The 72,089-nt window shown below is 43.1% G+C and overlaps 2 protein-coding genes across 2 annotated transcripts; both read left to right on the top strand.

The window, feature by feature from the left end:
* The first annotated feature begins 25,630 nt into the window (after positions 1 to 25,630).
* On the top strand, positions 25,631 to 35,414 carry LOC133911437 (protein GFS12). The gene is made up of 17 exons (XM_062353680.1): positions 25,631 to 25,875; positions 26,098 to 26,132; positions 26,845 to 26,913; positions 27,007 to 29,094; positions 29,221 to 29,548; positions 29,802 to 30,017; positions 30,096 to 30,168; positions 30,243 to 30,448; positions 31,082 to 31,144; positions 31,259 to 31,464; positions 31,556 to 31,667; positions 31,767 to 32,282; positions 33,252 to 33,538; positions 33,908 to 34,151; positions 34,259 to 34,332; positions 34,744 to 34,879; positions 35,041 to 35,414. The coding sequence occupies exons 1-17, from the start codon at positions 25,732 to 25,734 to the stop codon at positions 35,194 to 35,196; spliced, it is 4,953 nt and encodes a 1,650-aa protein (XP_062209664.1). The 5' UTR covers positions 25,631 to 25,731; the 3' UTR covers positions 35,197 to 35,414.
* Positions 35,415 to 38,351: 2,937 nt separating this feature from the next.
* On the top strand, positions 38,352 to 39,021 carry LOC133888102 (uncharacterized). Its single transcript, XM_062328225.1, has one exon. The coding sequence runs from the start codon at positions 38,386 to 38,388 to the stop codon at positions 38,743 to 38,745; it is 360 nt and encodes a 119-aa protein (XP_062184209.1). The 5' UTR covers positions 38,352 to 38,385; the 3' UTR covers positions 38,746 to 39,021.
* Positions 39,022 to 72,089: the final 33,068 nt, after the last annotated feature.

Genomic DNA, 72,089 nt, shown 5'->3' with positions numbered 1-72,089 from the left:
TAAGAGATCTATAACAAACTCTATGTTACGGTCTGGTGGCATACCAGGTAATTCCTTTGAAAATACATCTGGGTATTCACATATCACTGGCACACCCTCTATTGACTGGGTAGATAAGTTGCATGCCATTGGGATAGACTTAGGTCCTTTAGGCTCAAATTCTACTTTGATTCCTTTATGATTAACCAGGGTAACTCTTCTACTAGCAAGCTATAGCCTTCATGCTTGGTTAATCAATTCATTCCCAGGATAATATCTATTCCATTTGAATTCAAGTTAACTAGATTTGCTAGGAACTCTACCCAACTTAAATGGAGTTTAACCTTGGGGCATCCTAGACGACACAAGATATTTCCCGCAGGGGATCAAACCAGCTTAGAATTCTTAATAACAACTGTTAGCAACTTATGAAGTGCAGCAAACTTTGAAGAAATAAACGAATGCGAAGCTCCAGAATCAAATAAGACTGTTGCAAGGGTTGAATTGACAGGGAACTCACTGAGTATGACTTCCGGTGCTTCCTGCGCGTCAATATGGTTCACACGACCTTGTCCATAGTTTTGTGACTGTCCAGCTGACCGGTTACCTCCTCGTCTGGCTCCTGCTGCTGGGGCTCTGGGGGCTGAATGAGTTGGGACATTATTCTTGTTGGCACTGGGGTAATCTTTCATATAATGACCTGACTGATGGCAGATGTAGCATGTTCTTTACGTAACTGCTGGCGTTGGGGTGCTGCTCTGCTGGGATTGCACTGAGCTGGAAATGCGGGGAGCGGATGCTACTATGCAGGATGTGGATCCTGGAGTCTGATACTTCATAGTTTGCAGCTGCCGATATTGGAATCTCTGTCTACGGTTGAGACTTGTCCCCTGGGACCTACTGCCTTGCTACCCCTGGTCAGAGAATTTTCTCTTACTTTCTACCTCTATGGGCGCACGAGTCTCTACTTGAAGGATGGTCCTATTCATCAGAGTGTTGAAGTCGGGGTAGACGACATGCACGAGCCGGACATACAAGCTGCAATGCAGTCCTTTCTTGAAATGATCCTGCTTCTTCTTGTCTATTGATACGTCTTCCAGGGCATAGCAGGAAAGACGGATGAACTTCCGGATATATTGGTTTACTGTCATTGATCCTTGTTTTAGGCTACAAAATTCGTCAGCCTTCATTTCCATGGTCCCTTCCGGCACATGGTACTTCCGAAACTCTTCACATAATTCCTTCCAAGTGATGGCATCGGCATCTATTGATGCCTCGCAGTAATTCTCCCACCATTCTGCTGCTGATCCAGCAAGTTGACGGGTTGCTAGATTCACCCTCTCTTAACCCTCACAGTTGATAACTTTACGCTTTCTAGTGACGGCCCTTAGCTAGTTATTAGCCTCCAAGGGGTCTTCGGTACTATCAAAAGTTGGAGGTTTGATCCTCACGAACTCTACCGTCTTGTTATGAGGTCCATACCTTCGGTTGTTATTTCGTGCTTGTGCTACTGCCTCCAGTAGGCGGGTTTGATTGGCCATCATTGCCACCAGGTCATTCTCTAGTGGTTGGAGCGGTGGGGTTTCTTGACTGCTGCGGTGGCTTTGGTGGACTTCCTAGCTAGGTTGAGAGTTGATGACCCTGTCTCTTCTTCCACCTTGGCCTGCAGTGGTTTTCCCTTTGGATCCGATCACACTTCCGGTTTCAGATCCAACCTAAGGGGCCACAACGATGAGAGCCCCCTAGAGTTGTTGCCGAAGGTGAGATGATTGACTGGATGATTCCATCTGTTCTCTGTAGATAAGAGAGAAAGCAAGAGCTGAGGTGCAGCTAAAAGATGAGGGTAAGCAAGATAAAAGTAAGAACAATCCTTACCGATCACGCAAGCAAGGACCAACAAGAATCAACACCAAACATAAACACCAACAACATTGTCGGTGAATCAGGAACCGGGGGTCCCCGAATCCCGAGGCCAGGCCAGCAATCCGCCACATGGCGCCATCCCGCGGAGTCTCCTCCGCAAGGTAAAAAAGATTAAGTCCCGGGAGAGGGCGCTCGGGGCCACAGTCAGTGGCCCCAAGTACCCGAGTTCCCCGATGATCTACGAAGTCTAAGTGCCGGGAAGAAAGTGCTCGGGAAGGTATACGGTGGCCCCCGAGCACCCGAGTCCCTCGACGGTCAGGAAAACTAAGTACCGGGAGAAACGTGCCCGAGGCCGCGAGCAGCGGCCCCCTGGGCGCCCAAGTATCCCGAGGACCCACTGAAGAAAGTTCCAGGAGAGAGTGCTCGGGGCTGCGTGCAGCAGCCCCCGAGGTCCCCCGAGGATCCGTACAAGCGTGCCCGGGAGAGAGTGCCCTGGGAGGTGAACAGTACCCCCGAGCACTCGGTTCCCTGAGTACAAGAAAGGGCATTCTCGGGAGAGAGTGCTCGGGGAGGTGAACAGTGACCCCCGAGCACTCGGTTCCCCGACGACCCAGAGAGCCCACTGATGAGGTGTCAGCCAGTCAAAGGCCCAAGGCCGCATTTAAAGAGCGCGTGTAGCCTGTCACCTCCAACTGCTCCCGCCACGCTCAGTGTCAGTTCCTGCCACATTCTGGCAGAAGGGCGTGGGGTCATTGAATGCATGGGTTCCATCCCGTGCCATCTGGCCCGTCTCGGGATAACGTCGTAAGGGCCGAGGCGTTCCGTCTGCCGCGCTGCTGTGGCAGGAGAACAAGACAGGGTGGGCACGCCGGGTCGCTCCGCGGCTGCCCAGTGGGCATTCTCCACGGCGCCCGTTGCCAGTGCATTTATGGTGACGGATGATCGGGCGTGGGACACTTTTTTCACCCCCGGTCACTTCGCCCAGAGGCTATGATGACGCCCTTTCCATTTATGGTGTCTTGGAACTCGTGCCCCCCCTTCCCGTTCGGGGCACGCTACTGCCGGCGGGTATTTAAAGCCGCCGGCAGCACGGACACAAGGGAGAAGGAGAGAACGAAAAAGAAAAGAGAGCACAGACAAAAGGAGAGTTTTTCTTTCAGACAAAAGGGAGAGCTCTCAAGGGAAAAAGGAGTGTTTGGCTGAAGAAGTTTTCGAGGTAGCGAAGAGAAGCGCAGACCGAAGAACAAGGAGCCCCAAGCTCTAAGATAGATAGACATTCTTGTAACCAGCAACATCCTTGAGGGACATTCTCAAGGCATTTATAGTATCCATACAGGAGTAGGGTGTTACGCCTCCGTGCGGCCCGAACCTGTCTAAACACCAGCGCATTTACCCCGTTCCGTAATAGGTCATTCCACCCCACTGGCCATCGTATTCATACCCATTTATTTCTCCGACGAACATATTCAGGATCATCCCCCAGGCCAAATCTCTAAAAAGGGGTCCCCCAGGATCCCTGCGACAGGAGTTAACCCTCCGACAAACATGTATTAAACAAACCTAAGACTATCTCTGCTAGGTCACTAGTACAAAAGTCTTCATTTTACAATGACAAAAGCATGCTCATAGAGCATCTGACTACAGGGTTATCTACAGCAAAAGCAACAAATAGATCTACTCCTACTACTAGCTAGTCACGACGCGTCATCGTCACACGTCATCTATGAACCTATCAGCGGTGTTGCCAGTGGCTGACTTAGTAGGTAAGAGGGTCCCTGCTGGTGTCGGGGTGGAAGTGGGGTCGAAGATCCTGTCTTCACCGTTGTCGCTATCGTGGTGACTAACGAGCTCACGCTCGCTAGGGTTCTCCTCCTCCGAGTCGTCGGTGGGTATCAGCATGTCTTCATCCTGAATCAGCTCGGCGGGTACTAATCCTCCACTGGCTGCTGGAACTGGCGAGGAGCCAATCCTACCGTCTGCTATAGCTGCTGCTATATGTGCTGGTAGGAGGGGTACACCTGAAAGGACGATGTGCTGGGTCTAACTTGCGGGTAAACTGAAATTGCTCTTCCTGGCAGTTGTTCTGACTCGGGAGCCATTCATGGCATTCTGTCTGTTAAGGTCCCTGTGATGCACCTTACCGCCCTCTGCCATCCTTCATGGTTCCTTACTGCAGTGTCTTCAATGGTTGCGGCCTGGACTTTGGTCTGATCCAGCATCATACGGAGGACTCTCTCCTGTGTCTCTGACTCCTCTGCCCTCTAGCGACTATCTTGGAACAGCTGATAGGTCTCATTGTGCATGTGCTCGAGGTATTGTGCCGTGACGGCCACGATAGTGTCGTCCTCTTTGTCCTTATGTCCTGCATCCTCCATGGCGGTTAGGCGTGCACACCAAGTAGCTCTCTGGCCAGCGGCAGCTGTAAAGTGCCTCATGGGAGTGTGTGCCACCTCTCTGACACGTCTCCCACACAGGTGCTGAAATGCTTCATAGGCCACCAGCTGGTAGGTGTCAGGGTACCGTACTCCAATGGTGCTGATGTGCCACGGTCGCTAGCAGGGGTATCTCGGACAGTCGAAGATCTACAGTAAAACCTGGCATTTCTGAGATCCATTCTCGTCGTACTCACGTCCGGTGTACTTTGGGCATCGAGTATATCCCAGGCAACAACAAGCTTCCCACAACAACTTGGAAAAGCCCTTCACTCGTAGACATCACATTGTGTTCTAGTCCTCGTCTTCCATTTGCCGGGGAAAAGTGGACAGCTTAGAACCAACATAAAAGAGGTTTAAAAAAAATAAAAGACAAAAGATAAGTACTGAAGCAATTTTGACAACATAGTTTTTGGAAAATAAACAATTACGAGAAATTCTATCCTAAGGTCACGTCCTGCAGCCAAGCATTCGCTCTGATACCACTCCTGTAAGACCCTCACACCCGGGTTCTTCTATGTCTCCAGTATCAGTCCCTAGATTAAGTAGCTGATACGCACAATATAATAGTTGTAATATCACAATCAAACTTCAAACATAATTATTAAGGTTATAGAGTACAAAGGTTTATAAATCATATTGTATATTACAAACCTGGTCAAGAGGCCAACAAAAAATAGCGGAAAGCAAAAGCAAAAGCCCAAGCCACAAGCAGATTAGGGTGTGGGCACGATTTCTAAGACTACTCTTCATCCTTGCCTTCACCTTCGGTGAAGTCAGCATCGGCTTCCTCATCTGAATGACAGTAAGAATGACCATGAGAAGTACTCAGCAAGCCCTATACTACTTCAAGGTGTTTGATAGATGTATAAAGAGGCAATTCAATGATAAGGCTTTACAGTTTAGTTTTAAGCGTAAAGTAGTTTATGCAGGTGTCCAATTGTATCATCTATGATTGACTTTAAAACAGTTTAAATAGTTTAAAACCAGGTAACAAGCTATATCTGGGGTTTTCTCGGTTCTGAGAGGGGCTACAACTCACTATGTAGTACCTTTCATCACATCTGGTGTACCTCTAGTACCACACAGATTCTGACGGATTCAGCCAGCAATCTCATCACATGGACATCTAGTCCACACACTCATTTATCAAGACACACACACACCAGAGTCTAGTCAAAAAGGTTCTACCTTCGCATGTCCATGACCGTGAACACGGCTATTCGAATATATTTACACTCTACAGAGATTGTACAACTTTACCCACGTGATATGCTCAGCCTCCAACTATTGCAAGTAGAGGAGCGAATCATACCGAGACACTCAATCACCTTTCCTGCCGGATTTTTCTATGAGATTTACTCACAAGCGTCAGAGTCCATGTACTGAAGGCCAGTCCCCTTTTCATGCCTAGGCTAGTACTAGCAACCTCCAAATAGCGGGGCAGATGGCCACTTGACTGCTCGCTGCTCCAAGCCTCGTAGTATGATGCCAAACTCAGTCCGGTAAAGGAGAAGTCGAGTCCTGCCCATTCATGACGCATGTTTGCACGGGGTTGCCAAGGCATGGCTGTAAAATGACTCGGTCCTTAAACGGTCAAGACAGGTATCTTCCACTATGAATACCACAAACGTAACTCAAGCCCCTAAAAGCATCATCGTCCAGAGCACTACTCTACCTGCCCCTGCTAAAGCAGTTTTTACCCATTTTTACACATCTCCCACCATATCCCACACGACATCAAGGATTTCACAACGATCACGGAATTCACAACCATCAAGGATTCATGGTACATGAGTTATCATTGATAACAGTAAGTCTTATCTCCGAGGAGAGGTGTTTTAAAAGCGATATCTGCGAGGAGACATATTCAATCCTAAGCATGCTAGACATCAAGATGTCGTCTGTCATTAATATAGATAATAACAGGTAATCCTAGGGTGATATGTGTTTTGGATGATAACATTAATGGCATGGCAAGTGTTTAATAGGATTAACTACTACAAGCAGTTTGTAAAGTGTTATACATAGCACATGCGATATAAGTCCAGTTTTAAGTTGATCATGTAAATTATTTGAAAACATAGGTTCAATATGATCAAGGAGATAAGAATTTCCTTCTATGAAGTTCTCTTCGAGTTCTTGGTTGTAGTCGGGATCCTCCTCGCTCCTGACACTTCACACGCAGCACTCGCAGAACTCTGATTGCTTTGCAATTGCGACTACGATCAATAACAGCTATAATGGAGAAAAATCAAATAACACCAAATGGAAAGCCAAATGAGGCCTAATAGATATCACAATATGATAGATGAGTAGATCTTGATTTTAGATGAATTTCAGCGAAAAAATCGCCAAAATCAGAGTGAGAACGGAGAAGTTATGGCTCCCGAAAGATTTAATTAAAAATTAAATTGGGAAATTACGAAATGGCACTATTCATAGGTGGGACCCACAGGTGAGGCCCACTAGAACAAGAAAGTATGCAAGAAGTTAAAGAAGATAAGTATTTATTTCCCGAAGTTCGGATCCAACGATCCTACGTCTCCATTGAGGTGCTCACAAAGAGCTGGGTCTCTCCCAACCCTTATCCTCATCGAGCGACCACAAAGATCAAGCTCAGGGCTTACTCAACCTTCCTCTTCCCTTGCGGAGGTGAGGATGATCTTCACAAACTTCCTAAGGCACTCCACAAGATTGGGTGCTCTCCGGGTGACATCTAACCGTCTAGGAGCTCTGGGCTCTAAGAGTAATGAATGCGAGTAAACGGCTTGACGAAGAACTCAAGTGCTCAAAAGATGGATTTAAACTCACTAGCACTCAATCTCACTTTCTAAACCCACACTCTCAAATCATTGCTAGAATTAATACACTAGAGGAGTGGTAGGGCTCTAAAGAGGCTATGAAGTCTTTTGTTTGAGTTGGTTCAACAGCAATGAATGAAAGGGGGAAGAGAGTATTTAAATCTAGCCCCTAAAAACTAGTCGTTACAGTACTTTTTGTACTGACCCGGTATATCCGGGTTGGCCTTCAAAAGCTCCACAGAGACCTCTGTCCGAAGTCCTATTCGGAGGGTCCGGACCTTCACTATATCCCGGAGTATCCGGGTATACCTCCAAACAGAGAGCTTGACTCGGAGTTTAACCTGGAGACTCTGGGCCACTAACCAGAATCGGGAGTTCCGGGACAACCCGGAGACCCCGGGTTCAGCACTTAGGATCTACCTGAGCACCCTGTCCGGAGCCTTACCCAGAGGTTCTAGCATCCTGAAGACTCCGGGTTAGCCCAGACACTCCGGGTGTAAACAAACACTAAAATTTTTTGGTGTCTGTGGGGAGATTGTGTCTCTCATATTTGGCCTAAAAGAGTCATTTGAGCACTGAGACATCTTCAAGTCAACCTAAACACATACCTCTTGATAGAACGGTATTCCTAAACTTAAGTTCGAAAATAAAAACAATTTAAACCTAATGAGTAACTACATGGCACTTCTCTTTTCCTTTTTAGGGACGCCAACTTCGTTTAACTTCTTCAATATGACTAAAATCTGTTCATAACCACAATAAACATATTAGTCCCTTAATCTTTTATCATCAATTATCCAAAATCCATATAAAGAGCGTAGAAGCACTTTCACTCCTAGTGGTGAGTGAGCACACCAACTTGGACACAGGTTCCAAACAAAATTACCAGGCACAATACCTGATAAAAGGTGATGCAACCTCCAGTGGCATGTCACATGAGTCATACTTGTGCTGGCACGAACAAGAATAACACAACACATCCAGAGCTTGGTTGGACAACCAATTGCCTGCATGGCGTTCTGCCTCTGTGGCTATGTCGTCACTTCTACATATCTAAACAAGACTCCACGGAGTGAATGATGAAGTAGTGAACACCTATTTACATATCTAAAAACATGGCTTTTCAAACCAAATTCAGTAATTTGCAAAGACATGTTTAACATTTATGTGCGATTTGTCCGAATGGAGTATATTGAATTGCTGAGATATGCAATATGCGATTTGTCTATCCACAGATAGCAAAAAAGAAACCCCATGAAATGATGGAGATGAACACTTCGAGCTTCATCTTCTACCTTCACTCCCAATCCGGTGAGCAGGTACATGCATGTGTTGCCCAAACTTCCAGAGCTACGCAAAGAGAACAAGGCCTTGAAAGCCGGTGGGCTCTTAGCCCAAGTGGAGGATCGAATATGGGGCTATGGCCCTAGCAAGATGATGAAACTACCTCTATTTTTCCTTTGATGTAGATGGAGATGATGGTGTCATGTGTGGTTTCTTATATTGTTCAAAGTGGATTGAGATTTTGGTGTGTGTGTATTATTATTCTTCGAGCGGCAGAGTTTTGTGTATTATCCTCCCACTGGTCCCGGCAGCCGGGGTCCCTTTTCCTCCTCTCCTCCTCTCTCCCCCTGCTTCCGCCGTTGGACGTGGCAAACGCGAACTCGAATTGATGAGGTCTCTGATGTAACGCATGGTTTCGGTAAACATTGCAGCTACCTTCGTACTATTATGCATCGCTTATTGATGCATGCGTTTCAACCTCCAGTTGGTGTTGCGTTGTCAAACTGATACAATTGCGTACATTGTGTGTTACGAACCAATAGGGAGATAAAATCTGGGGATAGTTTGACACTGAATTGGAGGGTTCAGAGATACAGCATACAAGGTTTAGATACATGCTAGTCTTGTTCACTGCTTGCACGAGGCCTCTGCTACAGATCATCGGAGCTCTACCTTGCAGTTTCTTGTCCGAGTGACGAATCCGCTGCAAATCTGCTTTCAACCTGGAACCTCACGTAATCCCTAGCTCTTTGGTTGTCCTGACGTGGATCGGTGTTTCTTAAGTACGAATAGTTAGAAAGCATGGAGATAGCGAATAGCAAGTGTTTTCTGCAGGAATTAAGGCACCTCACTTGTTTGATTGCATGGAGAAAGCGGCGATTGAGCACACTGATCGCTAATGCGTTTGGATAGGATTGTGCAGACATCAGAATGCACTGGGGAGGTGATGGTGGCGTGACGTGGGGGAAGGAGTGAGACATTGAGAGGACTACGGACCAGTGGGGGCGGGAGAAGGCGAAATCGAGAGGAGGGGATAATGCCAGGATAGCGGGTGGATGATGATGGGGAGGAGCAGGATCTTGTAGGCACTGCCGATGTCGGCGAGTTCTAGCAGCATGGGGTGGATGAAGCTGCCATGTGCTCCACGGCTTCCTGTAGAGGCTGCGGAACCTGAATTTGGGGCAGAGGCAATATCGATGTGAGGGGAGGTGGGTCTCGGGTGCGGCAAGGAGGGTGACGGTGATGGGACATTATGAGATGGTGACGAGAGAGATAGAGAGAGTACTCCGCTGCTTGAAGGGCATGCTGCTTGCTAGACAGGGCAAAGCAAATCATATTGTTGACTTGTGAAGTGTCACACTGTCGGAGGATGAACTCCACAAGCGGGGATCCGGAGGGACCCCCTTTGAGATTCGGCCGAGGGGATGATTCTGAATCTACCTCGTATATGAAATAAATGAGAGTAAATGAGATGCAGGCGGGATGAATGATCGGATGCTAGAGTAATACCCTACTCCTGTGTGTATGCTATAAATGCTCTGGGAATGCCTCTCTGAGGATCTCTTGTGTTACAAGGATTTCTGTCTAAGTCTAGAGCTTCGTGTGTCTTGTTCTTCGTTAGCTTGTCTCGGTATTCATCAACTTGTGAGACTTGGTCGATCTGAAGCACCCCCTCTTCTCCGGAGAGCCCGCCCCTTCTTATACCCCGTCGGGGCGGCCTATCGTGCCCAGAAAGGGTGGCGCGAGTTCCAAGGCGCCATAAATGGAAAGCAACCATCATGGGCTGCAGCTTGACGTTACGGGGGGGTTGAAAACTTGCCCCCGTCCGGTCCTATTGTCACCATCCCGCTTTTCAGCAGGTGCAGTAGGGAGGGCCCACCAGGCAGCCACCGAGCAGCCCCGCGTGCCCGCCCGGTCAGAGCAATCCTAACACAGCAGGGTGGTAGGCGATATGCCTCAAGCCCTGTGACGATATCTCGAGGCGCACCGGATGACGCGCGATGGGACCCGCCGCATTAAATGTCCCCACGCCTCCCTGCCAGGCAGTGGCAGGGACTGACAGGAGGCGTGGGGGGAGTGGTTGGAAGTGACAGGCCACGCTCCCTCTTAAATGCTGCATCGGGCCTCTCACCAATTGACACCTTACCGCTGAGCCCTTGTGGGGACCACGGGCGAAGGACTTCTCAAGTCCTCGGGGAACTATGAGTGCTCGGGTACTACTGTTCATAGCCCTGAGCACTCTCTCCCGGATATGCCTTTTCTTGATCCTTGGGGAACTCGGGCACTCGGGGACCACTATTCATAGCCCCGAGCACCCTCTCCCGGAACTGTGTTTGCTTGGGTCATCGAGGACCTCGGGTACTCGGGGACCACTGTTCATGGCCCCGAGCGTCCTCTCCCGGAACTTGTACTTCTCGGGTCCTCGGGGAACTCGGGTACTCGGGGACCACTGCTCATGGCCCTGAGCACCCTCTCCCGGAACTTGGTCTTCTCGGGCAGCGTGAGGCGGTCATGGGGGCTGACGTCGATGTAGACCCAGTCTCGGCTCCAGTCCTCCCATTTGCTCCGCAGCGCTTGAGGAATGTAGAGTTCACCCAGCCCGTCCCGCAGCCGGAAGTTACAGCAGCCGGTGACGTCCACGCCGGAGGATCCCCTCTTCTTCCCGGCCACTCGCAGGATGAAGAAATGCCGGAACAGGGCCACCGACGGCTGCACTCCCACGAACATCTCGCAGAAGTACACGAAGACGACCTGGATTACCACCGAGTTTGGACTCAGGTGGACGAGCTGGATGCCGAAGGTGTCGAGCACCTAGAGGAAGAAGGTGGAGAAGGGCGGCACCAGCCCGGCGGCGACGAAGGAGACGAAGATGACAATCCGCTCTGGTCGGCGCGTGGAGGGCGGAAAGCTCACCGGCGTCACCACCGACGCCTCCCGCTGGCCAGTGGGCACCATGAGCTTGCAGACTTTCTCCGCCCCCTCCTCATTCACGATACGCGACTCCGGCAGCACGCTGTCGGAGCCCGACTTGTCCCGACGGCTGCTTCCTGCCCTCAGCATCTTTTGGGGGTGGGGAGTGTGCTGGAAGGGATTAGGGAGAGAGTGTGCTACGAGCCGAAAGAAGGGCGAGAGCTCCTGAGCGCAAGGAAGAAGAAGACAAGGGCAATGATCGCAAGAATGGTGCAAGGGGCAATAGTTCGCTCCCCTCTCCTTTTTATGTTCTGGGATTTCAAACGGCGCTTTCCGCAGTGCATTCGGTGAAGCGCATTTCGCTCGATCGGCGCGGGTGCCAGGCGAATCTCCCTAGATCCGTGCGGTTGCCAGGCGCACTATCCTCGATCTGCGCGGTTGCCACGCGCGCCTCCCGCCTCGTTATCACGCTCCTCGGAAGTCGGAAGGACACACGTCCCTTCGGTTCCCCGCTGGGCCGTACCGAAGGCCTGGGCCAGAAAGACCAGTGCCCAAGAACAGGCCACATGGCATCGGTGCTGGGATCGGCCTTGATGAAAACGAGGGCTCCATCCGCAGTCTCTAGGCCATCGCCTGCCAATGGGCCTGGGGGCTGCTGTCGGTGACATGGGAACCAGGGGTCCCCGAGTCCCGAGGCCAGGACAGCAGAGTGCCATGCGGCACTCTCCCTTGGGGGTTATCTCCCCGAGGTCCGAGAAGACCAAGTCCCAGGAAAAGGTGCTCGGGGCCATGCACAGTGGTCCCCGTGTACCCGAGTTCCCCGATGACCTGAGAAGGCCGAGTTTTGGGAGAGGTTGCTCGGGGTCATGAACAGTGGTCCCCGAGCACCTGAGTTCCCCGATGACAAGAGAAGTCAGTTCCAGGAGAAAGTGCTCGGGGCCGTGAACAGCGGTCCCCGAGCACCCGAGTTCCCTGAGGACCCGAGCAGTCAAGTTCCAGGAGAGGATGCTCGGGGCTGTGAACAGTGGTCCCTAAGCACCCGGTTCCCCGAGGACCAAGAGAGGGCATATCTGGGAAAGAGTGCTCGGGGCTGTGAACAGTAGTCCCCGAGCACTCACAATTCCTCGAGGGCCTGAGAAGTCCTTCGCCGGTGGTCCCCACAAGAGCTCAGCGGTGAGATGTCAATTGGTGAGAGGCCCGATGCTACTTTTAAGAGGGCGCGTGGCCTGTCACTTCCAACCACTCCCCCCACACTTGCTTTCAGTCCCTGCCACGGTCTGGCAGGGAGGCATGTGGACATTTAATACGCGGGTCCCATCGCGTGTCATCGGGCGGGCCTCAGGATAACGTCACAGGGCTTGAGGCATGACGCTTGCCGCCCTGCTGTGTCAGACTCGCTCTGCTCGGGCGGGCACGCGGGCTACTCGGTGGCTGCCCGGCGGGCCCTCCCCGCTGCATCCGTTGAAAAGCGGAATGATGACGACGAAGACCGGATGGGGGCGCGTTTTCAACCCTCCCCGTCATCTCAAGCAGCAGCCCATGATGATTGCTTTCCATTTATGGCGCCTTGAAACTTACGCCAATCCTTTCTGGGCACGCTACCCGCCCCGACGGGTATAAAAGAGGGGCGGGCTCCACGGAGAAGAGAGAGAGTTTTTTAGAACACATCGAACACATAGAGCCTGGAGAACACACAGAGATTAGTCAGGGCACATCCGACGAACTCCGGACGACGACGACGGAAGAAGCACGAAGCTCTAGACTTAGACAAAAATTCTTGTAACACAGCAGATCCTCAGAGAGACATTCTTAGAGCATTTATAGGGCATACACATAGGAGTAGGGTATTACGCTCAGTGCGGCTCGAACCTGTCTAAAAATCCCCTGAGCATTTACCTCCACCTGCATCTCATTTACTCCCATTTATTTCACGTACGAGGCGGACTCAGAATCATCCCCCCGGCCAAATCTCAAAGGGGGTCTCTCCGGATCCCCGCTTGAGTTCACCCTCTGACAACGCGCGATGGGACCCGTGCATTAAATGTCCCCACGCCTCCCTGCTAGATCGTGGCAGGGACTGACAACAGGCGTGGGTGGAGTGGTTGGAAGTGACAGGCCACGCGCCCTCTTGAATGCAGCATCGGGCCTCTCACCAGTTGACTCCTCATCGTTGAGCCCCTGTGGGGATCATCGGCGGAGGACTTCTCGGGCCCTCGGGGAACTGTGAGTGCTCGGGGACTACTGTTCACAGCCCCGAGCACTCTCTCCCGAATATGCCCTTTCTTGGTCATCGGGGAACTCGGGTACTCGGGGACCACTGTTCATGGCCCCGAGCGCCCTCTCCCGGAACTCACCTGCTTGGGTCCTCGGGGAACTCAGTGCTCGGGGACCACTGTTCATGGCCCCGAGCACCCTCTCCCGGAACTGACTGCTCTTGTCATCGGGGAACTCGGGTACTCGGGGGACTACTGTTCATGGTCCCGAGCACCCTCTCCCGGAACTTGGTCTTCTCGAGTCATCGGGGAACTCGGGTACTCAGGGACCACTGTTCATGGCCCCGAGCACCCTCTCTTGGAACTTGGTCTTCTCGGGCCCTTGGGGAACTGTGAGTGCTCGGGGACTACTGTTCACAACCGCGAGCACTCTCTCCCGGATATGCTCTTTCTTGGTCCTCGGGGAACTCAGGTACTCAGGGACCACTGTTCATGGCCCCGAGCGCCCTCTCTCGGAACTCGCCTGCTTGGGTCCTCGGGGAACTCGGTGCTCGGGGACCACTGTTCATGGCCCCGAGCACCCTCTCCCGAAACTGACTTCTCTTGTCATCGGGGAACTCGGGTACTCGGGGACCACTGTTCATGGTCCCGAGTACCCTCTCCCGGAACTTGGTCTTCTCGGGTCATCGGGGAACTCGGGTACTCAGGGACCACTATTTATGGTCCCGAGCACCCTCTCCCGGAACTTGGTCTTCTCGGACCTCGGGGAGATAATCCCCGAGGGATGGTGCCACATGGCACTCTGTTGTTCTTGCCTCGGGACTCGGGGACCCCTGGTTCCCATGTCACCGACAAGTGTGCATCGATAAATCCCCATAATCGAGCAATTCTTCATCTTCCTTATCGTCTTGTATAGGCGCCACTGTTGTTGTTGGCGAAGGGGTTGCCATGACATCTGGCTTTGGTCTCCATAATTGCTTCACGGTTTGCATCGGTTTGACCTCAATGAAAGTAGCATCCCATAACTTTTCAGTTTGTTGCTCCATCAATTCTTACTTACGCATCCCTTGTAATCTTCTTTTCTTCATGTGAGATAAGCCCAAGAGACACCACCTCAGTTGTAGGTACATAGAAAGTGGTTTGTTACTGCTTGCTTCATGATTATTAGCCTTCGGAGCAAATTGGATAGCAGTAGATACATGTTTAGACTTGACCAGATTATCACTAAAGACTATCAGTCCTTTGCCAAGTTCTTCGGCAACCACTTTCATCGAACCAATATAAATAATATCAACAACAGTGGTCATTATTTTATCAACATTAAAATCTGAAGTTTGAGTAGAAACACTATTCTCCTTGGCCCAGTATGTTTTCTTCATAGCTTTAGCATATCGAACATCACTAGACCGATTTATAGGCCCTAATCAACCGTGGATAGGAAGTGATATTATATCAAATACCAGCCTTCCTGGTGCTGCCCATCCTGGATGAAAAGGAGTAAATTGCATAGGAGGCGGCGACATCCACATACCTTCATAGCCCCACGTTGGGCAAGGAGGAAAGGGCATTGGAGGGAGCATCCACGGCAATGGTAGCGACAAACCAAGTGGTGGGTAAATGGCAACAACACGATCATCCCTTGGTTGTTAATGATTATGCACTCCTTGACTTGAAGGTGACCTTGGTCACTTAAACTTGTTTGGCTGGCTCATATGTGCTTGGACGCTCTTGCCCTTCTCATATTTAGATAAAAGTTGTTTAAAGGTGGGCTTAAGTTTCTCAACCTTATCGTGTCTCTTCACTTCATTAATGTTCTACTTGTCAACCTCTGGGCATTTTGGTCTGATCATTCTTTGCTTAGCATTGTCATGCCCCTCGACGGTTGGGGTGTTCACCACAATCTTGATCGATTCTTTGCCTTTAGGAGTTATCTAAAGTAACACTTTTCTTAACAAGCTTTTGTTGTCACCCAAAGGTTTAGGCCTTTCCTCACCAACAATTATATTTTTCGCTTTATTTGATTCAGCTTGAGTTGGCCAAATTAGGATGCTCTTACCATGGAGATCAATCATATTAACTGGGAATGATTTCTTGTCTATTTGCATATCCGCAAATTTCAATCGTCCTTCATTGATGGCCAATTGAATCCGTCGATGAAAAACATTGCAATCGTTAGTTGCATGAGAATAAGAATTATGCCATTTGAATAAGCTCGCCTTTTAATTCATCTAGCGGTGGAATTACATGACCATAAGACAACTTAATTTGTTTTTTTAGCAAGTAATAAAAAATTCTATCGTACTTTGCTACATCAAAAGTAAATTTGTTTTCTCCTTACCGATTCTTAGGAGGTATTGGCTTAAGAGCGGAGGAAACAAATGGTTTAAATCTAGAACACCAAGCCCATTCAACCACACACACATCAGCATTGCCATCATCCAAATTTTCATGTTCATACTCAAGCATGTGAACATTAGGACAATCAACTCTTACTTTATCATTTGACCTCTGAAAATTTCTAGACTCTTTAGCCCAGCTCTCTTGTGCCAGAACTCTTTATAAGACTTGACTAACATCTTGGAAATTACAATCCTCTAGCTTCTCCTTAAGATGTGACAATAAGCCCAAATAAGCCAATTCGGCTAAGTCTTTTTCAGAAAGTGTCAAGTTCAAACATTGGTTATTTGTATCTCTAAACCTTCTAATATAACTAGCACCAAGTTCATTGTATTTTTGTTTAACCAATGTTAAATACAAAAGTCTCAATTCAGTGTCAGTACTATAAAAATATTCATGAAACTTTTCTTCTAGTTGAGACCACACATATATAGAATTATGAGCAAGGGATGTAAATCATGTAAAAATAGTTTCAGATATTGACAAAGGAAACAATCTAATTTTCAGGATATCTTTAGAACTGGCTTCACCCAATTGTGCAAGAAACTGACCCACATGCTTCCTAGTGGTTCTATTATTTTCCCCAGTGTAATTCACAAAATCAGGAACTTTGAAACCACGAGGGTATGGGATTATGTCATAGTGCTCATGATATGGATTTTGGTATGCACGAGCTTTTCTTTTAACCTCCAAGCTGAATTATTCTCTTAGCACGGTAGCTACTTATTCTCGTATAATTTCAGCATAATCGGTAACAGGCCGAACGAGGTTAGTTACTAGCTCAGGCTGTGGTGTAGACATATTCAGCACATAGGATGTAATAGGAGGTGGCATAGTGAAGCTTTTCTTAGGTGTTGCCCCATAAGGTATGCCTACCCTTGGGGTGGTATAGGCGGAGCACTATATGCTATGGTATGGTAATAATGTGTTTGCGTATTAGGATAACCATTGGCTCTATAAGCTTGAGCTAAAGTTGAAGCATGGGGCATAGCATACGATGCCTTATATGGGTTTTGCATCACATCAATTTTAATAACATGAGAAGTAGTATAACTAGGTGCGACACTATTCAAATAATTTTGAACATTATGAGGATTATTCAAGTAAGCATTGGGTGCACTAGGTAATGTTTTAACAACAACAGGAAGAATTGAAACATTGATATTACTAGTAACATGTTTTTTCAAGTTTTGTTTATCATTTATTTGTAAAATCATAGGCTAAATCTTACTAACCAACGTGTCATCAACCATCTTTTGAACACTATTAGCCATAGATGCACCGACGGAATGATCAATCATATTAGCAACATCCTCATGAGAGAGGGGGGGGGGCACTTAAGTTGGTGGTATTCTGGAAGGCGGGTGGTGGAGAATCTTCCTTCTTGAACACACCTTGTCGAGTATTTATGTAGTACGAGAGGAGCTATTGTTGATGTTGCTCCAAGTCAACCTAGATCGCTAGGCGCGCTTCTTCTGGTAACTTGTCGTAGGATGCGATGATGATGTTATCCTTGTCAATCTCCAAAGTAGACATATATGGGGTTTTAGAATTCGGCTAGAGGATAGCCGAAAGTCTCATTCCCCAACGGAGTCTGTAAGGATTGGTAATATCCTAAGAGGGGAGGGGGTGAATTAGGTGTCGAGACCGGTTCAAGAATCAAACCAATCTCATCTATGTGTTGAGCCCAGAAATCAATCTCAACACATAGTGATTTTATTGATGATAATCATTATAATATCCATACCTTAATCGACAAATCGTCTTACCAAAGACTTCCCGAGGTTGAAGAACCAAAATAATGCAGCGGATTCTAAACGTAGTCTTCATCTTCACTGATAACTCCATAGGAAAATATCGATGTAGAACACCTCCCTAGATTTCACCTCTATAAGCACAAGGCCTCGTGTCAAATAACATCCAACCACGTCCACGTCTTCCTACCTCGCCCATTTGCTGAGATTAACCGACTCAAAGCAATTTGATTGTAATTCAATTCATGATGATCATAAGTAGAAAGTTCATGTCTTCCAATTCTTTCCCAACTGAGTGTTTGATTATAGTAAGTGTGACCACATATCATACTCAGCAAATTGTGATGAAAATAATATGCATATGAAGGCTTTAACAAAAATATGGCTAAATGACTCTTTTGCATAAAACAACATTTAAGTAAAACAATTTGAAAAGCGATAATAATTAAGTGAATAGCAAACCATCTCAAGATTCCATTCATCTTGACCTAACTAGCTGACCTCCTCAACCAAGGTTCTAACCACCAAGGTCGAACAACAAACACATCAACCATGACTCCTACCTTCAAAGTTGAACTACTTACCAACCACCTCAATCACGATTCCCACCATCATGATTGGCCCATATCTCAACTATGGTTCCCACCACCATAATTGAAAGCCGATAATAATTAAGTAAATAGCAAACCACCTCAAGATTCCATCCATCTTGACCTAACCAACTAACCACCTCAACCAAGGTTCTAACCATCAAGGTTGAACAACAAACACCTCAACCATGGCTCCCACCTCCAAAGTTGAACTATTGGGCCCTACCTCTAGCACGCTTTGGCCTGCGTACTGAAGCTAGAACGGTTGCCTCCTCCTCCTCCCGAGGATGGTCGTACCCTTTATCATACACTTCTCTTGGACATACCTGCACTAGCATATTATATTTAGCCCCACACCATCTACACCATTCCAACCATTTAACTACTTGTCCATCCAATACACTGGCTTTAACTCCCACAAAACTGGATCTAACGTATGAGTCCATATGCATTGTACCGTAACAGAATAAATGTCAGTGTCCAACTAAAAATATCGGGTGAACCACATTATCATCTCCTTCAACCTTGTACCATTTGAGTTTGGTTGCTTAATGATGATAAACGAAAAATTGCTCAAATCAACAACAGATGGACCATTCCGGATCTCACCATTCCCATAGAAAACTCCAAGACTTATAGAGTTTGATATAACTGCGATGTAAAAAACATGTCAAAACAAATTATCAACTTATTTTACCATTAATTACAAATAAAATTCTTATAATCTAATTTCTATCCCATAACTAAATCTTCATAACCTAAGATGTAACCTACCATTTCTCTTTCTAATTTGTAATCTTACATACATAATGAAATAGCATAACCTAAATTCTTTTTTTAATCTCTAATTAAACTTTAAATATAAAATGATATTATAAAGGAAAAATTAAATTTAACCTAACAAAATTTTACTGTAAGGCTTATACCTAGAACAAATATCGCAAATTAAATTAGACATCTACATAATATTACATCTGACATAGATATAAAAACATACCTCTAAAACTAACAAATATATGTACATACATCTAAATTTGTTCCACTACTCATGTATCCTAATATAAAATATTTTTTACATACATCTAAAACTAACAAATATTTCTACATATTTCTAAATTTATTCCCCTACTCATTTATCTTAGTATAAATCTACAAATATCTACAACTAACACATATTTCTACATAAATCTAAAACTAACAAATATCTAATTAAATTACATAACCTAAACAAATAACAAAACTAACAAAAACATGCATTTTTTGCCTTCTCTTTCTTCCTCTTCCTCCTCCCTCATTACTTCTCCTTCCTCTTCCTCCTCCCACATTACTTCTCCTTCCTCTTCCTCCTCCAGTTCCCACCTTCCTCTCCCTCCTCCTACAACTTCCTTCTTCTCCTTTCACTCCCTCAGTTTTCACGTGCCAGTTATGTGAAAACTGGCAGTTTTCACACACCCGTCCTAGGGAAACTACTTTTCGCATTTCGGTCCCGCGACAAATTTTGTATTTTCGTGCTTTCAGGACGTAAAAATATTTTTGCACTTTCAAACCACAAAAATTAAATTTTTGTTAAACCAATCTGTGAAATATATTTTTTCGTTACTCTAACTTGCGAAAATTGATTTTCACAGAACCATCTCGCACAATGGGTTATTTTTGTAATTTTCAAATTCAAGAAATATTTTTGAAATTCCTGTAAAAATAATATTTAAAAAATTCTCACTGCATGGATGAGAACAATGAGCAGAGAAGAGGATAAGGACTGGTGGATTGTTTTATTGGTCCCACATGTAAGTGTCTTTTGTTTGTTTGAAGGAAAAAATCATATAATATATATATATATATATTGTATATATATTATGTGCATAGATTCAACTCTAGTTACTGTTATGCCACCTCCAGTTACAATCTAAAAAATAGTAGTTACAATCTGCAAGACGGGGAATTATAACCAGACGTAAATAAAAGAAAATTTGAGTTGTAATTGTGTTATGGATGAACGTTGCTCTTAACAAATTCCTTGTCTAATGATATACAATATAAGAAATACGATTGTAATCGTAGTACAATCTAAAATATAACCGCGGTCCTTATATATATATATATATATAGAGACACACACACACACACAGGAATGCTATTTTGTGTCTATGCGCATCGTGCATGCAGCATGCGCACAGGCACAGAATAGCATTCAACCGAGCAACCAACAAGCTTCTCTGGTGCACGGCAACCCTACTGACCCAGCTCACTCCCATCCACCCACACGCTCCCACCTCGTGAGTAGCGATTGCAACTAGTTTCAACTACGTGCATAGACGAGTTACAACATGTAGTATAGAGTGATTGCAACTACATACATAAAGTGGTTGTAACTGTAACACTGCAATGTTCACCATGTTGTAACTCAGTTCTACATGTTGTATTTCGACAAGCAACACTGCAGTTCACCATGTTGTAAATACATAGACGTAACTTCTTTATGATCCTAAAACTTCATCAAAATATAGTCTTGATGGATCTCATTTTGTCAAGCACATTTTTTCTAACAATATGCTTCAAACGGATCAAAAATCGGATATGTGTTTCTAGAGATATTGCATTTTAACGAGTCAAATCAACAAAAGATTCTGTGCATACATGCATACTGTTAGTTGCAACTACAGACATAGAGTGTTTATCATGTTGCAACTACAGCGTTCACCATGTTGTAACTAGATTGTCTACAATATTATAACTGTAGTGTTACAATATATTGGTTTTATTTTTTTCATGTTGCAACTGTACTACTTGATCATGTAGTTTTGATATGCATATTTGAAACTACAGTATTAAACATGTTGTAATTGCTCTTAGTTGTATGATATAATTGATTTGATTTGATTTTTTTATGTTGTAACTGTACTGTTAGACATGTTGTAATTGTAGTGCTCACTATATTGTAACTAGAGTGTCTACCTTGTTGTAACTAGTCGACATGCAATACTACAGTTCACCATATTGTAACCGCAATGTTCAGTATGTTGTAACTAGATTGTCTACCATGTTGATTATAATGGAAGTACTAAATTTCAATAGACCTCCATCGATAGCTTCCTTGAGTTCTACTTTCGTAATCAACTATCAAATACATCAACTCCGCATTTCTGAGTGAAATGGAATTAGCTTCCTTCCTCTGTATTCACAGGAGTATGAACAAAATCAGGATGAAGCATATTAAAGAAGAGTTACTATCACCTAAGAAACTAAGAACTAAGAATCAATTGTGTGAGGAATACAATTGGAAGAGATCAAGAGCAAACAAGATTACAACACACAAAAAGAACCTGATGCTCAAGCTCTGCTGCAAGATAAAAAAAGAAGAAGAGAAAATACAACCTCAACTTAGTCAGCTCTTCATTGATGCTTCTGACTTGCTCACAGACTGGCTCATAAGCTTTCTTCGAGACTTCCTACAAAGAGGAAATAAAACACACAAGATGGCATATATCAAAACCATAGTATCATATAAGCTCTATGGAAAGAATCATTCAGAAAACTACCTGTGATCCTTCAAATAGAACCATAAGGTCCATTCTGCCGCTATCTAGAGAATAAAAAGAATACCATGAGGTATAGTTAACATCTGAGCTACCCATCCGTTCTACATCTGAGCTGCTGTTGCTGGTGTATGAGCATTGCACAGTACAGAAAACATGACTTTAGTTACTATCATGCTGCAATTGTATTGCTTGATTATGTAGTTTTAATATACACGTTGTAACTGCAGTGTTAGACATGTTGTAATTGTTCTTAGTTGCATGATGTAATTTATTTGATTTTATTTTTTCATGTTGCAACTATACTGCTTGACCATGTTACAATTGTACTGTTAGACATGTGGTAATTGTAGTGTTCACCATATTGTAATTAGAGTGTTTACATTGTTGTAACTAGTCGACATGCAACACAGCAATCATCATGTTATAACTGCAATGTTCAGTATATTGTAACTAGATTGTCTACCATATTGTAGTTGTAGTGTTATAATATGTTGATTTTATTTTATTTATGTTACAACTGTACGGCCATGACCCATCAGAAAGTTTACTGGTTTTCTGTGTAACTACTCTTTGGAATGCATAAACTCTATTCTTGTAACCTGCCACAATTATTCACAAAAGAATTGCTTTAGTTAATAATTCATGCTAGTCAACTCACACATGCAAAGAGACGAAAAACAAGAATTGCATTGGGACACAAAGTCACAGAAAGATGAAAGTAAAAACTTGGAAGACTGCACTCTTTACCACATACATACAGCACTGAAGCATTTAGAAGGAACACAAACTATATGATCTGTTGAACTAGCTAATACTATAAATAATCAAGAAAGAGACAAAAGCAAGGTCCGAAGGACTGTCGAGAAACAATACTTATAGCACAACACAATATTATAACTGCAGTGTTAGACATATTATAACTGATCTTAATTGCATAATGCAATTGATTTGATTTAATTTTTTCATGTTTGCAATTGTACTGCTTAACCATGTGCAACTGCACTGCTTGATAATATTGCAACTGTATTGTTAGACATGTTGTAACTGTAGTGTTCAATATGTTGTAACTAAAGTGTCTACCATGTTGTAATTAGTCGACACTCAATAATACAATTCACTATATTGTAACTGTAGTGTTCTTCATATTGTAACTGGAGTATCTACCATATTGTAACTATGGTATGTAACTCTGTTACGATCCTAAAATTTCAGCAAAATATAGCCTTCATGGATCTCATTTTGTTAAGCACATTTTTTCCAACAATATGCTTCAAACGGATCATAAATTGGATCTGTGGATCGAGAGATACTGGTTTTTAAAAATTTGAATCAACAAAAGTTTTACCGGTGAGGTGGGATGATGGGTGACGTGGCGCGTTGTTTGGTTAGCTCATTTGTTTGTACACGTTGGAGACTAGGGGCACGTGGGTGGCTCGGTTGGTCAGGCAGCACGCACGTGGGTGGCTCGACCGGGGCGCGTGCGGTGCAGAGCGAGGCTATTCTGCGCATAACTTTGCCGTGTATATATATATATGTCTATATATATATGTCTATATATATATATATATATTGTAATTGATTATAACTTGTTAGCTTCTCATGTTGCAATTATGTACTTTTGGACACGTGGTTGTAATTAGTTTACCTTTAAGTTGAAACTGGGGTATGCGTTGTGATAAACTATAGTATATCTAGACGTGGAATAGACTTGTCGTGTATATATATGTGTGTCTGTGTGTTAATTAATAGAGAGAGAATAGTGGGAGTGACGCTATTGAAAACAAATCAACATATGGGTACATTAGTCAATTGCATAATTATCATCTCTTTCAAGAATTCGACTCCAGCCAGTTAATTAAACGATTGCACAAAGTGATTTTAATTAATCAGAGAAATATTGTTAAGGAGAAACTGGAACCGAATTCGAAATCGGAATTCAACCAAATAGTAATTCTGATTTATAGGCATGGCATAGGTAGGCATGATCGAGCTATTGTGCTGTGCCAGCCAATATGCCGAGGCTTCGGTCTCATCGGATTTATCGAGCCTTGGGGTCGGCGTGCAGAGCTTGGGGTCGGCCTGATGCACGATCGACCTGATGGACCAAGAGAGGCACAGCTAGCCCGTTTAGGAATGAAATATATCAAAAAGTTGGAAAAAAATTAAAAAATCATAAATAAATCAAAAAATATAAAAATTGAAAAATCATGGAAAGATCTTCGACACTTAATTGGATGTAAATAATAAGGTTTATTAATGATAAGGAAAAATGTATAGTTTGTGCGTTTTTGTACTTTTATCATTTTTTACTCAAATGGTAAAAAACGGCTAGTTGTTTAATTTAACAGGCTAAACGGGTAATGCCTTGCACATTAGGCACAATCTGTGACCCTTGGGGTGCAGCCTGACCTTGCGGGCTGATCATGTCTCATGGGTTGTGCTCATGCCTGGGCTGCGCCTTGCCAGCCCTCTTCTATTAGGTTATGCTCGTGCTGGTCCACCGTGTCAGGGTGGTGGTCCAGCATGGCCTAAGGCTTCGCACCATGTTGGTCCAAATGAAATAGATATTAGATTATACCGTGTCTAAACTATGTCTACAATATTGTATTTGGGGCTAACCTATTTGACATGGGCCATTTGGATAACGCTACTCATAACCCATTTGATCACTATCGCCATGCACCGAACAAGCCTCGATCCCATGCGAATACAGTAAAGGCAAAAAGAAAGACAGCCGCGCGCCCGAGCTTCGCTAGCGATTCCTCTTGCTCTCTTCACATCCAGCGGCTTCGGTGTCCTCACCGATGTCGGGTGGCAAGGGGGACCTGATTCTCTCTGAGTGATATGTAGATAGTTAGCTAGTTGTTTAACTACTAGTTCCAGGGTTTGCTCGCTGTCCATCTTCGGCGGTGGAGCTTCAGGCTCCTTATGGCGGCTTCGTTTGCGACTAAAGGTGCGTATGAGAATATATTTCCTCCCAGCTTCTTCATTGAGGATCTCAGCTCTGATGTCCTGGCCATCATTTCGAGCGTTGGTGGTTACAATGTCCTCTCCGGCAAAGTTGGTGAGTGGTATATATGCCTTTCGTAGCCCAAGCTCTTCTCTAAGGCTACTATATTTTATATCCCTATGATGGACTTGTTTTTCTATGTCACTGGCTAGATTTCTCATCTACAATAGTGCCACGAATTGTTTCTGGGTTGTCGGTGTTACCTACTAGTGTTTGGCAACACCTGAATCCTTTTGGGCTGACGTTCCTGCCACCAGAGGGAATGATGGCGGAGATTGTAACCTACCAAGAAGTGAAGCAGGTTGCTAATGTGCGTTCAACGGTTTCTGGCATGCGGCTTTTAATGGTTATTGGACCTTCTTCTCCAACTTGGTATAAGTGGCTGGTTTCTTCGACGGTCTCTTTCTGGTGACCGACTTGCTTTCAATGTATTTTTGCTTTCTTTTTTGTTGTTGTTGATTTGGCCCTCACAGGGTTTGTCTGCTCTAATGTACTGATCCTTATATTAGCAATATAGGCCTTCAAGCCACTTTCCTAAAAAAAATAGTCGTGCACTCGGTTTTTTAATGATCACCGTGCACCCGTGCCCGAGAGATTTGCATATTTACCATTTTTAATATGGAGTGACAGTCAATTTACCACATAGATCTAGTTGTATAGATTCAGGTTGAACCATACGTTAGTCTCAACAGATAATTAGTATTTATTAAAAGTGGCAAATCTGTAATTTTTTCTGCCCAGCTTCGTCCGGAAGGGAGACGAGCGGTGAATGCTGCGCCTCTAGTCTGACTCGGTGGAGTTGGTCGAGCCAGACCAGCTCACTCGCCCCGGCCAAGGCCATGTCTAACCCTGCACAAACCGATTCAGTCCAGCATTCCTCGAGGGGTCCACAGCACAGGCCTTCCGTCACACGAAATTCGGCCTCTGCTCCTCCGATCCAGGCCTCGCCGCCGGCGATGGTCTGCTCGCCGGAGACGGGCGCAGTGTGCCCAGACTGCCTGGAGCGGCGCGTCCTCTCGGACCTCGCCGGCTCTGGCCTCTCCTTCGTCCACGGCCTCTCCGACTCCCCTCTCCCCTTCGCCTCCTCCGCCGTCGTTCAGGTCCGCCTCGACTCCATCTCTCGATTTCTGGGTGCTCTCTCCGGTCGCAAAGCGAGCTGATGCCTTCCTCTTTAGTTCGCGCGGCGTGCTGTCGCGAGGCGGCATTTAGTTGGCTTCGACAACTCTCCCTAAAACCCTTGTTTAGTTTGGTTTGGTCCATGTGCTCGTGGAAGAGCTATTGGTTGTAGTTTGGGCATAATGCTTGTTTCCTCTTCGATGCAGATGGCATCTGACGGAGCCGAGGAAAGTAATGGCAGGTAAGGCTAAGCATTTTTGGCTTACTTAGTTTTTGCCTTTTCATGTGGAGATATTTGGATATTGTTGCAATATGTGTCGATATCATTATGAAAAAATTGTATCATTCGACTGTAGCTGTGTTACCTGTGTATAACGTTACATTGTTATGAGGTCACAACATAGTATGAAAGATAAGCTCAACACTTTAGACCATTTATGATCATATCAATACAAGGAGTTAATCTCCAACTGAGCTGTAGCTGATAATTTTTTATCAGTTATCCTATCAATGCCATTTGAAACTTCTTATTTAAATTTTGAATATTATAGAAGAACATGCGAAGATTTTATGGCGTGACATTTGGAATACAGTTGTGTAGTAGACATCCCAGTTTGACAGCTATAAAATGTATGACAGACTGACAGTTCTTTAAACATGACTTGCAAGAAATTCTGATTCATAAAAAGCATCCAAATCAATCATGTGAGCAATTTTCTTATTTTTCCATATAGCAAATTACCCATCCATAAAACAAAACCATAGCAAATGCTGGTAAAGCTCCGTTCAAAAAAATGCCGGTAAAGCATTTGAACCTCTATGCTGTGTGTGTTTATCAGAGTTACTTGCATTCAGGTTCATTGAAATCTGTCCCTTTTCCATCTTAGTGCAGTTTTCTTTTTCATCTCCTTTGCCCTAATCCTTACTCAGAAGTGGTGCTGTATATGTTGCAGGCAGCATACCTCCGGTTTTGTGTTAGTGGGACTACATGGTGGTAAAGCGTCTTTTGGTAGTAAACAATGGTAATTTTCTTTTCAAGGAATCTTTATTTCCAAAAGGCTCCCAAATTGATGTATCAACATATACAAAATTCAACACATTTTCATCCCCTACAGTGACAACAAGTCCTTGGAGAATGGCATTCATATAGATCCTCCGGCAGAGCAAAGCATATATAATGATGATAACCGATATACTGAGCAAGCAGGTTCGTCTTCTGGCAAAGAATGCACTGAAGATGATAAAAGTCCCTCTGGCTTCTGTAAGCAGCAAATGGTCATAGGCACAATTACCATGTTAATTCCTGTTCATTATCTCAGCATAGGCCACAATTCAGAGGTTAGAGAGCTCATCACAAGTTACCTGAACTTGTCAACTGAACAGAATGTGATTAATTCGTTAAATCTGTTGTCTGAAAACAAAATTAGTGGAAGTGCTGGTTTAGATTTCCTCAGTTTTGTTGGATTTTCAGCATTCGATGACTTACATACTTCTGGCTGTGTGAGGCATCCCAACATCTTACCAGTTTTAGGTGTTCTAGAAACATCTGATTCTTACTACTTGTTGCATCCAAAGGCTCCATACACTTTGGAAAATATCATGCACTACAGTTCAGAGGCATTCTGCTCAGATTGGCATATTAGATTTCTCATGTACCAGATAATATCTGCTTTGGCATACCTTCATGATTTAGGAGTTCATCATGGCAATCTAAGACCATCAAACATCTTGATATCAGATTCCTTATGGCCTTACCTGAGTGTAAGTGATACCTGTCCTGTAAAACACAATTTGGGCTTTGCCGATCCTAAATGTTCAGCTAATTTATGCTGTTCTATGGAGGACTGTTCTTCAAAAGCCATCTATGCTGGTTTCAAACTGCAATCATCCTTGGATTGGCAATCTCACTTTAAGAAATGGTGGGCAGGTGAATTGAGTAATTATGAATACCTTCTTGTCTTGAACAAGTTAGCTGGTAGAAGGTGGGGTGATCCAGCTTTTCACACAGTGATGCCTTGGGTAATAGATTTCACAGTGATGCCTGATGAAAGTTCTGATAATGGTTGGAGGGACCTGACCAAAAGTAAGTGGCGGTTGGCAAAGGGTGATGAACAGTTGGATTTTACATATTCATCATCTGAGGTTCCGCATCATGTTTCTGATGAGTGTCTCTCAGAGCTAGCTGTCTGCAGTTACAAAGCAAGGAGGTTACCTAAGACCATCTTGAGGTCAGCTGTGCGTTCCGTCTATGAGCCCAATGAATACCCATCTAGTATGCAAAGGCTTTACCAATGGACTCCTGATGAATGCATTCCAGAATTTTATAGTGATCCTCGGATTTTCGTTTCTCTTCATTCTGAAATGAGTGATTTGGCTTTGCCTTCCTGGGCGACATCCGCAGAGGATTTCATTTGTCTGCACAGGGATGCTTTAGAGGGTGATCGAGTCTCGCAACAACTGCATCATTGGATCGACATAACTTTTGGCTATAAACTTAGTGGGGAGGCATCTGTTGAAGCCAAAAATGTCATGTTGCCTCCTAGTGATCCATCAAGGCCGAAATCAATCGGGCGACGTCAGCTTTTTACGAGGCCTCATCCTAAGCGCCTTGTTAGCACACCTCACGCAGTCTACCACAACAAAATGGAGTCTTGTTCTAGATGCTGTGTGGGACGAAGGAATGCAACAACTGATGCAGTGTTAAATAGCTGTGGTTCTCCAAATATGCTTTCAGAAATTGACTGTTTGGAAGAATTTGAGCAATCAACTTTGTTTGCAGAGCTTGAACACCATTTGAATCCAATATATGATTATGCTGACACTTCAACTTGTAGCTCTTCAGCAAAATATACTAATAACCAAATTGCAGATCAGATCTTGCAACCTGACAGTGTATTGCCAGTGGCACCTGATTTTGATTTTAGTTCCTTTCTTGAATGCTTTGAGTCTGATGATGGTCCCCCTATGGGTTATCAAGAACTGATGCTCTGGAATCAAGGGTCTTATTCAGCTAATGAGCGACATGCAAATGATGTATTTTCTATTGGGTGCATGCTGGCAGAAATCTATCTTCACAGACCACTTTTTGATACTGCCTTGCTAGCTGCATACAAAGAAAATGGCATAATGCCAGGAGCACTTCAACAATTGCCTTCTCATGTCACACTTCTTGTTGAGTCATGCATCCAGAGGGAGTGGAAAAGGTAACTTCAGCAACGACATCTGATGTTTCTAGTTTCTATCCCACCACTCTGGTCATCTGGTGATGTTTTTCTTGAATTTAAAAGACAAACTGTTACATTGATATGAATGTTGTCTTTTTATTGCAGGAGGCCATCAGCAAAGCACCTTTTTGAGTCACCATACTTTCCTCCATCAGTTCGATCTGCTTATATGTTTCTTGCTCCTCTTCAAGTTTTGTGTACATCTAGGGAGCGCATTAAGTATGTTGCTAAGCTTGCTAGTGAAGGGGCACTTAAAGCTATGGGAGAATTTGCTGCTGAAATGTGTGCACCTTACTGCCTATCTCTTGTTTCATCATCTTTGTCAGATGTTGACACTGAGTCGGCCTTGGCTCTGCTTAAAGAATTTCTAAACTGCTTGAGTATCCAAGCAACTAAGGAGCTCGTTCTGCACATAATACAGAAGATCTTACAGGCCAGTTAAGATATATCAGTAGGAAATATATCCACATGTAGTTTTTTCTTGATTTCAAAGTTTTTATCTATGGAACACATGGTTCTAAATAGCTCGCTATAACTATTTTGGAGCCCTGCCGCGAAAACCGTAAATAGCTGGCTATAACTTTTTTAGGACCCTGCCACGAAGCTGGGAAAACCACAATAAATAACCTTGATGGAGCACTACTTTCTTCTTTCTGATGGGCCTTATCTTCTGGTGGTTGCTACAGGCAGCAGAATATTCGCACCTGAAGGTTGCCCTCCTTCAAGACTCTTTTGTTCGAGAGTTGTGGAAGAAATTGGGAAAACAAACTTATATTGAGAAGGTACATCCTCTGGTGATCACAAACTTATACAATTCACCTAACAAGATTACTGCCTCTGCTGCATCCACTGTTCTGATCGGCTCAAGTGACGAACTAGGAATACCAATAACTGTTCATCAGGCAAGTCTAAGTGGAAACTTTTATTAGTGTACCACCCTAATACCATGCATCACTGATTGGAGTCTCCACTTTCTGCAGACAGTTGTACCACTAATTAACTGTTTCGGCAAAGGTTTATGTGTCGATGGAATCGATACTTTGGTCAGGATTGGTAACCTGCTAATGCTTTCTTGTTATGTTGAAACTGTTTGTTCTGTGATCACTGCTTGATGTTATTCATTATAGGTGGACTTCTTGGAGAAAGTTTTACTGTCAAGCAAATCCTTCCCTTGCTTAGGAATGTTATATTCTCATGTATCGATTCATCAAAGATGAGTAAGTCCGAGCCACAGCACAGTTGGAATTCTTTTGCTCTGATAGATAGCTTATCTGCCTTGGAAGGCCTTGTGTCAGTTCTTCCAGTCAAAGCTGTTCTTAATGAGCTTCTTCAGGTATTTCACTGGCAAAAACTATGTTTAGCAAATGAATATAACAAGGGGGTGAAAATGGATAAAATTTGCATCGGGTTGAAGCTGAACCAAACTGGAATCCATATTTTCAAAGCTAAGTTCACATCAAATTCAGATAGCACTTGACTTTAAGCATAACTTCAATGATTACCAGATCCCAGTAAGATTTTACTTAGCTTTGATTACTATCTATTGATAGAATTGCTACTTTGTTTTGTTGTAGAAATCAATACGGAATAAGGAATTCACAATTTAAATCAATGCATTACAGGATTCCAATGAATTTGAACAAAATATCCCATCATTAATGTATATCTAAACTCGGCCTAGCAAATGCATCATATTTGGTAGTGTTTGCTGGTATCATCTATTTTGTTATCAAATCCTGGTATCGATTTAGATACTGATGATGTGGCTTGACTTGTAAATAACTTGTAAATACCAATATTGACTGGAACATCTTGCTGCCATATTTGGCATATTAGTCAAGGAAAATTCATTTGTGCCCAGGTTCCTCTTCTAAATATGTAATATTTTTTAATCGTATCCATTTTCACCCTTAATTGTGTAGTATTTATGTATTCATTCCCCATTGTACTTCTACCACATTTACAGGACCAAGTCTGTCTTCATATAAAGGTTCTTATGCAGATTCATTTGGATCTTCGTGTGATTCAGGCAATAACTCCTCTTGACATTACTATCCCCTTAGTAGTTCTCCTTAGTCTCTTCCATTAGTATCACTTGTACAACTGATTTTTTTTGCCATCAAAACTGCTTTGTAATAATTAGGTGGCCACCACTGCACTTGTTGACCTTTGTCAACGAATTGGACCAGAGAATACTTCAACATATGTTTTGCCACAACTAAAGGAGCTTTTTGCTGAACTGGCCTTTTCTCATGAGTCAGCTGGCCTTAGCCTTCCTAAAAAAGGATTAAAAATTTCTGAAGGAAACAAAAGCGAGCCAATTAAACTGGAATCTAGAATTGATCTTGTGTAAGTGCTAACTAGAAAGAATTTTTCTTTGTTTTAATATAATTAGTTTTATACGTTCGATGTATTTTCTTATTGAGGTAAACTATTGTAGGTTGTTTCTGTATCCTTTCTTGGCATCACTTGTTGGGATAGAGAAGCTTCGGGAGTATTGCTCAACATGGTTTCTATTGGAGAAAGCTCTTCAAAGGTTGTATAATTGGAAGGTACGTAAGGCTATGCTCTTTCTTGTGCTGCCAATTGTTGAGATGAGATTCTTATTGAGCTCTTTTTCCTTCTTATTTTTGTCCATCTGCGCTTTATAGTGGGAGCCTTTCGGTGACTGTTCTAAGAATGCTGAAAATTTAAAAGGTCAAAGGTTTCGGCCTGGCAACTATATCTCATCAGAGTTTGTTCCAACCAAGCTGCTTTTCAATGGGGTAGGTCAGTCCGTGCCACAATCTGAAATAGCTCAAAGTGATTGGAATGGTGCAGCTTCTAAGCTAGGATCTAAGTTTGAGCATGAGGCATCTAGTGACAATTCCTTTACTTCAAGTTCTGGAAATCAGCCATGGTTTTGGTTCCCCAGCCCTGATAGTAGTTGGGGGGCTCCAGATTTTCTTGGACGTAGTGGTGGTGTGAGGGATGAACTTCCCTGGAAGATCAAAGCTTCAGTCCTTTACTCAGCCCGTGCTCACCCCGGGGCTCTGCATTCATTAGCAGTCCATGATGATGAGTGCACAGTTTTTACTGGAGGAGTTGGCCCTGGTTTTAAAGGAAGTATCCAGAGGTGGGAATTGCCAAACATGAACTGCACGTCTGGGTATTATGGGCATGAAGAGGTCAGTTGTTTTACTGTGTTAAATGTTAATAAGACCTTTTTCTCTCTTGGTATATGATTGTGCTTTTTCTGAGCTTACTGTAAACATTGTGTACCAATGTTTAGTTTATTGTCTGAAGTGTGGTCTGTTTTTGCAAAGTTATTGCTCCCTTAAGGAATATAATATCAATAATGTATAAAGATTATATTATGTCCGGACAAAATAGGATGCACAAAGATCAAGTGTGCATACTGTGGAAAAAAAGACTATCCCCTAGAAGTTAGAACTAATTATGTGTACTCATTAGATGCATATGGCACTAGGAGAAAAATTAGCTTCATAGCAATTTCTTACTGGGATTCATATAAGTACTTAGATTTCACTGGGATTCATAATATAAGTACTTAGATTTCACAAGGTAGCACTGTGCAACAGGGATTAAAGTCTTGGACCGGAGCTTCCTGAAAAACTTGCATTCAAAATTTTGACAAAAAAAACGTCGAATTTTTGCAAAGTAGGCATGAAAAACGGAGGATTTGAAATGTAAATAGCAACTTTGGGAAGAGAGCAAAAACAAAAGTTGGCCTTGGGGTGTTGAAGATTATCTTTGTTGTTACAATGCAGATGACTTGAATTGTTTCTTCTTGTCCTCAACTAAATCTCCATCGTACCCAAGAGATGGAGAAGTTAAAGTTTAAGACAATATGTGATCAGCTATTGCTGTGCAAAACATCAAAACTGTAATGTATATATTTTCAATAATGTTCGAAAATGTCACATGTTACATCTTTTACAAACTTATGACTTATCTTCTTATGTGATAGAGATTTTGACTAGTGCTTTGGCCTGACATATCATATATTAGATTGCTTGCACTCTCTTTCATTTGTTTTATGTTTGAACTCATTGTCCTACCGCCCTACTCTTTGTAACTTCTTGTGAATGATGTTATGTTTAAATTTTTTATTTCTTATCAACTCTTTTACGTAGGTTGTCAATTCCATCTGCATCCTGTCGATTACTGGAAGAGTGGCTTCTTGTGATGGCACTATTCATATATGGAATGGACAAACAGGAAAGCTCATTGCAGCTCATGCCGAGTCATCTACAAACTTTCCACTACAAACTGCATCTATTGAGCAGGCAAACATGCTTAGTCAGGATGCACTCTCAGGTGGAATATTGTCAAATGCATTTCGTGGTAGTTTGTATACCGCTATGCATTATATGGAATCTGAAGGTAGACTTGTTGCTGGTATGGGAAATGGTTCGATCAGGTATTCATCTTGCATCATCGATTTGTTTGATTTGATTATGCTCTATAAATATATCTTGAGAAAAATATCTTTCATTTGGTCCTATTCTTTGATTGGGGAATACATGTATGGCCAGAAGCACATGGTCTGTTGCCATGCTGCAAAGCCATAGCAAAATAGGTAGACAATTTTCTTTAATCAACTTGGTAGTAATTATGCAATATGAGTTTGGAAGCCTTGTATATTTGTTTTTCTTGAAGTATTAGCGGTACAAAATTGAGAACATGTTTCTTTCTCTCCACATCTCATTGTTATTTCACTCTATTTCTACCGGAGTACCCCAAATTTGTCTGCTAATTATGGGGTTGCACATTGGTTGAGCTCATGCAGATTTATTGACATTTCTCGGGATCAGAAGCTACATTTATGGAAGAGTGATTCGGCTGAAATATCTTTCTCATCACTTGTGTCAGCTATTTGCTCATGTGGCTCAGACAAGCTTAGAAAAGGAAGCTCAGTGGCTTCATCATCCTGGATAGCAGCAGGTCTAAGTTCTGGATACTGTCGATTGCTTGATGAGCGTAGTGGGAACATCATTGCAGTTTGGCGAGCACACGATGGACACATTACAAAGGTACGCCAAATCGCCCCTAGCCCTCAACCACAAAATGTAACAAGGAAACCTTGATGATTTCACCATTTTCTGATCTGATATTGTTTTCTTCCCATTTATGCATAAAGCTGGCAGCGCCGGATGATCACTTAATTGTATCAAGCTCACTTGACAGGACTCTTCGAGTGTGGGACCTCAGAGGGTATTATTCTGTTAATACAATAACTTGTTTATGCTATTTACCTATTTTGATAAAACTTTTTTATTTTCTAATGTATACGGGCATTGAGACAGATTCATGTGCAAGAATATTTTCTTCTACTATTTCGTTTTCTGGAATAATTCTTGCTAAATATCTCCAGTTTGTACCTTAGTAACACTGGTTATTGGTAAAATCATTGCATTAAATGCACAAATTAGGAACTAAGCCTAGCTTAGTTGGTGGAAGGAGTGGGTGTACACCCCCACCGTCCTCTTCAACTCGAATTTAGGTGCCTATTTCTTCTTTTATGTCTGGATATGTATTACTTGTATATCTTATGGCTTACAAGTTTTTTTTTATCTTTGAATTTGCACAAAATTCTTAAAGTTTTTTTGCTGAAAAATGTGATAGGAATCTTGCAACCCAGTCTACCATTTTCAGAAGCCACTCAGATGGCATCTCCAACTTTTCTGTCTGGGGTCAGGATGTGCTATCAATTTCAAGAAACAAAATTGCACTTACTTCCCTGTCGAAGCCAGCAAGTGAGGTAAGACTTACCCTTTTCACAACCCGCCACTGTTTAATCTCTCCAAAAAATTTCTACTTCCAACAGCAGTGTACCTCCATGTAGCAATTTGACATATGCTATGAGTTGGAGTTCCATTTGGCTCCCATGAGAGTAATTGTTCAGCTTAAACTTCCATGCAGATTGGACATCAGCAGCTTGTACTTCAGAACTTGTATTCGGCTGACAGAGGAATGAAACACAAAAACCTTTCTGTTCTTTCGACTATTGCTGTGCTTCCTTTGTCAAGATTGTTCCTGGTTGGAACTGAAGATGGATTTCTCAAAATCTGCCACTAGGTGCTTCTAGTACTGGTAATCGTCTATCCACTGTGCTGAGTTAAATTTTTGGTGGTTTCTCTCTCCCTTGTGTCGAGTTGAATTTTGTAGGGGTGCCTGCTCATATTTTGTTTTTCATTTTGCCAGCAGCCACTGTAGAGTACTAGAGTATATTCATATTGTACAGGATACACTATGTGTAAATTTTATCTTTTGAGTAAAAGCTCAAATTTTGTTTATCTTCCCTCTTGAAAGAGCGTGTCTCCTTATATAGTTCGCTTGATGGTCTAATGATGTTCATACTTCATTGCTTTGTTTTTAGTACTTCTCGAAATCGGTACGCACGCTTCTTCCCTTTTGATAAAAGTCTAATAAAAGTGGAAGTATAAACAGATCAAATAGTTGCATAAGGCCACTCCGCTCCACCTGGCTTATTTCTTAGACATTAAGGGCTCTTTGGAACGTTGGAATTGAAAAACACTAAGAATAAGAAAAGCGAATTGGGTAGGAGTGCAGTTGGAAAATTGAGGAAATTTTCCAAGGTAGTCATTTGGATAAGGCGTAGGAAAAACACCGGAATTGTTAGCGAGGAAGTTTTAAGTCGAACAACATCTCTCTCTTAATTAAAGTCTATTTTGAACAAAATCATCAATTAAGTAATCAATAGCATGCATTTGTTCATTTCATCAAACTAGAAAGCCACTGATTCCACCGACTTGTGGGCTAGCAAATAGTACATGGGAATTGAAATACACAAGACCATCGTCATTAAACAAAACCATTCTCATTTTTCTTGCCGGCACTCATCCACTCGCTCCGACGCTCATTTTTGGACCGTTCATTCCTATCCACTCACGACGAGCTCCAGCGAGCTGCGACGGTGGCGAGCTCAAGCGGCGCGGCGCGGGCGAGCTGCGGCAACGGTGGCGAGCTGCAGCAGGGACGAGCTGCGGCGGCGGCGAGCTCGAGCGGTGGTGGGTGGCGGCGCGGCGAGCTCTGTGCTTTTCGTTTTTGCCAGTTCTTTGTTCCTGTTCTTCTTGCCCAGTGGCTAATGAGGATGATGATGATCGATTTTGCCCTGTTCTTCTCTGTTCTCTGGTTCTTCAGCGCTAATGACGACCTACTGCCTCGTTCCTACGCGAGCCGGCCAAAAAAAATGAGGTCGGGGTGTATGTTTTGATTCCTGTGTATTTCCTCCAAAATCACCTCCGAAGGAAATTTTCCTTCACTTCTCCTGTGAGGCGTTCCTACAAACCAAACGGTGCTACAGTGACTGAATCCATGGGAATTGAAATCCTATGTTTTTCCTCCTATTTTCCTCCGTTCCAAAAGACCACTAAATGATCATGCCGCATAAGGATTTTTATCATATGGTATGTCATTAAAGAAGAGAGTTAGTGTCTTCTACAAGACATAAACTAAGCATAAAATTCAACACAAGAAATAAGTTAAGAAATGCATTATGGTGGTCAATATTCGTGCTCATGTGTTCATAAAACGAAACAAATATAATATGAATCAATAGAAAAATAGATGTGGCATATTTTGTAAAATATGGAAAGAAGCTTTGCATTGGAGAGTGAATTTGTAAAAAGGATTCATGTGAGACTGAAGGAGATAAATACTCCCTCCGATTGTAAATATAGGTCGTTTTAAATTTATACACAAGGATTAAGAAAGTAGATTAAATGATCTTGTTGCCCTTCATTTATTCTGCATTGAAAAAGATAACTCATTTATTTGTGAGAATAGTAGTATTTATTAAATAAGAGTAAGACGAGAACAAAAGAGAAAAAAAATACATAAGAAGTTCGAAAATGACTTATATTTAGAGAATAGTTGAGAAAACTAAAACGATCTACATTTGCGAATAGAGGGAGTACTTGCATTGAGAGTTGCTTAATATTAGAAGTTAATGTTCCAAATGTATCTGTACATATTTGATCGGTTTAAGAATTTACTTCACCTCGAATTAGGCCAAAATTTTTGGTTCCCCAGTTATGGCATCAGAATGGCTAGAAAACAAATATGGTGCTAATGCTGACATATCATTAACATTTTTTCTTTTAAATTAGTTGCTATCCAAATTCTCTCAGACCGAACCTGATCAACGCTACTGAGATTTGATGACTGGAATTTGCAATCTCTCTTTGTTCGAGAACTTTCTTTGTCTATTGAGACTTACTGTAGTACTCCCGTATTGCCTGTCTTGTTCTCCTGGCACAATGCCTGTCGATTTTCCATTGGCTCGTTGTTCTGCCACGAAGAATTGGACGCCTTGAATTCTAACATTTTCTGCCCTTTGATTCGCTGCAACTATATTTGTTCTTAAATAGATTTATTTAAAAAATTTAATTTAGTTTTAAATAGATGTTATTTTAGGTTTTCAAGCGGGTGTTTTATTAGAGTGTCTATATTAAAGACTATTAGAAAGTGAACTTTTAATTTAATAAGTGTGATGGATTGATAGGTTATATGCTACTCATTAAATATATGAGAAATTGAGAGAGTTAAACATGTCATATATGGAAAAATTTATTATAACCTTATTTTGTGTGTGAAAGATTAAAATGATATTTAAAAGAGAACCGAGAGTAGGTTATTTCTTAGCTTATTTTTTTAACTTTTACTCCCCTTCGATTCTAGTACTGAAAATGATCATGGTAGGTTAAATGTGGGTAGTTGGATGGCGGTGGGTAAAAGTAAATTGGTGCGTGCTGTCTGTAACTGCCTGGTATGAATGCTCGTTTACTGCGCTCTGAAACCTCATTTTCTCCTCTCCTTACGTGCCTCGATATCTGCACCCAATACGCTGTTCATACAGCATGAAATTGCTGTACTGCTAATCCCTGCGTGGAGTCATTTTTATGTTGGTCAAGTCTTGGCTTTTTTCGTTTTATTAAGACAACCGCACTGTTTGGGTGAGGGGTAAGAGGAGCTACATGGCCCATCTGTGTCCTCTGTTGCCAGTGTAGTTACTGTCACTGATATGTGGGTCTTTCTGCAAAGAAACATTGATTGGACCCACCTTTCAGTCAGGCCAAACATGCCCTGCCCGGCCTGCTCTTGCTTCAGTACTGTACTTCACAGTGCACTACGCTACCAGCTCTCGGCACTAGAGCTTATAAATGAGGGTGCTGAGCAGCCAGTTCTTGGACAGCCAATCCGAGCCTGTGCATTCGGTGAGCAAGGAGCTCAGGAGCTGTAGCCATGGAGAGGAGAAGCAGCGGTGCTAGCGCGAGCGTCGTCGTCGTCCTGCTCGCCTCCTTCCTCGCGGGGTGCCATGGCGCGCGCGACGTCCCCGCCGAGCCGGAGAAGCCTCTCCGGCCCCAGAACGTGTTCGGGTTCGGCGGCTTCTATCCCGGCCCGTCCATCAACTGGGTCTTCCCGGGCCCCAACGGCGTCACCCCGCAGGTCGGCTTCGGCGGGATGCCGGGGGGCTCCACCGCCTTCCCGGGCGTCGGCGGTCGTGGTGGTGTCTCGCCGTTCACCCCCGGCGGCGGCGGCGTGGTTGGCATCCACGGTGCTGGTGCTAGTGCTGGTGCTGGTGGCGCGGCGAAGAAGCCGTGACAGGCGGGCGACCGGGCGCCTGTGTTGGTGGGTTGGGGAGCCGTGAAGTTGGGTAGAGCTTCCTGAGTGTGCTGTTGTGAAGGAGTTGGCGGTGGTACAAGCTTGTTTGTGGTTTGCTCTGGTTGTGGTCACTTGTTGTGTGCTGGTTATCAGTGCTTGGTATCCTGTGTCTGTACCTGTGTGTGAAGGACTTCCTCTGTCTCTATGTGCGTGTTGTGCTTAAGGATGGCAGGATTCAGGAAAGATCCCCACTGGGTGTGGTTATGTTCTCGTTCCTTTTTGTTGTCCTTTCAGATCTATCATTATATGTTCTGCCCTTTTGTCTATGTTAGTATGGATGATTGGTACTGTTCGAGGATGAATTTCTCAAACGGGGATTCTGAGAGATCTTTTGAGATTCGATCGAGGAATGATTTTGAATCTATCTTGTACGTGAATTTAATGCGAGTATGTGAGATGTAGGTGGAACGGGATAATCGGCTGCTAGTAGGAGTAAATATTCGAGGGGTTTTAGACAGGTTTGGTTCGTACGGAATGTAATACTCTACTCCTGTATGTATGCTATTAATGCTCTGAGAATATCTTTTTTTATCTCTCGTGTTACAAGGTTTTTTATCTAAGTCTAGAGTTTCTTCTTCTTTGATCCGTCAAAGCTTGTACTTCAGCTCGTCCGGACTTGTTCAGCTTCTAAAACTTTTCTGCTTTGGCTTATTTTTTCTTTTCTCCGAGGTGCACCCCTTTTTATCCCGTCGGGGGAGGCCTGGCGTGCCCAGAAAAGAGGGCACGAGTCCCCATGAGTCATAAATAGAAAGCAACTATCATAGGAATGCAGTTTGATGTTACGAGGGTTGAAACTGCGCCCTTGGTCGGTTCTGTTGCCTATTACGTCACCTTTTAGCGGGCGCAGCAGGGGCGCCCACCGAGCAGTCGCCGAGCAACCCCGCGTGCCCGTCCGGTCAGAGCAAGTCTGACACAGCAGGACGGCAGGCGATATGCCACGAGCCCAGCGACGATATCCCAAGCCGCGCAAGATGATGTGCGATGGGACTCGTCGCATTAAATGTCCCCACGCCTTCCTGCCAGGCGGTGGCAGGGACTAACAACAGGCGTGGGGGGGGGGGGGAGTGATTGGAAGTGACAGGCCACGCTCCCTCTTAAATGCAGCATTGAGCCTCTCACCAATTGACACCTCACCGCTGAGCCCTTGTGGGGTCCACCGTTAAGGGGCTTCTCAGGTCCTCGGGGTACTCTGGGTACTCGGGGACTACTATTCCTAGCCCCGAGCGCCCTCTCCCGGATACATCTCTTCTCGGTCCTCGGGGAACTCCGAGTGCTCTAGGGCTACTGTTCATGACTCCGAGCGCCCTATCCCGAGACGGTGCCTTCTCGGGTCCTCGGGGAACTACGGGTACTCTGGGACCACTGTTCATGGCCCCGAGCGCTCTCTCCCGGAACTACCTTTTCGGGTCCTCAGGGAACTCGGGTACTCGGGGACCACTGTTCATGGCCCCGAGCGCCCTCTCCCGGAACTGCTTTCTCGGGTCATCAGGGAACTTGGGTACTCGGGAACCACTGTTTATGACCCCGAGCGCCCCTCCCGGAACTAGATCTTCTCGGGCCTCGGGGAGATAGTCCCCGAGGAAAGGTGCCACGTGACATTCTGCTGTCCTGACCTCGTGACTCAGGAACCTCTAGTTTCCATATCACCGACAGGTACATAACCTATTCTTCAGCAATTTATAGGTACAACTTTTTTGCGATTTTAGGAGTACGCAGTGGTGTCTCGCCGTTATGCCTCTAATCAACTTTTTTAGAGGTATAGTCCCATCGACTAGTAGTATTATTATTTAGGTCTGGTTGTTTGGATTTTTGTTTTTTATTTTTCTGAAAATCTATGTTTTTAGTTTTTAAAGAATGTTTTAAATTTTAGCGGTTGGTTTATATAATAATATTTAAATTTTTAGTATATAAAAAATTAGAAAAGTTAAGTTTTTTAGTTTTTAGTTTATTTTCTAAGAAGCATGTTTTTTATTTCAGCAATTTTGTTTGAAGTTATTTTTTAGCAATTCCGTTTGTCTGGCCTCCTAGTTTCAGGGAAGCTATAAGTAGAAGTAAAAAAAAAAAAATACATGTTAGTTGTTTGGGTCTTTTTTTTGACTTCTAACTTAAAAAAACTATTTTTGTTTTTTTAAAAATTTGTTTTTAGATTTTATCTATTTCTATTATAAATTTTTAACTTCTCAGCACATAAAAATAAAAAAAAGCCTTTTAAGCCCCACCTTCTACTTCATTTCTTTATAAGTATGTTTTTAGCTTCTTCAAAAAATATTTTTTAACAACTTGTTTATTTAGACTTTTAGATCTAAGAAGCCGAAGTCTAAGAACATACTATTAGGGACTATTTGTTTGGACTTCTGTTTTTTTTAATTGTGTTTTTGGCATGTTTGAAAAGTTATTTTTGAAAATAGGCTGTTGACTTTTATAATAAATTTTTGATTTCTCGGTATATAACTTCTTAGAAAATTCTATTTGTTTTGACTTTTAATTTCTGTAGCAGTAGCAGCGGATAAAGAAGCAGAAAACAAACCGACCTTAGTGCGCTAGAGTAAGCTTACAGTGTGTGAGTTTTTTTATTTTTATATTTTTTCGAGTTTAAATTTAAATAAATAGATTCCCGGCAAAAAGATTTGCAAAAATAGGCGCCCACCGCCCTCTCAGAGGGCTGCAACCCTCTCAGAGGGCGGGTACGGTGCTAACCGCCCCCTGAGAGGGCGGTAGGCCTAACCGCCCCCTCAGAGGGCGGCAAGAGGGGCTAACCGCCCCCTGAGAGGGCGATTAGGCCCTTGGGGGGCGGTTAGGGGCTTTTTTCATGTGAAATTAATTTTTTTCCATTTTATCCTATAAAAATGTATTATTTTTGTAATTGAAGAAAAAAAAAGAAGGGGTGTAAGGAAATTAAGAAATTAAATTTGGAGTAGGTTATGTAATAACGGGAGAAAAAAATCAGTAATTAGTAGTTGCAGCATTTTACGTGGGTATGGGGTGCGAACGAGGACAAACATAGTATTAAACACATGGTGAAAACATTACAATACACTGTAACCGCGACGACACGATGAGGAAACAAAGGTGGCATATACGGTTCGCACTAAGACCTTATTAGTGCGCCGATCTTAATCATAACATGCCTTAGGGAAGGAAAGTATGTCGGGTTACATTAGGTAGTCTCTACTGCGTGCATCTAGGACACTTTCCCTTTCGGAGGGCATCGGGACCTGCCGCCTTAGCACGGCGGGCTCTCTCCCGCTTCCGTTCCCTCTCAGCCTCTCGAGCCTGAGCCACGGTACGGTCGTGCGCCGCCTTCCTCATGCGCTCTTCTTCCTCCCGCTTGAGACGAAGTTCCTCTTGCTGTTGCTCGTACTCCTGACGTGTGTACGCTTCCCTTCTCCACCTCATGTTCATGTCGACCCACAGCTTCTGTGAGTCATTTTGCTCATTGTTAAGCCACTGAATAAAATCACAGAGCGGTGGAGGGGACTGAACAAATGGAACAAGATGAGCGGTTAGTAAAAGAGGGTGCGTAATCAGAAGAGATGAGGCGGACATCTGTTACCGTACCGGTCGATAACCAGTTGTTGCATTGCGAGGCTTGTCATACTCGTAGTTGGCACACATGAAGAAGCGTAGTCCATAGGTGTATGAGATGTCCTGCGACTCGCGGAGCTTACAAAGGTCACCACAGAAGCACATTGGTGGTTCGAGACCTTCAGGTACGGTAGTTCCCCAATGTTCCTTTGGTGGGCTCGATGAAGCTGAGGAAGACATTGCACTTGAGAGATATGAGAAATGAGCGATGCTTCTCCGTAAGGAGGTTTGGCTACTTATAGTTGGGGGAGGCAGGAGCATTGGATTCGCTCTTAAAGAAAGGAATTAGGGCAGGGGCGTAGCTGGCGGGAGGAGCATCGGATTCCATCTTGAAGAATGTGACAGTTTTGTCGTTGCCCATGGTCAGAGATTCCACGTTTATTGGTACCCGTGTTGTTATTTACTGATTTGAAAAAGCTAGGTAGTGTTGTCACATCTTGTTTAAAGCCTGCGGCAGGAGGCATGTGTTGTCAAGTCATGGTTAAAGTTTAGTGGTGTGGTCACTTGTTCATTGAACGTGTCTGAATATGAAATGCATTTACGAAATGCTAAGTCGACCATACAAAGTGAACGTGTCTTAATACATATGAGCACATCACGAAGCGAATACGCATATATTAGTTACAAAAAATGTAAAATGCTACTCATGCCTCCCTCGTTGCCGTCGTCCGTGCGCCCTATCGTGGTCCCGATGCCGCTCGTTAACCCTCACGTGACCTCTGAAGTAGGTGAGGGGGTCAGATGGGCCGACGTGTCTGGTAGGCCTAGTAGGGACCACCGGTGTCGAGGGCTCGTCGTGCGTGGGCTGGGTCCGAAGCGGTGCACTGGAAACCTGGGACCGCTGAAGGACGTCGTAGTCAGGTGTGCCCCCGAAGAAGTCACGGACGATGTCGTATGCGGTGTCGGGGCCAGCCTCATCCTCCTGACTAGGGTAGGAGGACTGTGAAGGCTCGGCAGGCGTCCATGTGTACTGGCTGGAGGGGCCTGTGAACAAATAATCACGTTAGATACGAACAATATGGTATTGAAAGTAGTAGTAAAAAATGTATAATTGTACCTGCGTGGTACGACGGTGCAGCAGAAGAAGGCCACGCTGACGTGCCGTAGTACGTTGCAAGGGGGGTAGGGTGTGGGGCCGCCGAAGATGGACCGGCCTCATCACCGAAGTAATCTGAGCACAGTTGTAACTTATTTTGCTGAAAGTACTAGAAATTAGGAAGAAGGGTTCCCGGAGTACCTGACTGTGGACGTACAGGGCTCAATCTGTGAGGCTGCGTCGAGACTTGTGCAGACGGACCTAATGAATGTTTAATAACAATAAGTACATGATATTGATCAATAATTTTCAAAAGTATAATTCGTACCATGTTGCTCGGACCCTCCAAGACGTGATAGAAAGGGTCGTGTGGGTACCGACACTGAAGAACGTCGGTGCACGTCTGACGGCCGAGACGACTCGGCGTGTACACCACTCATCCTGGGAGGCGGCCCTGCTACATCTGTGGTAGATCGGCAGGAGGTGAGTTTCAGGGCGCGCGTCGTCTTGTCGAAAACCCGTCTAATGAAGCTCGCAACATCCGACGCACTTAGGTGATGCCCTTGCCGGACGCGGTCCATGGCAGCAGCTGCATCCCTATTTACATCATAAATGATATCTGTCTGCGGATACGAACAATAGTGAACAATTAAAGTATACGGTTATGTTCATTCAATATGTAGTACGGACTTCAAAAAATGACTTACTGCTAAAGCGGCGTCCTCGTCCCAATGCACCGGGTATGTCTCCGTTGTCGATGCGACGTGGCCCCGGACATCATCAGGGGTGTAGGTAACACGAGTCCGCGTACGAGGTACGTACCACCGTAGGTACTCCTTAAAGTTTCCCTCGGTGTGGGGACACGCCTCATCAACGACGTCCTGTCGCGCTTGGGCCCATGTTGCCACGTAAGGGGCCAAGCGGTCCGCCTAGAGGTGGCCAGCTGGCTGGCCTTTCCGCGTGTACCTACATTGAAACCACGGTAAATGTAAGGCAAACTGAAACGAAGGTTGCTCAAACTAAAATTTATCAAATGTACCTGTGGACGTGCAAGGGGACTGTACGGATGGGGACGAGCGGGAATGCCTGGTGACGGCCAAACTGCCGCATGACGCGCTGCAGTGAGTACTCTTCGACGTAGATGTCGAAGACAAGGGGCGCCTTGGTGAGCCAGTACTCCTCGTCACGGGTGCACAAGGGTGACAATCCCGACCCTGCACGTGTATGAACGGACCGAACGTTGTATGGCTCCCATACCACATCGTTAGGACGTAGCCTGTCAAACTGGGTACGAAAATGCTCGAACGCACTACGAGGCTGCTCGTGGGCCCAGTGTGGCTGAGTGACAAACATCAATACAGATATTTAGAGAGTAACATAGTACGAACGAAACTGTTAATGTAAATTACGTACCCGTCGACGACACCACAGCGAGGCCATTGTCGGCGCGTCCTCTTCCATCTCGCCGTACCACTCCTCTAGGTACGGGGAGCGATCCACCACCGGCCTACCTATGGTGAAATGCTCGTACGACCATAGCTGAAGAAGAAGTGGACACCCGGCAAAAGTGGCTAGCGCCTCCTTCTTCATGCATGCGTCGCAGAGCGCCCGATACGTCGCAGCAAGAACAGTTGATGCCCAGCTGAACTGCGGTACATCCTCTGCATGCGCGTCCGCTATCGACCGGGCGTACGGCACAGGGGTCCTCGTAACGAGGTGGCCTTGGCCACTAGTGAACATCACCCACCCAAACAACCAAAGGAGGTAGGCCTCCAAATGTCTCGAGACCGCGTATGCGTTGGCTTGTGGGTGGATGTACGCCGGCTGCATATATGACTGGTGTCAGAAATAATCATTATGACATAATTTGTTAGAAATTGATAGGTTGCATATTACCATACCTGGAACTGTAGGATCCATTTCTTCGTTGGCCCTCGTGCATCGGCTAAGAACTCAGGCACGTACGGGGGTGCATCCGCCTTTCGCTCCACCGGCCCAAATCGCTGATGCATGGTGTTCATCCAGTCAGCCTGCATATCGATCACCCCAACCGCAGCTCTCGCGCAAGGAAGGCCTAAGAGGTAGGAGACGTCCTGCAGGGTTGGGGTCATCTCTCCGCACGGTAGGTGGAACGTATGTGTCTCCGGCCTCCAACGGTCGACCAGTGCTGCTATCAGCGACCGATCGAAGTAGAAACGACGGGCCGCAACCTCGGGGTTCTCCGTCGATCGGGCCTCGACCAACCGGCAAAGCGGTAGGAGTCCGACCGCTCCCAACCTATAAGTATTGCAGTACATCAATAATATGTAACAACAGTAGCGAAATGATATGTAACACCATCAGCTTTTCTAAGTACCTGTGGGTCCAGCGCTCGTCTACCGTCAGCAGCTCTCCAGGGCCTCGTGGGCGAAACACTCCTAGGTCCGTCTGGTGCTCGGCGGATAAGAAGCTGCGATGCTTCTTGTCCACGGCAGGGTCCAAAAGCTCTGGGGTTGAAGGCTGAGCCATCTCTGCATTTGAAAGACATGTACATTAATACATTGAGAAATAAATACAAGAACAACATACTTCGAATGCAAATTAACCGTACGCGAAATTAACACATATTAAAATGGTACAAAACTAGCTGACCTAGACAATAGGTGCATCACCGCCTGCACTTTTGGGACAATATTTGTAAGTGTGACCTACTTCATTGCACTGACTGCACCGCTTAATCCTAGGGCCAGCCTTGGATTCATCCATATCGTTACGAATCCGCCGAGATTGTCTTCGGCCCGGTGCGTTCTTCATCTTTCCCAAATCAGGCACATATATTCTTGAAGGCCCTGGGTTACTTGTAAAAGTGTCAACAATGCCGTAACCATACAGCTCCTGGTTCCAGGTGTTCAGTACTTGATCTTTCATAAAATATTGTGACACATATTGCCTTGGAAGCATATGGTGCTCCGCGCACGCAGCTATGATATGTGTACAAGGTTTGTGGAGTAATTGTGGCTTCTGACAACTACATATGCATGTCCCACTCCTTAGCACACACTCTTGAACATGCTGCTCACATCTACCCCCCCCTCCGACCCTTATCCCGACACAGGACACTGAACCTGTGCTCTGCTGTGCCCTCTTGATTTGCGCGATGCATGTGGGCCTTCCTATTTGCCTTCTCCATGTACTCACATAGCATTCGGCCATAAAGCATACGATTGTCCTCCATTACAACCTTAGCAGCTGCAAACCGATCAATGAAGTACTTGCAGGTGCCATGCAAAATGCCTTCTACAATTCCAACTAGTGGTAGGGACCTCATTCCTTGCATGACCCAGTTATAAACCTCTGCAAGGTTTGTAGTCATTACTCCATACCTGGCACCACCACTGTCGTACAGCAGAGCCCATTTTTCATTGGGCTCATTGCGTATCCACTGTGAAAAGCTCCTAATAGATGAGCCAGATCTCCGTACAATCTGCGGAGTATCGGTTGGGAGCCGACCGAGAGCTATTGGTTCCTCACGGCTAGGTGCAGCCTCCGCAGTTTGTTTAAGAGTCAGTTCATCAAGTCTTGCCCATAATGCATTGAACTTACGTTGTTGGTTCTGACTGCACAACTTCTTGAAGAGCTTCATTAACTCTTTGTTTTTAAACTGTCTGTAGAAGTTCGCACCCATATGGCGCATGCACCACTTGCTTTTGAGATCTGGCCACTGTACTGGTACACCCCATCGCACGCTACCGTGTTACATATCCAGCAAAGCCTGCAACAATCCTGCATGTCTATCATGAATGAGACACACATCTGGTCGGTCAAGAACAATTGCATGCTTCACCCGCTCTAGGAACCAATACCAGCTGTCCCCATTCTCACTCTCCACGAACGCAAACCCTAGTGGCAGCACTTGGTTGTTACCGTCGACCCCTATTGCAGACAATATCTGCCCTTTGTACTTCCCAGTTAGGAATGTTCCATCTAGGCATATGATGGGTCGGCAATATCTAAATGCTTTGATAGTTGCACCGAATGCAAAGAAAGCACGCTGCAACACTCTTTTTCCGTTGTACTCCACATCAGTAGAGGGGTAATGCTTGATATCATAGTAGCTGCCTGGATTTCTTGCACAAATTGTGGCTAATTGACGAGGTAGATTGTGATACGAATCTTCATATGTACCGAACCGAATCTCAATAGCCTTTTGTTTCGCCCTCCATACCTTCGCATAATTTATTGTGTATTGGAACCTTTGCTCAATAGCACGGATTATTGATCGTGGCTCATACCTTAGGTTATCCACAATCTCTCCGTACATAACATTTGCAATGAAAGCAGAAGACAGGTTCCGATGGGCGAACTCTATTTCCTCAATATGACAATTATTTTCCTTAACTATTGAGCATTGCCAGTAGTCTGTCCATTTCCCTCTAAATGCGTGTACCCGCCAAGGGCACTCAGGAACCAAGCACTTCACATCGTACTCTCTTTTACTTGATTTAACAACCTTGAATTGCCTACGAAGAGACAACGACCAGAATTTCACAGCATCAATAACTGCCTCTTTTGTAGGGTACATAGCACCCTGTGACACCTCATTCTCATGGTATGGCCACGGTGTCTGGTCAGCCTCGCTAACCACCAACTTTGAAAATTCTTGATCCCGCCACTCTGCAGGAACTGCAGCATTACCCTCCTCATCAGAAGAATCCCCCTCGGCAAGGCCTTCCTCCAACTCTTCATCCTCCAAATCCATATCTTCAATGATGCTAGGGATGTGCTCCCCTTCATCAGCTACACCCATCGGCTGCAGGTCTGGAACATCACCAATCTCCTCTCTGGACCCTACATTAGCCGCCTCTGACTCATCTTCCACTGCCTCACTTGGTCCTGCTACTGCTTCTTCAGAGTCCACCTCATTTTGATCTTTCAGGTACACCGCAGCTAATAAAACAAGCGGCATACCACGTTCACAGCATATATCTACATACTGCCTCCAAGTTGATGTGGCTTCTATGGGAACAAGCTCACCAAAGTATCCATGACTAGCACGGCTCAGAACACCTTTCAACTTCAGCTCATATTGCTGCGGATCCAGTTGGAAAAACTGCATGAGCCATTTGCACACCCCCACAATAGTCCTCTCATTAGCCTTACTAAGCCCCTTCATAACATGGCGAAATCCAAAGAGAACTACACCGTTGGGACCGTACATAATTTCACCCTCAACATAATATATCTGAAAAATTAATTTATCTCCCATTCCTGAAAACACCCGCAAACATAACACATGTTAAGACAACAAACTATATTTCTGATTATCGGATAAAATAGTTTTTAAATGCTACCCTAGGTTCGCAAATTATCATCTACTGTTGACTCATACGTCCGCATGTACAAGTAATATACTATAAACTATATACTACAAACAACATACTGAAAATAATATACTACAAATATATATACTACAGGTAACAAATTGAAAATAATATACTAAAAATAATATTATATATTCAACTATTATCGTGCAATTTTCTAACTAAATTTTACAATTTTCTAAACCCTAGATCTAAATATCTAAAATCTATGTCATATACTACTACTGCACTAATTAACAACAATAAAAAGGATAAAAAGATTGACCTGAATTTTTTTTCCAAATCCGCAGCCCAAATACAGCAGGGCTTCGCCGATCTCTCTTCCTCCCCTCTCCTCTCCTCTCTTCTCCTCTCTCTTCTCAACTTTTCTTTTTTTCCGAATTTTATGGTTTTTTCTCCAATTTTCGGGGTTTTTATAGACTCTGGGCGCAGGGGCCCGGTGCGGGACGGCGGGCGGGAGGAGCCCTTACCGCCCTCTCAGGGGGCGGTAAGGACCTCTACCCGCCCCCTGAGGGGGCGGTAGGCTGTGGGCACCGAGCGGGAAGGCCTACCGCCCTCTCAGGAGGCGGTTAGCACCCGTACCCGCCCTCTGAGAGGGCTGCAGCCCTCTAAGAGGGCGGTGAGCGCCTACTTTTACAAATCTTTTCGTTGGGAATCTATTTATTTAAATTTAAACTCAAAAAAATAAAAAAATAAAAAAAAACTCTACAGTGTGTTCGGACTTTTGGCGGAAGCCCACCAAGCTGTACCAAAGCTTGGTGCTGGCCCAAGTGCTTGGCCTTGGCTATCGTTTCGAATGAATATCTACCAAACTAGCCAGCCCACGCACTGGCCTTTTCCAGCCAACAACTTGCAGGGCGGGACATGACATGTGCGGCACCGCAAAATCCTTCTCCTAATGACTGGCGAGCCCAATCGCTGTGTTGTTAGAGCTACTTAATTAGAAACCCTGCTCCTGTCTGTGTTCAACCACTAGTAATAAAGATGTAGGTTTCTAAGACAATCCAATCCATCGGTCGGTCAGAGGCACAATTTACTCAATTCTAAGTAGTATATAAATGAACATGTAAATGGTTATACGTGAATTTACAAGTGTGTATAATTGGACTTGTAATTACAAGAGAATCGTATGTGCTTACCGGTCAATTATATTGCAATTACAAGTTAAGTCATATATACTTAGAACTCGTGTCACTCGTAAGTATATTTACAACAGTTATAAGTGAGATACATGAAGGGACTTGTCTATTTATACATCACATTCAGGTGACTTAATTTACTTGTCTATTTATACATTACGTACAGGTGACTCAATGATACTCGCAAATTGATAGTTATGGGTAGGACGTTCAATACATAGCTTCTCCTGTTTCTGTTGCAATTGATTTATTTCTTAGCAAATAAATTATTTTATTAATGCTTGCAAATATAAGTCGTTTAGGCGCTACTACAGAACTAGCTATAGATGTCAGTTTATCACTATCGGTTGTGCAAGAATCGATAGTGAAAATATATCACTGTAGGTTCTTAATCTCCCACATCAGAACTATGATGAAGCTGCTAAAAATCGACACTGATATTAGTACCAGTGTTGTTCGTGTTACAAACCGACACTGATACATCTATGGTTGGTTCTAGCTACGAACCTCCACTGATAGTTTGTTCGGACCCAAAATTCTGATCGATTCTAGTTTTGGCTCACCCTCACGTTCGGCTCTAGAGATTTTTCACGATGGCAAGTGCCTCTATCTTTTCTCCTCCACCACGTGCGTCTCTCTCTCTCTCATCACCTCCACTACCATCTCCCCACCGGTGTCCTCCTCCCCTAGCTCCTCCCCCACCGGCTTCCTCCTCCTCCTCCTCCCCTCGTGAGATCCATGGTAGGATCCAGCGGGGAGCTATGGTGGGATCCAGCCATGGATCTCGCTAGGGGCAGAGATACACGTCGTCGAGCTAGGGCTGGGATCAGACGACGGACGGTGGTGCGATGCGAACGACGAGCTGGGGGCGCGACGTGTTATGTGGAGGTGGCCTTCATGCCACCGCATCTGGATGTGTGCGTGTGTGTCATCGAGCTAGGGCTGGGAGCGGACGACGGTGCGATGCGGACGACGAGTTGGGGGTGCGACATGTTCTATGGTGATGGCCTTCGTGCCACCGCATCTGGATGTGCGTGTGTGGGACATTGAGTTGTCATGGGTAGTGACAATGATAGGGGGAGTGGGGGGGGGGGGGTCCATGCAGGGCAGTGTGTTTGGCGAGGTCCACAACGGCAACCCGAGCTCCATGATGGCGAACGACTTGGCGGCAGGATCGAGTGGCTTCGACTTGAGCGGCTTCGGCACAAGCGCCAGCTCGAGCTCAGATTCTTTTTTTGTTTCCAGGAAACCACTTTACTGCAGACAACCGATAGTGATAGTCCTCAACTTTCACTGTCGAAAGCAAAGCCGACAGTGAAGGCCGATTTGCAACCGGCAGTGTTAGCTGGTTCTGTAGTAGTGAGGATCTTGATACGACCTTCAATATGACACTTTGACAAGTGATTTATATGAAATTATGTTTTTTCAAATAAGAAAGAATTGTATATTGTGAAAGTAATTTTAATGATGAATCTAATAGTTTCGATTTAAGTTCTCAATCTACATAATTAATTATATATTGATGGCCAAAATTTAAAAAGTTTGACCAAGACATATCCAAAACTTATATTTCTAATCAGAGGGAATAGGAAATTTATGATTTTCATTTCACTGGGTTTATGCATAAAAAATGATAATAAAGTTAGAAAACTTGTTATGCAAGCATAGTTACATCAGGAGTATTCCTCAAAAAGATTTTGTGCAATGAGTGTAAGGATTGGTGACATTGTAAGAGGAGGGGAGGTTAATTAGGGTTTTTTTTAAAACTATTCGATTCAATTCAATAAGATAAACTAAATCAATTTGTACCTAAATATGCTTTAGGTTTATCTAGTGTATCTACTCTATCATAACAAAGTTTTGCACCATAGATTCCAATCATAGAAACTACATATGCAATTTTAGGAAAAAGTAAATAAGAAAGATAAACAAGATAGAGAGTGCAAACTCGACATGATAATTTTTTCTAGGTATCAATGAGTTATCTCTTACCACTAGTCTATATTGGAGTCACTTGCAAGGGCCAAGTTCCCCAGTCAGACAACTATGTAGCTCTAACTGTTAGAGCTCCCCACACATCATTGGGTCTCCTACTAAGCACACCTGAATGCTCCCTGCCATATTCACTAAGATAGTGCTTTGCTGCTCCGTCATGGGTCACTACCACTACCAGGATTTGGGAAGTTCCCAAGTGCCACAAACACTCGGGAGATATGTTCCCGAAGGCCAGCCTTCGGGAAAGAGCACTCGAGAAAGTTGCTTCGGGAAATCTTGATGTTATCAAGTGTTAGGTATGCCTTAAGGAAGAACTGACACACAAGAGAAGAATACCACATGATAGGTTAGTGAGCCACTATGAATACACTTGGAAAAGTGACACCAAGGAATTACATCCCATGCCAATAGCAGCATATTTACTATTTAATGCTTGCTTTTTTTTTTGCTTCAAGCAGTACTACTATGCAGTTTCCGGTGGTTGTCACATAATTCAGATGTATATCAATGACATACCACTCCTAGGATCTACGCATCTATTATACACGTGTATTCATATAAGTATCCGTGCATAGAAAACAGACCACGAGGCACATCTCAAGCACCTAGCCACACCATTGCATTTCACAACTTGAAAATGGAACCCATGCACATTTCACATAACAAAAGACCTCACAACCAGCAGCAATGATGCATTCACAGGAAAGACATGGATTACCAATCAAATAGCACACTTTCAGTTGTTCAAATAGTCCAAAATATGGCACCTGACGCATCTAAGAGTTTTAAGTAGTTCAAAAAAGTAGTAGTTTTGCAAACAAGTTTAACAAGTTAGCTGATCATGGAGTATGTAAACATGAGTTGACATCGAGAGGTTCATAAACTAACAATCTATGTCCTGTCTTTCAGTGCCCAGTTGCGAAGTCATTTAAAAAAAGGTTTAGCACTGGAGATTACTCATGTTGATTAATGGATCTTGCAAATAAATTTTTGGAGTCCTGAGTATGTCTTTTGGGAATAGTATAATCGGATGCTAGAAACAATATTAGTTGATATGCATTTAACTAACATCTAGTTAAGGAAAATGTAATTTTAACATTGTTGAGTTGGCTATATCTATAACTATGAAAGGATGAAATATAGACAAAATGAAAAATGATGGAGAATGTGTAGCAATGACTCACATTTTTTGGTGACAAACTAAAGTGGTCCATTTGGACTGGTTTCATCTACATGATTCTGGAATGGGTTGCCAACATGTGTAGCATATCTAGCCTGACCATCTATAGTAGTGCATGCTACCGTTGATCCAGTTGTTCCCTGTATTTTGTTTTCAGAGCTAATGAGATCAAATAATGTTAAAATGGATTCCATGTCCTGTCAAACGACAGTAAGTTTTCTAACCTCATTAGATTCTACATCCAGTGGCCCCTCTGTTGGAGACACGTCATTAAGCCGAGAATTAATAGAATGTAAATTTATAGATTACCATATGTTAGCCTTAGTAATACTTCTTGCTTGAAAGCAATATTCTAATGACTGAATTCTTCATGAAAATTTTACCAACAAGAATTAGGGAATCTTTCAAGTGGATAATATCAATATTTTTTTGCTAGAAGTTCCATGCTCACACTCATGCATTGGTGATCTAACCAAAATAATTCAAGAGCATACAACTAACCTGCAGTATTTGTTCCATCTGTTGCCTTGCCTCGATTTGTTTTATATTTTTTGCTATTATATTTGTTGGAAGGCCTATCATCGTCCTGAAATAATAAAGATGGAATGGGTTACAATTTAAAATATAAGGCATGAATTTCAGGTAAAAAAATATGGCACAAATTATTAAAAGAAAGTTGCGCATATCTAAACAATAAGTTAGTAACTGCAATATGGAATACATACAACATCACTAGATGTAGTCATCATCTAAAATGAAATCATCTCTAGTTGGGCCTTCCAAAAAGTCATCATTGCTATCTAAATAGAAAGCTTCTAACTCAATCTCATCGCCTTCGCTGCTATCAATATCTAAGCGGCTAAGAAGTTCTAAGTCTTCTTCATTTACAATCTCATCAAAATCCCTTTGAATATTATCTATATTATCATCCTCTTCTCCAATAATGATTTCAAAAGTCCCTGGCAGCCCATCTTCTTGAAAGATTAGTTCAGCACTAGTGTTGGGAGCAGAATCATAGTCTTGCTCGCTAGGGGTAGGTAATTTACCATGTGGTTGCACTTTATCATAGTGTGCTATCATTGTTGCTCTCATTTCTGGCCTTGTGTTCCAACAGCGGCTACATGGGCACAATTCTACAATTCTTCTTGTATCCCTACCAAACGCTCGATCAATAAAATATGTAATTTTATCCATTCTTGGCTATACTCACGGTTGTCTACATGCCTTGTGTACATCCAACTACGATTGTCCGCCATCCTATTATGAAAAACTGATTTCATGTTTGCCTAATTTACTTTAAAATTTTAATAAGACTATTAAGTATTTGATATAAGACTGCAACTAGCTTAAGCTAGTAAATCTACTTTATTTACATGCATAATTTTTTTTGCTCTATTTACATACCATATGGATCCAACACAAACATACAGTGCAAACATATATATATGAAGCATATTTGGTACTCCCGGGGTATGTACTCCCACATACGTATATCACTCCCACATACGTATATGATAATATAGGAAGTATCTCATTTGATAAATGGTATGTATATGGAACATGTGAGTATATAAGATCATCCAAGTGATATGCATACTTTTTAGGTGATTTGCACATATTTTTTTGAGTATATTACATTTTATGTTCAAATATAAAGGTATTGTCAAAATCTTTTAAAATTGATGGATTTCTTTTAAATTTTTTCATGTAGTTCATATTGGAGTATCTTAGAATGAGTATATAAGTATACTCATGTAGTTTATTTATGTGGTATATCATAGAAGGGGGTATGTACTCCCAGGAGTACATATTAGTTTTCTTATATATATATATATATATATATATATATATATATATATATATATATATATATATATATATATATATATATATATATATATATATATATATATCAAAGAAAGGGAGCAAAGTAAACACATATGGCTATGGGAAAGTATCTTTCAAAGAAAAAAAATCAAAGGGATGTTATATCCTGGTGCATCAACTAATTAAAAAAACTACCTGCAAGTGAAATTGAACAATAAATTATATCAAGAACCTCCTATTACCCATTGAAAACAAAACCCCTAGAAAAGAAAGAGCAAAAGGGGTTAGAAAAATTCTTCCTTTCCTCAGCTGTTTCTGTGACCTTCAAATCCTTCTTAAAGGAGCAGAGGTGGGAATAGATTTGCCATAGTTTGCAGCAGCTGAGCCAAGAATCACTGCAGCCCCATCCATAGAAAAGCAAATCAGAGAGAGGAGGTTAGATTTGGGAGAAGAGGGAGATCTGGGAGCAAGCTTGAGTGATTTTGAGGTTGGATTTTTTGGCAGCAGGGGAGCAGAGCTAATGGAGGTGCTGCCACTATCCCATGGTGTGGTGGAGAGGCACCGGTGGCCTGCAGTGGTGGAGAGGACACCGATGGACGTTGGTGAATTGTGGAGCCACTACCACAAAAAGGGTGATCACCACCGGTTCTAAAACCCTATCACTGTCGATTTGGAACCGGCAGTGATTACTCAGCATTGTTGATTGATACCTATCATTGTCGGGTCTAGAATTGGCAGTCATAGGTGTTCTGGGGAGTAAAAAAAGGAAACGAGCAGGCTCAAGCTCAAAATTGAGCTGGCTTGGCCCGCCACCGCTGGCATGCTGTGCCATCACTGCCGTGCCAGAGCTCTGCCGCCGCCAACCTGCACAAGAAAACACGGCGGCACGAAGGCCACCACCACAGGACACACAGTTGGCACACATGACGACGAGAACACACAACACATACGGCACACCCTTGCTCTGTCGTGCTCAAAGAAAATGTGGGGCATGAAGATTGCCGCCACAGAGCATGCAACGGCGAGGAAGGGATGAAGAGCATGAGCTAGCCGGTGATGAGGTTCAGGGAGTGCGATGCATGGGGCTACAGTGAGACGCCCTTCACAAGGACACGACAAGTAGACATGGCACCGAGCTTGGCAACCTCAGCATAGACCCTCCACCACGACAGGAGAACACCGCTCCACTGCACGATGGGCGGTGGCGACAATTGCGATGGTGTCGAGGCAGCCCCTACCTCATCCATCCGCTTACCACCGCTCACTGCCTCTTGCTCCCCGCCACTGTTGGTGCATGGATCTCCGGCCCTAGTGAGATCCATGGCCGGATTCTGTCGAATCCCGCTGTGGATCTCGTAAGGGGCAGAGTTGCTGGTGGGAGAGGCTAGGAGGAGGAGGCTCGTGAGGGGATCAAGGAGAGAGAGGCTAGTCAGGGAGGAGGAGGATGACGGTGGTGAATGAGATAAGGTGGAGAGAGAGAGAGAGAGAGAGAGAGAGAGAGAGAAGAGGTGAAGGAGAGAGGGGATCGAACGTGTGGGGAAGATAAGGCTGAGCCATGAGCGGTCGTGTGGTGAGCTAGAAGTTGATTCAATGAAAATTTCAGGCCCGTTCCTCTCATTAGTGCTGGTTCGAATTAAAAACTAGCAATGCTAGAATCAGTGCTAGTTTTTAGTGCAAATGGATACTGATAGTCAGTTTCTGTGCCAGTTCTTAACGACTCAGTTATTTTTCGGGCTCGGGAGGTTCAGAATTGGCAGTGATACATTTTCAGTGGTGGTTCTTGCACAAGCGGCACTGATAAGCCGCTATTTATGACCTATTCCATAGTAGTAAGCGTGTTGTGTGGAGTGGAGAGGGGTGGAGAAGATGAGTTTGTGAATATGAGAGAGAGAGAGAGAGAGAGAGAGAGAGAGAGAGAGAGAGAGAGAGAGAGAGAGAGAGAGATGTTTGTAAGGAGGAGAATATGAGTGGGTTGTGGCGGGCCCACTTTGTTAGTGTGTACTGTTGTAAATTTGGTGTTGGTGCCAACATAAAAAATTTGGTGCCAGATGGAAAAAAATCTTGTGCCTTGACCGGCCTCACGACCTCAACCCATAGGTCTCTCGAGTGCAAATTAAAAACACTTGGTACAATTTTGAGCACTCAGGAAATTTTATTTTTCCCTAGTGCTCAGGCAGTCTCCCGAGAGCATGGAGGAACAAACATGAAGCTTGTTAGGTTGCCGAGTGCTTGACAAAAAGTACTCAAGAAAAATCGTGACACTCAGGAGGTCTATAGTTCCTGGTAGTGCTCCTGCTCATAACGCTTGCAGCCGCTCCACAAACTTAGTTGGAGAGTCTTGCAAGACTCATTGCCACCAAACCATCTAGGTGTAGGAAAACAACAAGAGTAACAAGTATGGATCACTCACTTGATCCAACTTTAGACTGATCATTTAGTTAGATGCACACTAGACCTAAACTAGCACTAATTAAGTCCTTAATCTTGTGCTAATTTCCTTTATCTTCAATTTCAACTCCAAGATGACTCAAACCTTCTCCAATACGTGTATGCCTTGTATTGGGAGTGAGTAATCTCAATTGGTTGGTGGATGGGGTATTTATAGAGCTAACTCCAAAAAATACATGTCAGGAAAATCTGTCAAGAATTCCTAGTCACCATATTATACAATGACCTCACCGCATCATGAGGTGACCCCATTTCCAATGGTCCAAAATTCAAACATTGAAACTTGTTAGAACTTCACCGCATCATGCGGTAGCCTTCTCTTTTGAAGCCTGAAACATTATGGAAATGGAGTACGCTGCATACTCGTATGATCACCGCAACATGTGGTGACTTAAGTTTATATGTCGTTGATTTGCAACCTCTCTGCAATAGACATATGGTGCACCATCCCATGGGCCACTGTACCTATGTTGACACCGCATCATGCAACATCTTCATCTTTGAAACCTAGAAAAAATTCTACAACTCTTGCCCACAATCACTATATCATACTATGAACTAGGCGTATCAAGCGGTGACTAGGTTTCTAGGAGGCCTTGTCCAATTCAAACTTTCTTTAAGTCTCAATCTTCATGATTTCTCTTCTTTGATGTCTTTGGTCTTCATTCTGGTCTATTAAAGCTAACAAAATCTATTATGCATCATCTACTAGGTAACTAAACTAAAGATATTAGATTAATCTTCTAAACCCAAATCCCTCTTCACAGTACAGTCAAAGAAAACAAACATATCTACACAAGTGATACTCTCAACATCATGATCACTTGTCTAAATAATAGATCATTATATCTTCATAAAGCTCTTTTTTGACCTTGATGATAGTCCCTTTGAGATGTTTGGAACCCCAAGTTCATCACATATCATTCATGAGACTAAACCTTATATATTAGAAAATAATATTAGGTGTCACATGATTGCGCTGAAACATTTCAATAATGATCAAAATAGCATTATGTGGCATTGTCAACGTTAACACTACAGTCCTTTTTGCTAAAGATGCTAGTAAGGATTCGTGCATACGGGTTATTTGTAATTTTGCGTGGACCTGCATTTTTTGCATGTGAGGTTATTATTTGGTTGCTTTGTACTGTTTGTTGAAATTTAAAAGTGAGTATAAAAAGCCCAACCAATCTACGACTGCTAGGTCAGGTCAAGCATTCTTGTAAACTACATGTCTCCTTAAGGTCCGTGAATCTAGAACCAACATCCAAAGATTCTTGTTTGACCAATGTTCTTTAGTTTATTTAATTTTTTCCTTGCCATTAATCACCACATTGCCAAATTTTACTTAATACGTGTTCAAAAGTATGCAACTTACGGCTGAGTAATTGAATATCTGTTTTGTATATTGAAAGCACATATAATAAACTTTTGTTATGTAATGAGCATCTATCTTGTACATGAAAGCACGTATATCACAGATTGTAGGTTGATTTATACTTGCAATAAGAGGGACTAGCTTGTCCCCAACATCCTTTTTATTCCATAATTTTCGGGAGATATTACGGCAACACAATAGTCCATGACATTTTTCTTTAATGGGGCCAACTATTTTTCAGTCAACTGAAAACATATATCTGTTTCAGTCGACTGTTCTGGTCGTAAGATGAAGATCCAACGGTCAGATCTGTGATATGTGTTTGTTGTTGTTATCAGGCCCACCAAAATCCATCTCTTCTTGTTATCGGGCGCTCAAAGTCTGTTCTTGTTATCAGGCCCACCAACGAATCCGTTAATGGTTAAACAGGCATGCGAAGCGGACCCGGTAAGTTGTTAGTGAACTTTGACAGACCCACAATTGAATAGGTCTTATACATAGTTGGTTTGGGCCTAGAAAATAAAGCCAATTTGGACCCAAAATTAGAAACTGCACTGTCCACCTGAAAAGCGGATCATGTGCATAGCAAATAAGGCTTGTTTTGAATAAAAGACCCAGGTTAATAAATCTAAAAGACCTAGGTAAACTGTTTAAAAAAAAATACCAGATTCTGATCTCAAAAAACTATTTACCAAATATCAGATTTCTAGGACCAGAATAATTTTCACTAGAAATGAAAGAGAAATCTAAGACAATTGAAGGCTGACAAAACAAATCATGCTACAAAACAAGAAACTAGGAACTTGATCATGTAAATAACATATGCAATGTCTAACTGAAAATTGTACAATGCACTACATATCTAGCTGAATGTAATGCATACAAAGTTATTGTACAAACTAAATACAGGCATCAGAGATAGGCAAATTGATAAACAAACTAAATGCATAAATATCTTGAACTAACTGTATAAAAAGCTAAAAAATAGATACGTTTTTAGCTTTTTATGCAGTTATATGAATGAAATCAACAAAGAAGAAACACATACTGCAAATTGATGAACTAGTTCACAATGACCAAATTCTACGGTGTTTCACTAAATCACAAGTGACTGAAACTAGAAGCTTCCTGATGTCACTATTATTGATCTACACAGATCTTGTTGTTACCTACACTGAACTACAAATATTGTTACGCAAATTGATGAACAAGACAAGTAACTGATATACAAGAGAACAAATTCATCTTCTCAGAAGAATTCCAGCAAAATCCTTTAAACAAAAGACAACTAACAATCAACATCACAGACCAAATAATAGTGACATCACAAACCTTATTGATAGGCTAACAAAAAATCATTCAATTAAAGGCCAAATAATGTAGGAATTTAAATGAATCAAAAATATTGCCCATTAAAAAATGAACAAGTCTAATATGAAAAAAATAGACTTGTTTGCAAAGAAAAAAAGAACAGGAAAAAACTAAATCTAGAGTATATAGCACATTATATATTCATATTGAAACACATAGTTGATAACTTAATATTACAGAACATAACTTAAAAAGGTTTAACTATAAACTAGGCATCTAATAAATAAATTTATGATGACACAAACTATGTAACTTAAGATAACAGGATAACTTTGCAGGGTCCACTGTAACATCATCAACCATCAACGACAAGCCTAGTTGACACGCTTGATAGTCATCTAAAGGCCCTCATCATGATACTCATGGTAGATGTTGAGGTTGAGCACATGGTTGAAAAACACCGTGTCACAAGGCTCTTCATGGTTGGCAGTCTTATTGACAAAGAACAAACGACGATGCAGATAATTAGCATCACCAGAAGTTCACAGAGAATAAAGCATCTGCTACTCCTTGGGTCAATCGCGATGTTGAAGTTGTAGTTGGGACCCATAAAAAATGAACAACAGCAACAACAACCATCCACCTATTTGGATGAACTTGATTGCTAGAAACACCAAGAAGACGGTCATGAGGTTCTTCAATAAGGTCAAGGTAGCGAGCCACCAGACGGCTCACCCTAGTGCGCCTCAAACCATCCAGAGCACCAGACAGAGGACCAGCACGAGACATCTTGCTGTAAAGTGGACACACAAATCATTTCAAAATTTTTAGGTAACACAACAAAAATACACAAACCATAAATTTCTAGTTATTTCAATAATAGTGAGGCAATAACAACATTAGAATATAACATAATATAAAATAGAAAGACATATATAAACCAATAAACCAATAGTATATATATATTGATCAAAGGTGCTATGTAAACTCATGAATTTTGTAATGTAATCATACTTATATATACATATATTACATGCAGGAATTTGATTATGTTTCCTGCACATAATATATTTATATATATACATATATTATGTGTAGTATGATTACATATACATAATATATGTATCAACATGCATTTCATTACTTTTACAAAAGAGATATACAAAAGAGAACAAATTTGATGTTCTATATAAGATTTACTTACTTATACATGAAATCGCAATAAAAAAGACAATGCAAATACTACAAGAAATTCAGTATAGATCATACCTAAATAAGAAAGTGTGACTGCTTCACTGGCAGAAATAGATGAGGCAGTGAAGTTGGATAACCCCGTTGCTAGTCAGCCAACAACATGAAATCAGCAAAGATATTTGGAAAAAAGAGAAAAACATAACATATTGTCAAAACACATCGACATATTCATGTACTGTGATTCAACATGGAAGTTTCAGGAAAGTGTAGTAACTATTAGTTTCAGCACAAGTAACAAAACCCCAATAACAGTAAGAACACAACAAATAACAACAGAATAACAAGAATATGATATGAACATGAAATGAGAACTCTCTCATATCTCTATTTGCTATGGGAAATGAAACTAGCGCAGAGAAATGAGAGAGAGGGAGGTGAAATAAATAAAAAGAAGAAGGCAAAGGGCCAGAGTGGAAGGAAGGCAAAGGGCCGGTGCAGAGATCGAGGAGTGCCGATTGGTAACCGCGTTTATGAGAGAGTGCACAGTAAACCAATGGTCCGGTATTACACCCTACTGTACTGGAGACGTGACAACCTCTTTATCGATTCAACTACTCTCAAACCGCTTCCTTGCCCAAATGGGTCAACGACGCCGAGCCCAACAAGATTGCAGGCTAGATATGTTCCATAAGCCCAAAAAAACTTCCCAATCCAGAATACTATATGACAAAAGCCCAACAACAGATCTCAATTAAAAGCCCAGTTGAAATTGATGAGAGCCCAATGACTGCAAAAAGACTAAAATACCCTTAGTCCGATCTACAAGAAAGAGCCAGGGATGCGCCTAACTCGTCCCTCCTGAACCAGATCGATCAACAATAGAGAAGAAACGAGCATAGACAAGCAGAGAAGAAATTGAAGATCTAGAAGATTGAGCATGAAGAAGAAGAAAAACCAGGAAGATCCAACGTGTAGGAAGGTATATTACCTGATCTCAAATTTTTTGCTTCTTCACATGAACGCCACAGATTTCTTCTTCTTCTCATGAAAAACTTTGTCTGATGAACTTTCTTCATTGGTTGATCTACGATTCATGTAGAGGCAATAGTTTGACAAATTGCTAACCATAACTCTATATAAACAATAAAATCAAATGAGTTGAACAAACTAGAAACTTGGTCATATAAGTAGCAGCTGCATGTCTGCATGTCTGACTAAATGCAATGCACACAAAGTGTTTGTACAAACTAAATGCATGCATCACAATTAGTCAAATTGATGAACAAACTGAATGCATAAATATCTAAAAAATGTACACATCAATGCATATATGAATGAAATCAACATAGAAGAACCACATACTGGAAAACAATCAATTTTGTCACATGCCTACAATGAGCAAATTTTGCAATATTTCACTGAATCACAATTGATTGAAACTAGGAAGTTGCCAATGTGAGTAGTAGTTAAGTAGTATTACTGATTTAAAAAGATCTACAAATGGTTCATCTGTTCTAGTCATTATTTAGTCATAGTCATCTAATTTTCTCATGTTAGGTCTTACAGTTGTGATGTCAATTAGTTCTAGATATTATTCAATCATTTAGGTAGTCTACAAAAGATATGATGCATGGCATGAAAACATGCAGTATCTGATCATGCTCATCTACAATTCTGCAACAACATTCCAGAATAGATCATCCTCCTGTTTGTCTTCTTTTTGCAAAATTCAAGTACCATGCTATAATATTGTATTAAGTTTCCAGAGTGCCCATGTCGATGCTTAAACTAAACTACATACACAGAAAAAATAGAACAAGACAAGTAACTATGTACAAGTAAACAAATTTTTTCTATAGTTAGAACATAAAAAACTTTCTGGAGTATGCTGAACAAAAAAGCCTTAAAAAATACATTACAGAGAACTAAAACAATTCATGGCAAATACGTACTTATCAAATTATCTGTAGAGAGGGCCAGACATAAACATTAAAAAAGGAAGTGCAGATACATCCGAATGTATGAAGGTAATCATTTAGCATTTAGTATAAACAACAGTACTTTTTACTTAAAATTGTAGGATCAATTAGTGTGAATGATTGATGTATAATAAACATTTAATGCTTATAGAGGTTGAGTCAAAATATAATTTCAATTGACACTCAAGATAATTTCTATAACACAAATTATGGACAGGTACAAAGTAAATCTAACAAGTAATTTTTTTTTAATTTCTTGAATAAGCTATTATCATAAAACTTACAAATCAATTTTTTACAGATAACAACTTACACTGATTAGCTGAAAAATAGGACTCCAAATGATTCAGGAGTACAAGTTCTTGTTTTGCCATTACATTCTCAATAAGCTGAAAAGTAGAATTAAACATGTGCTGTCAAATTCCACTATTTAAACTTATTGTTCTATACCAATTCCAACAACCAAGTTATGCAACTTTCTCATTGAAATAATGAAACTCTCAAGAATTATGTCAAATAACCCCTCAAATGGTAATGCAGATATCTCAGACAAGTGATTAAAGAATAGAAGTGCAAAGCATTCAGAGTTTCAACTATTGACAAATGATGACAACAACTTCTTCAGAGGTAAGATAAAAAAAACTAACTGCAAGTTCAATAGTTACTAATTGCAGCATCTTCCAAGTGAAATTTTTATAAATGTAATAAGCAATTTTTATCACAAAAAATAAACTGAAACTAGGAACTTGCTGATGTAAGTAGTAGATAACTAGTATTATTGATCTAGACAGATCTTGGTGTTAGATTTAGACATAACAGGTACAATATAAAATGAAACTCCGCTGATCTACAAACACAAAAAAAAAACAAATATAAAGTACCTGATCATCCTCATCTACAATTCTGCAATAGCATTCCACAACAATTCATCCTCCTGTTTGTCGTCTCCCTACAAAATTGAAGTACCATGCTATATTATTGTATTAAGTTTCTAGAGTGCCCATGTTGATGCTTAAACTAAACTACATACACAGACAAAAAAAAAAAGAACAACATGAGTAACTAATGTATAAGTAAATAAATTTTTTCTATAGTTAGAACATAAATAACTTTTTGGAGCATGCCAAACAAAAAAATCCTAACAAAATACAATACACAGAACTCAAACAATTTCTAATAGAATCATACTTATCAAATTATCTATAGGCAGGGCCGGACATAAACTTTCAAAAAGGAGGTGCAGGTACAGCAGAATGTATGAAGGTAATTGCTTCAGCATCTAGTATAACCAGCAGTACTTTTTCCTTATACTTGTAGGATCAATTAGTGTGAATTATTGATGTATATTAGACAAGTGATAATACAATTGAAGTGCAAAACACTCAGAGTTTTAACTATGGACAAATGATGACAACTACTTCTTCACAGGTAACATAAAAAAATACTAATTGCACATTCCATAGTTACTAATTGCAATGTCTCCCAAGTGCAATTTTTATAAATGTAATAAGCAATTTTTTATCATATATATGTGTCTAAAAATATCCACTAAAATAAATAGTAACACTTTTACAAATCAGGGAACAAATAATTCAAATGTTAAGATAATACAGTCACAAGGATCAACAAGTTATATTGCCCATTTACAACGAGTGGAAACACTGTCATAAGGAATGGAACAACAACAAATAGAGGTAACAAAAAGTTAATTATAAACAATAAGTGGCATCATACAACTAACAAAGGCAATTTGAACTTATAAATTGAGTTACTTATCTTTTGCAGCTTGATATACCAATGACCGGCAGTTACATGCAATTGCTACAAGAACCAATTGTCTATGAGGTTAGATAATCTGGTGTATAAATTCAAACAATATGAGATAAGAACAATATGATATATAAGTTGACATATTTTTTGAATTTTTACCTTATTTACAGGAAAAAAACTTGTACATGACAACTAGTAGAATTGATGAGCAACTATAGTTGCAAGCTGATTACCGACATAACATGAAAAAAAATCTTTCACCAAATATATTCACTTACAGAAGAAACATAAAATGACTATGTTTCATTAGAAGCAGCAGCTGGCAGATTTATGGATTAGAAAATGAAGAAAGGACAGATCACAATGAGGGAGAAGAACCAATAAATGAGGAAACTGACTCATAAATATGTAATGAATCAGATGAAGTGCAAGCTCTAGAACTAGAAAGCCAAATCATTACAGCAGCAGAAAGGTTATCACAAGAACATAGAAGCAAGCATGTCCCTCAGTTAGGTATGACCTTCAAAACAAACAAAGAGACACATAGTTTCTACAATGAATATGCATTCATAATAGAATTTTCCATAGTAAAATGGTCAACATACCATTGTCAAGACAAGAAAGGTCCAAACTATGGTAAAATAACTAGGAAGACCTACAAGTGTAACATGTTTGAAAGAAAAACTATAGATCAAAACAATTCTGAAGCTACATGTGTTCAAACATTGCAGAAAGGTAAAAAGAGGAAGAATGCAACACCATGGACACCAAAACTAGTCCCAAACTAAAGAAAGACAAGTGCACTGGTACATACATAATGCCCAGTAGAAATGATTGTTACACTATCAAGAGGGATGTGGACAGTAACAAGGATCAATATAGTGCATAACCACCCTTTTGCAGCTAAAGATCAAAAGAATTGTTTGTGGTCATAGACAAAAATGACTGATATGGAGAAGAAACTTGTGAGAATATTCAGTGAAGTGAACTTGATATGTTTGATACACTAAAGGATTCTTTGACAGAACAAGAATTTGAAGCCTTATATACAGATTTACTAAGAAAATATGATGTCACAGGTTTCAAGTATATGGAGGAGATGTGGAAAATCAGAAAAAAAAAAACTTTGTGCGATAAACTGCTAGAAGTGAGGGCACAAATACACTATTTAAATTGGATGTCGAGCCTACATACAATGTTATGAGGTTTATGCATGAATTAAAAAGAATAGCAGCTACAACTGAGAAGAACCAGAGGACATAAGATTACAATACAAGGAGAACAATGTCGTTCCTCATGTCAGGATATGTGTTTGAGAAACAAGCTGCAAGGTTGTTGAATAGGAAAATATTCTTCAAATTAATTCTAGCAAGAAATTAAACTAGCAACTGCATATATATGTGAAGAAATAGAGAAAAATAGTAGATATGCAGTTTTCAAAGCACCACAGCACAGAGAAAAAGATTTCAAAACAAGAAAGTTTGTAGTGACGCTGAACTTGCCTCAGAATGATTACATATGCATATGCTGCAAGTTCCAGAAGGATGGACTACTGTGCTCGCATGTCCTGAAAGTATTACAGAACTTGAATATCTATGTGTTGGATGATAAATATTTCATAAATAGATGGAGACTAACGGAGAGAAAAGAAAACAATAGACAAACAGTTTTACCAGAAATAGAATTAACCAGTAGCCAGCTCAGGTTCAACATATTGCCGAGAAAACTATGTGGAATTGCATCTGATGGATCAAAATCAATGGAAAAATTCAGATTTGTGCTACAAGAAGCTCAAAGAATGGAAATCAAGTTGAATGAAATGATAGATGAAGAAGAAATATTAGAACCTACCATCAATTCTACCGGTCCAGCAACAGTCATTTTAGAACCTACCGTCGACATTCATGACCCAGATTATGATACAAAAAAGGGAAGACCATCAATTGTTAAAAGGAACGTCGGATTACCAGAGATTATGAGAATAAAACAAAGAATTCACTGCAAACATTGCCAAGGTGACAACCATAATATAAAAACTTGTGACAAGCTACATCTGCCATCCGTACCTCAAAAAATGAAGAAAAGGAAAACAACAACCACTAATAAAGGTAAATAAGTAAGAGTATTTGATTTAGTACACAACACAGAAAGCATACTAAGCTACATGAATTTGATTTGTAGAAGGGGTACATAATAACAAGCAGCAACAATAGTAGCATTAAAGGACCAACAAAAAAGGAAGACTACAGCCCAAGAAAAAAATTAGATGAACCATTTATGTACTAGATGTAATGAAGCATAAAAAATATATTTATACTATTGTGGATTTTTTCCTGTACTCATAGATTATGTAAGTTATGTCAATGATTCAAAGCAATGATAGAATATGTTACTATATCAGATTTTTACCTTATCACCTAGTGTGAGGAACGATGACGTCCTAAGAGGGGAAAGGGGGTGAAATAGGACAGTTAGAAATCTAAACCAAATTGGCTCTAAAAACTTCACAAGATAAACCTATCTCAATTTCTATCTAAATGTGCTCTAAGTTTATCTAGTGTGTCTACTCTATCACTCAAGAGGATTGAAACCTACCCTAGCAAGGTAAATTGTAAGTAATACGGAAATGTAAATAGGGTAGAGAGACAAACTCGGTACAAGGGATTTTTATCTTGTAGTACCGATGGCATGAATGCCACCCCTAGTCCACACTCGAGCTCCATCAAGGATATGCTCCTGGTCACCAAGTCTCTTCCGGTCATGGCTCTTGAGCTACCAAGTCACCAAGATATGGTCTCAAGCACGATGAGCCACAAAGCCACCAAGGCAATGTCTCACCACTAGCCTCTCTTATGGTCACTTGCCATTGTGATCTCTTCGGAGCTTGAGCCACCAAGGTAAGTGTCGGTGAATCAGGAACCGGGGGTCCCCGAATCCCGAGGCCAGGCCAGCAATCCGCCGCATGGCGCCATCCCGCGGAGTCTCCTCCGCGAGGTAAAAAAGATTAAGTCCCGGGAGAGGGCACTCGGGGCCACAGTCGGTGGTCCCTGAATACCTAAGTCCCCCGACGATATGCGAAGTTTAAGTACCGGGAAGAAAGTGCTCTGGGAGGTGTACGGTGACCCCCGAGCACCCGAGTCCCCCGACGGTCAGGAAAGCTAAGTACCGGGAGAAACGTGCCCGAGGCCACGAGCGGTGGCCCCCTCTGGGCACCCAAGTATCCCGAGGGCCCACTGAAGGAAGTTCCGCGAGAGAGTGCTCGGGGCTGCGTGCAGCAGTCCCCGAGCACTCGGTCCCCCGAGGATCAGTACAAGCGTGCCCGGGAGAGAGTGCTCGGGGAGGTGAACGGTACCCCCGAGCACTCGGTTCCCTGAGGACAAGAAAGGGTATTCTCGGGAGAGAGTGCTCGGGGAGGTGAACAGTACCCCCGAGCACTCGGTTCCCCGACGACCCAGAGAGCCCCCTGACAGTGGCCCCCGAGGGGCCCACTGATGAGGTGTCAGCCAGTCAAAGGCCCAAGGCCGTATTTAAAGAGCACGCGTGGCCTGTCACCTCCAACTGCTCCCGCCACGCTCAGTGTCAGTTCCTGCCACATTCTGGCAGAAGGGCGTGGGGTCATTGAATGCACGGGTCCCATCCCGTGCCATCCGGCCCGTCTAGGGATAACGTCGTAAGGGCCGAGGCGTTCCGTCTGCCGCGCTGCTGTGGCAGGAGAACAAGACAGGGCGGGCACGCCGGGCCGCTCTGCGACTGCCCGGTGGGCCCTCTCCACGGCGCCTGTTGCAACTGCATTTATGGTGACGGATGACCGGGCGTGGGACACATTTTCCACCCCGGTCACTTCACCTAGAGGTAATGATGACGCCCTTTCCATTTATGGTATCTTGGAACTCGTGCCCTCCTCCCGTTCGGGGCATGCTACTGCCGGCGGGTATTTTAAGCAGCCGGCAGCACGGACAAAGACAAGCTCTCCGGCGCTCAAGAATATCAGAACAGGCTTTGAGTAGAGAAGAGAAGATCGAGAGCACCCAAAGCCAAGAGATACGCGCAGACCGAAGAACAAGGAGCCCCAGTCTCTAAGATAGATAGATATTCTTGTAACCTGCAACATCCTTGAGGGACATTCTCAAGACATTTATAGTATCCATACAGGAGTAGGGTGTTATGCATCCGTGCGGCCCGAACCTGTCTAAACACCAGCGTATTTACTCCGTTCCGCATTAGATCATTCCACCCCACCGGCCATCGCATTCATACCCATTTATTTCTCCGGTGAACATATTCAGGATCATCCCCCCGGCCGAATCTCTAAAAAGGGGTCCCTCAGGATCCCTTCGACAGGAGTTAACCCTCCGACAGTAAGGGTCTCCGCTTCCTCGCACACATGTCTTGCCACAACTTCACACCAAGTCAGAGGGTCAACAAGCTTGATCCACCAATGTCCTAGATGCCGGCGAGTTACCAAGACTCAAAGATGCTAACGTACCACTCAGTACAAGCTAGGATCACTTCTTGATCCCTTCTTCAAGCTGCAACACCTAGGTACAACTCACTCTAGGCCTATAAGCACTAAACATTCTATAATCTTGTAGTTAATCGCCTTGATTGATCACTTTAAGCACTTTAGTGGCTTGGATGTCTTATCAAGTGTATATGAGCTTTCTCTAGACTCCAGCAGCATGCCACACCTTCAAATGACTAAGTGGAGGGATATTTATAGCCTTAAACCCGCCAACTAGCCATTTTCCCAACGACTCAGAAAAGCTGTTGACACCGGATGATCCGGTAAGAATAGTAGTACTAACACCGGGTCATTCAGTGAGCACAACCTCAGAAAATAGTTGTTGGCCTTCCACTCAAAGCCTCTTTGAAAATTGGACACTCCGGTGTGCCTTTAAATCCATCACTGGACCTTCCGGTGAGTTATCTTGAGCCATTCGAGCCTTTGCAGCCTCTTTGTATAAAATGCTCTGGTGCATTCATCCTCAGAGCACCGGACTTTCCAGTGGGTTATTCTTCATTCTTCAATACTTGTAGTCGCCTCTGCAAGAAATGCTCCCGTGCTATAATCCGGTGTGCACAAACCAAGCACCGGATAATCCGGTGGGTTGATCTTCAGCCTTCTGCACTTGCATTCTTCTCTGCAGGAAATACTTCGGTGTTATCTAGTGCAGATCACCGAACTATCCGGTGAGGTCCTCCGCCTTATCCCCTTTTGCTAGAAATACTCTGGTGAGTTCAAAACACAGAACACCAGACCATCCAGTGAAGTCATCAGCCTTCACTTTGCCTCTAGACAAAATACTCTGGTGAGTTCAACCCTTGAATACCGGACTATCCAGTAAGGTCAATTCTTTTGGGACTTCTCCAATTCAATCAAACTTTGTCCCAGCTACAATCTTTTCTTGATGTATTGTATCCATGAGACCTACTAACATATATTCTTGACAAGCATGTTAGTCTCAATGACTATGTTGTCATTAATAACTAAAATCACAATCAATGGTCTAATAGGACTATTTTCGCTACAATCTCCCACTAGGGATGGCAGTTGGCCCCATCGGGTTGGGTCCCCATTGGTTTTATACCCGAAGGGGCTAGGCATGGGTTAAAAAATGGCTCCGCGGGGTTGTTGGGTTGGGGCCACAACCCGAACCTGGTTCGGGTCCGAGTGTAATTTTTCACCCGCGGGACCACGCGCCCACCCAAAACCCGAAGATATGCCAGTCACAGAGCCACTCCGCTCACTCGTCCGTCGTCCACTCGTCCCTCTCCCTTATCTCTCATTCTACCCTTCGGTCCCTCCGTCTCTCACTCCCTCACCACTTCTCATTCTCCCAAGCCATGACCTCCACTCCCCGGTCATCCCTGCCCTCTGGCCGCCGGCACTGGCGTGCCACCGATTGTCGGTGCCCACTCCTACTCCCTCCCGTCTCATGCTTTCGCCCCTCCTGTCCCTATCTCCCTGCCTCCCCTACCATCTCCCCCTCCCTGGCTCCCTACCGCTGCTTGCTCCACCCTCCACCGATGTGAGGCCAATGAGCAGCATGCCAAATCCATGAGCCCTGAGCACAGATCCGCCCCCTCCGAGCCACGAGGAGCCAAGGGGTAGGTCACACGACACTCCATCGACCAAATCCTACCATCTCCTGTCAGATTTCGTGCACTGGAGGGCTAGATCCATCGACGACAGGCGTGGGGAAGGCCGTTACGAGCGCCTGCGGGGCAACATGGGTCAATTGGATGACGCATGAGACGGCTGCAAACCACTCGGTGCGGTGGCAGTGAAGTGCCAAGCTACGGGCCGGCGAAATGATGAGATGGTGCATGGGCCCAGAGCGTGATGAGTGGGTATGGGTGCATGGGATGTGGCACGATGAAGTGTGGGCAAGTGTCGATAGCTTTGGGCGACAACAAGCGCAGAAGAGGGAGGAAGCCCAAGCACAGGGCATTGGCGGCGAGTGGCGCACTGGAGGGCGGCGGTGGCCATGACGACATGCACAGGTAAGATCATCTATGTTCTTATGTGATAATGATTATGAGCGGTGCTCCATGTTTGATGAAAGTTCTGTGTCGATTGTGATCCCGAGCAAAGCTCGGTTCTATTGCGAATTTGCGATTGATTTGCCGCCATATGCACCGAGGCACTAGGATAGCCGAGGTGAGCATAAGCTCATCGAGACAGGCGAGTGCAGGCGTGTGGTGCACTGGGGAGGGAGAGGTGGGTTGGGGTTGCTCGGGTCCCCGCTGAGTCTTAGGTCCCCACCGGAGTCAAGGCTGGGGGACGTTTTGCACCCGATATCTATTTCGGGGCCGAGTTGGGTTTGCGAAATTGGGTTTCAGGTCGGGTGCGTTCAGGCCAAACCCGACAGGGGTAGACATGTTGCCACCGCTACTCCCCCCTTTTGGTGATTGATGACAACACAATCAAAGCAAGTGGCAAATAAAAAATGATACCAATCGTAAAGATCACATAACCTTACCACATTGTTTAGATGCATGTTCTTACAATTTAGTCCCATTTTGTTGTGGCTCCCCTTTTCTCTATTGTTACTATCTCCCTTTATCGACCCATGAAAGAA

The sequence above is a fragment of the Phragmites australis genome, chromosome 1 (assembly GCF_958298935.1).
Source record: "Phragmites australis chromosome 1, lpPhrAust1.1, whole genome shotgun sequence".
Lineage (NCBI taxonomy): Eukaryota > Viridiplantae > Streptophyta > Magnoliopsida > Poales > Poaceae > Phragmites > Phragmites australis.
This window is presented reverse-complemented; position numbering and strand designations above follow the sequence as displayed.

What these genes read in the sequence shown, in the direction of transcription:
- LOC133888102 (XM_062328225.1), top strand. Translation starts at nt 38,386, where the DNA reads ATGGAGAGGAGAAGCAGCGGTGCTAGCGCGAGCGTCGTCGTCGTCCTG.
- LOC133911437 (XM_062353680.1), top strand. Translation starts at nt 25,732, where the DNA reads ATGGTCTGCTCGCCGGAGACGGGCGCAGTGTGCCCAGACTGCCTGGAG. An exon ending in GCCGAGGAAAGTAATGGCAG is followed by an intron (nt 26,133 to 26,844) that starts GTAAGGCTAAGC and finishes TATATGTTGCAG; the next exon opens with GCAGCATACCTCCGGTTTTG. An exon ending in TGTCGAAGCCAGCAAGTGAG is followed by an intron (nt 34,880 to 35,040) that starts GTAAGACTTACC and finishes ACTTCCATGCAG; the next exon opens with ATTGGACATCAGCAGCTTGT.